At 41.4% G+C, this 72089-nt stretch overlaps 1 protein-coding gene across 2 annotated transcripts; it reads right to left on the bottom strand.

The window, feature by feature from the left end:
* Nucleotides 1-22653: 22653 nt before the first annotated feature.
* On the bottom strand, nucleotides 22654-30963 carry LOC102313636 (neuropeptide FF receptor 2). 2 transcript variants are annotated; one of them, XM_014341299.2, is made up of 3 exons: nucleotides 30387-30963; nucleotides 28584-29976; nucleotides 22654-26607 (listed from the first exon to the last, which is right to left on the bottom strand). In XM_014341299.2, exons 2-3 carry the CDS (start codon nucleotides 29456-29458, stop codon nucleotides 25614-25616), a joined length of 1869 nt encoding a protein of 622 aa, XP_014196785.1. In that variant the 5' UTR covers nucleotides 29459-29976; nucleotides 30387-30963; the 3' UTR covers nucleotides 22654-25613. The 2 variants fall into 2 exon arrangements, with proteins under 2 accessions (XP_014196785.1, XP_005946212.1); XM_005946150.3 differs by having other exon boundaries at nucleotides 30405-30963.
* Nucleotides 30964-72089: the final 41126 nt, after the last annotated feature.

Raw genomic sequence — 72089 nt, 5'->3', positions numbered from 1 at the left:
GTTGTGCCTGACGCACAGTAGTGATTTCTTGTTGTTCTTTCATCATGTGACCACATTTATTTTAAGGTTCTTGTACTATAAGATTTGACGTCCTCTGTTTGGAGGTCAACAGAGTGGAAGTTCAAAAAGAAATGCTGCTGCACACCTCACCCAACAAACTGATGTCTGATACAGCCTTCTTTCTGCTGCATCCATTAAAGTGGATATGATGCTATAGTCACACCAGGGAACGCAGTGGTTGGAGACTGTGGCACTACCAATAACTTTCACAGCGTGCGATGAACTAGCCCTCTCGTTGCCCTTTGAATTGGTTGCTTTGAAGACACGAATGACTCCTGTGACGCTTTGCAGTCTTGAAAGCGACTTTGTTGCCTCAAGATGGCAACAATACAACAATAAGACAGAGTCAGTCTGACAGCAGTTTAACATTGAATGGGGATTTCCTAACCATGATATATATATATATATACGTATATAATCCCAAACCTGTTGTCATCTAGATAAATGGAAATTCACATGAACTACTTACATTCAGAGTCCAGCCATAACCTCCCTGACTTAAAAAAAAAAAAAATCCCAAACTGAAAATAATGGCATGATTGCTCTAAGAGGGCAATTTAACTGTAAAGTGATATAGGCCCTCTGTCACCTTTTATTCATATTTATATATTTTTTAAAATATTTTTTAAACTTTTGCACAGTTGTGTGGAGCACCCATAAATTCATTGTACATGTAAAATGACAATAAAAAGCTATTGTATTCTAATCTATTCTAACCAGACTACAACCAATTGGCAACCAGTTGCCACAGCTTGCGCTCACTGGCATACACTGACTCAGACTGATTGCTGTCAGCGTTTATAAATTAAAGAACAGTTATTTGTAAACCTTCGCTGATCTGTCTAAGAGTGCGTGCAGTCAGTAATAATAATAATAATAATAAATTTTATTTATGAGCGCCTTTCAAGTCACCCAAGGACACTTTACAATAGGATAAAACACTTAGTAAAACAATGGCAGAATAAGAACAATAAAATAAAGCACAAGATAAAATGAACAAACAGTGGATTCACAGTGAATATGCAGATTTGAACAGATGAGTTTTGAGTTGGGATTTAAACTGGGGGAGAGAACCAATATTTCTTATTTCAGGGGGCAGAGAGTTCCACAGCCTGGGAGCAGAGCAGCTGAAAGCTCTGCTTCCCATGGTGGTGAGGCGGAAGGAAGGTACAGTAAGCTGGATAGAAGAAGAAGAACGAAGTGAACGGGCAGAACAAGTGGTGGTTAACAGGTCAGAAAGGTAAGAAGGAGCGAGGTTATGAATGGCCTTGAAGGTGAGCAGAAGAAGTTTGAAAATTATCCGGAATTTCACAGGGAGCCAGTGAAGTTCCTGAAGAACAGGGGTGATGTGCTGGTAGGAGGGGGTTCTGGTGATAATGCGAGCAGCAGAGTTCTGAACCAGTTGAAGCTTATGGAGGGATTTTTGGGGGAGACCATGCAGAAAGAGAATTGCAGTAGTCAATACGGGAGGTAACAAGACTATGTACAAGAATGGACGTAGACTGGGTGGAAAGAGAAGGAAGCAATCTGTTAATGTTACGTAGATGGAAGTAGGCAGAACGGGTGAGATTATTGATGTGAGATTTATAGGAAAGTGAACTGTCTAGGATGACACCAAGGCTCTTAACCTGAGGAGAAGGGAAAACTGTGGAGTTATCGATGGTGAGTGAGAAATGGTTTGCCTTCAAAAGGTTGGATTTGGTGCCAATAAGGAGGATCTCAGTTTTATCCTCATTGAGCTTTAGAAAATTAGAGGTAAACCAGGATTTTAACTCGGATAGACATTCTGTAAGGGAAGAAGGTGGGAGGGAGGAATCAGGTTTGCAAGAGAGATATAACTGGGTGTCATCAGCAAAACAGTGAAACTGAAGATCAAATTTGCGGAAGATGGTACCTAGAGGGAGGATGTATATTATAAAGAGAAGAGGGCCTAAAACTGAGCCTTGGGGTACACCAGAGGTGACGGGGAATAGACGAGAGCGGAATGATCTTAGTTGAATAAACTGGGAGCGGTCGAGGAGATATGATTGAAACCAGACGAGGGGTGTGTCAGAGATGCCGAGAGAGGAAAGTCTGCTTAGAAGGACAGAGTGAGAAATGGTGTCAAAGGCTGAGCTCAGATCTAAAAGGACGAGAATGGTGAGAAGACCAGAGTCAGCTCCGATTAGAAGATCGTTAGTGACTTTAAGTAGAGCAGTTTCGGTACTGTGACATGAGCGAAAACCAGATTGAAATCTCTCGTAGATGTTATTATTAACCAGATGTAAATGAAGTTGAGCTGCAACCACTTTTTCGAGTATCTTAAAAAGTGACATGTGGCAGGCTTTGATTTACATATTAACTCGGAAATATCAGATAAATCAGGAAGATGAAAAGTGGAAAACGGCTCAAAAAGGAGAAAAGGTTCTGGAGAGGGCGTAGACACAACATTTGATCTGAGTTGCTGGTGGATGTTATTGATTTTCGTAGTCCAGAACAGCATCAAGGAGTTGCATGTTTCAGAGGAATAGAAGTGCGGTGGTAAAGCGTTGGGGGGTTGAATTAGTTTGTTGAAAACTGAAAACAGAGTCCTTGCATTACCCTCATAAGAACTGATAATACCAGAGTAGAAGCTTTGTTTGGCCTTGTTAATGGAGTCTTTATACTGAAGTACGTGGTATTTATAGATTTCTGAATCAACAGTTAAACCAGATTTCTTATATTTACGCTCTAGCTGCCGAGCTTTGGCCTTCAGAGCTCGGAGGTCAGAGGTAAACCAGGGAGCAGAGCGAGCGAAGGAAACAGAGTGGGTTTTTACAGGAGCCAGAGAATCAAGGACAGTGCGTAGACAATTATTATAATATAACAACAAATCATCAGGAGTAGAATAGAAGTCCGGAATCTGAACATTGTCCAAACTGGTAGTGAGAATGTCCATATCAATGTTCTTGATGTTGCGGAACGAGATGAGACGGGTTGGCTTGGTAGAAGAGCAGCAGAGAGTGAGGTTAAATGAAAGGAGGAAGTGGTCAGTTATGGGGATTTCAGTAGCAGAAAGATTCGAGGGATTAAGACCAGAACAGCAGACCAAGTCCAGGGTGTGTCCTTTAGAGTGAGTGGGAAAGTCGATAAATTGTTTAAATTCAGAGCCTTCGAGACAGGAGGAAAAGTCTCTGGTGAGCAGAAGGTCATTATTGTCCATGTGAATGTTGAAATCTCCCACCAAGATCACATTTGGGGAGAGAGATGAAAGATGGGTTAGTAGATTAGCATAGTCACTGAGGAAGACAGGGTTAGGTTTGGGGGGGCGGTATACAGTAGCTATGATAGTGGGAATGGGTCCAGTCAGCTCACATGCAAGGACCTCTAGAGAACTAAAGGTATCAACGTTAACTGGCAGGACTTTCAAGTGCTGGCGAAAAAGGATCGCGACCCTGACCTCGATTGCCTCCTGCCAGGCAATCTGTGCACTCATCTTCCAATTGAAAGCTGTCACCCAGGGGGTGAGCATGCAATACCCTCAACCTCTAGGTGACCAGTTAGTCAACGGTGTTGCGTTAGGCCAAAAAATAAAAAATAAATAATTCAGCACAGTGCAATGAGACAACCAGCAATTTGCCATCCTATTTTTACTCTAAGATGACTGAGCCATACAACACTCCATGTATGGAGTCAGTTGGGCTTCTTTCACTGGTGCATCCATGTTCCAGACACCGTCTGTAATGTCATAAACAACATTATTAGTCCTTCAAAGTTCTCACTCCAGAACAGCAGATTTCATTCATGCTGAGTACAGCGTGTGATGCAAAAACAGGCTGAGTCCTTAGGACTGCTTATTTTCAATTTTCAGGTCATAGCATGAGCTGTGACAGCAGCAGAGCATCTTGGGTAGCTCATGAAATCTACTCCTCTGTGATCCTAGAAATGGACTGAAAGGCTTCTTTCAGGCTTTGTGTCCATGTTTTTCTTAGCTTAACATTGGTACATTACTCAGTTATGACAGTAGTGGATACTTGCAGAGTGTTTCCTAACCATTATTGTTTTATTCACTGAGTAGCGGTCTAAAGGTTTCTTTCAGAGTCCTTGGGCTTTGTTGGAGTTTTTCCAAACACCAGGTGAGGATGAAAAATCCCCATTTCTTGCCACATTTTTGTTGAGTTACCACTGGGTCACTGTCTGGCACATACTGGAGTACTTTACCCTCCAAGCTTTCTGCCGGGCAGCTTGTCTGAGATGTGGTTAATGTTGTTCAAAAGCTCTATTTTGACCCAAACTGTGATCTTTCACAAACCTAGTCAGGTAGTTTATGCACACACCAAACCAAGCTGAAAGTAGTACCAAATGAAACAAAGCTTTTTAGAGAAAAAGCCCTGAAGGCAGCACTATCCTGCACAAAAAGAGTGGAGGATGGTCAGGCTTTTTAACTACTATAACATTAGCCTAAGCTGCTTATTCAGTTCATCATTTTATTTACAATCTAAGCAAAGTTTAAATCCTTAATAAAGGGTTAACCCAATGACCAGATCGACAGGAAGTTCCTTATGAAGAGGCCAGGCCACAGACATTGTTTGTGGACACACACACACACACACACAGAGCTGGGGCAAGAAGCAAATGCAATCTTGATCCAAGCATTAGTAAAATAACCCTTTAAAAACCCTGTGCTCATTCAGGAGCTGAACGTTTTTGTGAGTCTAATGTTTAGACATATTACTAAAGCCAGAATTGCAGAATCAAATCAAGCAGCTATTGAAAGCATGTGAGTTGCACTCAGTATTTTTACCAGTCTGATTATTTACCGAAAGCTTCCAGTCAGATAGCATTTTGCCTCCAATGATGTTCACAAGCAAGCAGGTTAGCAAAGGTTCACCAGCTAGCTGTAACTTATCTACACTCCATGAATCCAGCCATGGTTTGTCTGATTTACAATCAGATCAGCTCCAGGGTTTGATGAACCGGTTAACCACGTCCATTAGATGGCTCAAAATAATATTAATAACAGTAATCAAGTTTGTTTTTATAGCACTTACAAAATGCAGTGTTACAGTGCTTTCCAAAGCCACACAATACACCAAATAAAATGCAATGAAAAAACAAAAACTAACTGAAAAACAAAACTGCAAATTGAATGTCCTGTCAGGCAAAACTGAAGGACTTCAAGAGTAAAATGCAGCGTGTCTCTGTTAGTTAAGAATAAATGTAATCGGCTGTGTGATGAGTCTCGTTCTCCTTTATGATTTCGACACTCGTGGCCAGTTCATTAGGTACACCTGTTCAAACGTTCATTAACACACATATCTTATCAACCAATCACATGGCAGCAAGTCAATGGATGTAGGGATGTAGACACGGTTGAAGTTAAAGCGAGCATCAGAATGAGAAAGAAAGATGATTTAAGTGCCTTTGAACGTGGCGTTGCTGTTGGTGCCAGACGGGCTGGTGTAAGTAAGAAACTGCTGATCTACTGGGATTTTATCACACGGACATCTCTGCAGCTTACAGAGAACAGTGTGAAAAAGATGAGTTTTTATTTCTGCTTCGACATTCAGATGGTAGGGTCAAAATCTGGTGTAAACAAAATGAAAGCATGGATCCACCCTGTGTCGTATCAGTGGTTCAGTCAGTGGTGAGCATTATTTAAGCCCCACACCCGACTCAGTGCCCCTCAGTTCGCTGCTCACACCTGAAATAAAAAACACAAAAAGTGCAGTTTTGTTTCAACATATGAACGTAATGAAAATAATAATAATTGTATAAATTACTGCAAATCTTCTCTGTTTTCTTGTCTTTACGGTTTTAAAAGATGGTTGGCTTCTTCTTCATCATAGGATTTTATCTCAGCATCTCCACACAAACTCAGTAGAAAGAGATTTGGTGTGAGGTGGCTCGTCTGTGTTTGTGTGTGTTATAGTAGCTCACTGCTTTGGCTCTCCTCCAGGAAAAGGTCAATCATATCTTCAGCACATATGTGAGATGGAATCTGATTTTCCTGCTGAAGTCTAAGGAACTCCATCATCATTGAAATCTAAAAATAACAGGATGCATTTCATTTACGGGATATTTTGTATCAGTTTTTGCTTGGATGGATAATGAGACTTGCAGCTGTGAAAATGCCAGTAGATCCACACAGTCTTATAAATAAGAAGTTCCTCGTTGTTAGTTAACCTGATTCTCACCTTGTCAGCTTTTAAAATATGTCAAATCCTTGAAACTGTTTAAATTCAGCAAAAAACTCTCACATAGCCCAGTGGGTTTGTAGATTCCTCCACTTCCTCTGCTTCCTTCCATTGAAATGTTGTTGCTGCATATCACAACAGGGAACAAAAACTGTCAAATAGACTCCAAAAATTGCGTAATTTAAAATATAGACAGGAAAATACTCCAGACTCCATTGTTTCTCCTGCACAAATGAACTGTTTGTGATGTCTGAGGGAGAATTATAACTGCTGGGGTCAAAGAATTCAAAGCTCTACAATGAACTCTCTGTTTCAGCAGGTCACCATGCAAAAGCTTTATTTATTTTAGCATTTATTACACTATGCTTTCTTTATTTCATGAATAAATAAAGTGAAGACTGTATTTCCGTATTCTAATTGTAGGTGTAGTATAACAAGATTTTAATCTAAAACACTGGGCCATGGGCTGTGGGGGCAAATAAAAGCTAAAGCGGCCACAGCACATATGCATAATAACTATATCATAGATATATACAGCCAGTGTCTGCAGCTATATAACTTCAGGATAATAAATAACAATGTAAAATATTTTAAAACCAACAAAGTTAAAACAGAGAAATGGCAGAGTACAGTCGGTACTCGATTACATTAAAGTGGCTCAGTTTGACAGTGTCATGATCGGTGCTGCGTAATGAAGTAGTTTAGTGTGTGTCAATATCTGTGACATTTCATGGTGAAAGAAAATGAACATGAAAGAACAGATTCTCTGTGCAATGTAGAGAGTTACTGCACAAGTTATGAAGGATTTTCTCATCAGTCGTTTTGGCAGCAGAGCTCAATCGGTCTGTGTTGCACTGATGGTGCAACAAGCAGAGGTGAGGTTCATCCACAGTAGATAGCTGTGAGGGGTGGTGGAGACCTCGTGTCCCCCACAGCTTTAACTATGAACTGAAATACAACTGAAATTTTTTTTTTACCGAACTCATATTTCAAGTTATTGCCAAATTATGAGAATTGTTTCCAAAGTTATTAGGATGGTTATTTAGGAAGCTTTTAGATTCATATTATATGGAGTCAGTTTACAACAATAGCTACCTCAAGGCAATAAAATAAAACTCTTTAATATTAGAGAGAAAACCCCAATAGTCTTTGAGCAAGCACTTGGCAACAGTGGGGAGGAAGAACCCCCTTTTAACAGGAAGTAACCTCCAGTGGAACCAGGCTCAGGGAAGGATTTTAAATCCTATAAGATGAGACATTACCCAAAACTTTAGAGTTTCATTAATGTTACTTTAACATTAAAGACTGTGCTGTCTTTATTTTGAATTGGATGTTTCTTTATCCTTGTTTTGAGAATAATTTAATTGATCTTTGTTTTTGTTCAAGACAATCAGTTTCGGAGTTTTTGAGGAGTTTTTCAAAGAAACTTTTTACTTTCATCTTCTTTATCTTGGTCTTAAGGTCTTCAAAGTACTCTGTAATATTGATGAGTGGTTCAAGTGGAGGGTTAAGAGGAGCCGGTGAAGATAAATTCACAGCAGTGTCATGTACTGTGATGGCCTTGGGATCATTATAAAGGCGTTGCTTTTGATTTATAGTCACAGTGTTTTAATATCAATAAAGGAAGCACTTTGGGTACGAGCTTTCACATGATCTGATGAAAGTGACATTATATCAGAGTGACTCTCTGGAGTGCTTGTTGGCTGCTCTGTGAGTGGCTCCCTGGTGGGTCACTCTTTCAGTAAGACATTATAGTTCAGTGGTCCGAACCTCTAATGCAGCAGGTGTGCGATACATGTGTATCTCACAACACACTGGGAATGGATGTGACTGTGCTGTGATCTATCCTTTGGTTCCAAGAAAACAACTTAATATCTCAAACATATTTTCTGCAACTATATGTGGAAAAATGGATGATTCAGAAGACGACCCTTGTGTGGAGACACACACATACACTCATGCACACATCCACTGTATCACACGCTGTGTCAGGATTGAGGTCTTATGGTAAAAATGGACAGAAATAACCACTTGGAGGGCCTGCTTTGAATTATGTGCATGTAACCAGCAACCTTTTTTAAAAAAAAAATGAATTAAAACACTTCATCATTTACTCTCAGAGGACACATAAGACCTGAGCAGTAATGGGTTGGACACCTTTTTGTCTTCAGAACTGCCTTAATTTCTTGAGGCAAAGATTTAATAAGGTGCTGGAAACATTAAACACATTATTCCTGGAGTGATGTTAAAAAGATTACATTTTGAAATCATGAAATGCCACAGATGTAGAAGGCACGATGGATCCATGCTTTCATGTTGTTCCTGCCAGATTCCCACCATGCAGTCCGAATGTTACAGTCATAATCATCTGTTGTGTAATTTCGCTGAGCAATTGTGAATTGTAGCCTCAGTTTCTTGTTCTTAGCTGCAGAAGTGCAATCATGATCCTCTGCTGCTGCAGCTCCCCTGCTTCATGGTTCGAAATGATGTTGTAACGTTTGATTATGTGAGTTACTGTTTCCTTTCTATCAGCCTGAAGCTTGAAGCGGTCTGTCCATTCTCCTAATACCGCTGACATCATCAAGGTACTTTCACCCAGAGAACTTCCACTCACTGGATATTTTCTCCTTTTTTGCACCTTTCTACAGATGCTTGTGTGAGTAAATCCCAGTAGATCAGCAGTTTCTGAAATAGTCAGACCATCCCGTCTAGCACCAACACCCATTCCATGTTCAAAGTCCCTTAAATCACCTTTGTTGCGCCTTTTTATGCTCAGTTTGAACTTTATGACGATCATGTCTATATGCCTAAATGCAGTGAGTTGCTGCCGTCTGATTGGCTGATTAGATATTTGAATTAACAAACAGTTGAACAGGCGCTGATTGTAAATTTGCACAGTACCACTGAATCATAGCAAAACCTCTGGAGAGATAGCATGTAACATAATTGCTTACAGTAAATCAGCCCATTAAGTAAAGAGCATTATAGGGAATCAGTTAGACTTCTATTATTTCCCCATTTTTTGTACCTTATTATCATTGAACAAACTGCAAAACAACACATATTCATAATTCCCCTTTCCACCTTGTGTTTTATAGCAGTAACTATGAATTAAATATATATTTGTAAGATTGCACACAACATGTATTATTTAACATAACATCATATTTTAGATGTGATTTCTACCTGCAGTTTCAGGTACATGTCATACAAGGATGTTTCTGGTTGTTTTTCTCACAGCAGTAACTATGAATTATATATTTGTAAGTTTGCACACAACATAATATATATGTTATATATAACATTAGGCTATAATTTAGATGTGATTTCTACTACTGTTTTAGCCAATCTCAATATAACACAAAACCTTTTTCACAGAGTGGAAAGGTTGTCAATCACTTTAATGTGTAGAAACATGGTAACTAGAGATAATTCACATCACTTTGATATACTATAAAGTGGTTTAACTTCTCACTGAACTGAATATATGACTACAGCAACACAACAGACCGTGCACTGGTAAACGCAGCTTATACCATGTTCGACTTCATAGTACTTTCCCTGAATATAAACAATGTATGAGTCACACTTAGCACTAAAACCACTGCAGTGTTTGCATTTAACGTTTCATCTTCTCAGTTGAAAGGCAAACAAAAATTGCTTCGCAGAGCTCGTTTCTGGCCAATGAACATCAAAGGATATTTTCTTACAAGTAATGGGGAGCCTGCTTGAGATTTTCATGATCAGGCTGATCCCGTCGTGCATACCAGGAAAATGTATGCGTAAATTGCATAGTTGTGCCTTCCTTTGACATCCACCCTTCATTCATCAAACGTCTCTTCAAAACGTGGCCTTTGTTTCTTGTTGTAATGTGCAAGTGAGCTCCATTTACTGAACGAGACAGCACAAATGAAAACACCACCCTGCAGTATACCTCTTGGTAATATATGCTAATCTAAGGCACCATTTTCTTTCTTAAATCTGATTTCGAAGGATTTTTACAAGGAAAGCAAAGCCACCAAATTACCCCTGTGGGAAAATATTCATTGCTCACTTTGCAGTTGAAAAACAGGAAATGGCTATTTCTGGAGCTCATTACTCTCCATTAACTTATTATGGGAATTGACCATATCACCATTACAGAGCAGGCCTTACCAGGTTGTCTTCTTTATTTTGGTGCCAAGGCGCACAGTCTTGTGGTTCCTGCTTTACTTAACTTGGATACTGCGCAGTGGAAATCGATGATGAAGGCGACACACGCCAGTGTGCCGACAGAGCCTCATCTGGGGACGGCCTCTCTTCACTTCATGCAACAATAAGTCCAACAAGGAAACACTTTAAAAAGAGAGAAAATTAGAGCTTAGACCTTAATAGAAACAAGCATAAACATAACGTGCAGAGACATGCGAATGCACACTCGTAGCATTTGGGGAAGATGAGAAACAGCTTGAGAATAACAAGAAGTGAATTTTGAGCTTCATTTCTGACCGGGTGAATCTGTGCATGTATGTTTGCGTGACGGTCAGGTTTTCTTCGCTGACTACTCTTACTGACACACTCTTTACACAAGCTTGTTTAGTACACTGTCGGTAGTCATTTTACACTTGAAAAGCCCACTCGGGGCTCAGGTGTGCTCGTCCTGGCAATAAATAAGGGACAGCAAAAACAGTGTAAATGTTGACTGCGGCCTCTGTTACAGTGTGAAGCACATCTCAGCTTTGGATGAAGGGAATCAAAGTGAAAATGAAGTCATGAATATTTAGCCTCAGGTGCTATGTGTGCGTGTGTGTGCGTGTGTGTGTGCGTGTGTGTGTGTGTGTGTGGGTGGGTGGGTGTGCATTTCAGTGACAAAGCAGTTAGTATGTCAAAGCTTGCATGCGTGAAGCAGAGATGATAATTACAGTGCAGATTTACCTGTCACTACAGTTGTAAACATACTGTAGAGATGTCACAGTCAGGACGACTTATTTTTAGATTGCGGTGACTCCAATTTGTGAGGCTTCAAAGATCAAAGTAGCAGTTTACACTCACTGCAAAGGTCCTGTCTCCATTCATCAGCTGCACAAAAACAAAATACACCTTTCATTCAGAGTGCCATATTATGTAAGTAATAGCACTGTCTGTGAGTGTGGGAGTAGGTCAGCCTCCGGGGAAGCTGAAACAACCAAGGACTTGTTTGGTTTTAGAGGAAACACAAAAGGCTGAAATCCAATTCGAATGGTTGAAGAAATGTCCCTGCACTTCTGTCAATGACAGAATGTGATTACAGTGCTGCGATGTAGGTAAGCAGAAGGCAAGGGCAATTATTACAAATTATTGTGGTGTGTTACAAATTATTATTGCTGGGAGAGGGGAACGCTCCACCAGCCTCTGTTTGTTTTCTGTTCTTCTCTTGGTACAGTGGGGGAAATAATGATTTGATCTTTATCCTGTTGTGTGGTTTGCTCACTTAGAAAGAAATGAACTGTTATTTTATGGTAGCTTAATTTTAATGGAAAGGGACAGAATGTCCACCAGAAAAAAACACTTTACACAAAAGTTATAAACTGCTTCGCATTTCAAGTATTTGATCCCAAGCAACCCGGCTAGAATTCTGCCTCCCACAGACTGACTGTGTGACCAACTCGTTATATGTGTGAAGCACATGTATCCACAGAATCAGTTTCTTCAATTTCAGTGTCTCCTCCACTATGGGCAAAACCACAGAGCTGTCAAAGAACATCAGGGACAAGAACGTAAACCTGAACAAGGGGGAATGGGCTCCAGGTCACCAGCAGGAAGGTTAGTATTGGTGACGACTGCTGGTACGATAATTCTGAAATGGAAGAAATATAAAATGACCATCAATGGCCCTCGGTCTGGAGCTCCATGTAAAATGTTGTAAAAAAGCTGGTGGATCATGTTCATAGCTAGCTACTGTCCAGACCTCAAACGTTTGTGCAGTGAGCTGAATCTTCAAGAAACCTACAGGATTTAGAAAGTTTCCATAAAGAGGAGAAGGCTAGGATCCCTCCTGAGATGTGTGCAAACCCAACAAGGGTTTGGCTTGAACATCAAATACTTGTGTCAATCAATGACATGCAAATCAATCCAAACCAGAGCCTGAATGCCCACTAACAAAGATTCAAAATGCTGCTTAATGAGTGAATTACTTCCTGTGTGAATACAGATTTAATATTCCATTAAGTAACAAGGAATATACATTTTAAAGGGATTTGTTTGTTTGTGGTATTGTTTGTGGTATGATATGAGCATGTACTTGTGTTATTTTTGTGGTTAAGTGGAGCGATGTTGACAGGTTTCTTTGATGAACTTTAGTAGCATTTCACTAATTACAGCAGTCGACTGACTGAACGTGGACATGCTGATGTGTAACACTGAAACTGTTTTTGTTTCTCCTAAGGCATCTCAGGCTTTTAATCATGAGATTCATAAATGAATGGTTCAGTTCAGCAGCGTACTCAGACCCCAACACCTTAAGTGAGTCTGACACTACAATCCAATCTAATTTTAGAGTCTCTCTGCCAATCCAAAGCTGCGACAGATTCTCTCTAATCTTTCCTTGTTTACATTGTTTTGTAAATGACTGGCCTGTGTCATTAAGAGAGAAACCCCCCCCCACACACACACATACACACATGCAAGGCTGTGCCAGACATACATTAGCATCCTACATTTAGCAGCCTAATCTGTCTGTTTGTTTGGCTGAATTACATTTGGCAGAACAATGACCACCTGCATGTCGATTTCTAGTCGTGCCTGATTAACACTGTTTTTTTGTTTGTTTGTTTTGCCAATAATTTGGATGATGGAAGCCAGAACTGGATTTTATGTGACTTTTTATATTTATTTGTTGACAAAGTATTAAATTGTGTTTCCCAGTTTGTTCTTGCCTCCTGAGACCTCTGCACCATCCTGTCAGGATTATCGCCCAGCTGAGTCACTCGAGGTTTGATGAAGTTCCCTTTAAATCTGATGCCTCGTCTCTCTCAGTATCTGTGCTTCTGTTTCAGAGTTGCTTTTTCCAGAGCAGCAAATCAATATCACAACAACATTTGCCCTTGTGTGAGAGTGAATGTGGAGATTTTTTGTTTTCTTAGCACACATAAACAACTGAAATCAAAGAAAGCAATACAGCCAATGTATGATTGACAGTAGTCCATATCTACTAACCCTGGGCAACTGAGTGTGCACTGCTGCTGAGCCTTGAATAACAAAGCCCAGCACTGAAATGTGTGTGTTTAGAATAGAAGAAGAGAATAAAAATGTCCTTTATTGGTCCTCATTGGGGAAGTTCAAGTGTTCCAGAAGCAAAGTGACAGGCAGATGGAGCATATTCACAGAAAAGTAAAGAATACAAAATTAGAAAAATATATATTTTCAGGGTTATGAAAAAAAAGAAGGTCAGAACTTCATGAGTAAACAGGAAGTGGTTTGGAGACATGGAAGTGAGAAAAGATGGCAGAGCTGAAGACGTTAAAGACTTAATAGGGAGTAGGGCTGCCACAAATGATTATTTCGATAGTCGACTAGTCACCGATTATTTTTGTGATTAGTCGACTAATCAGATCATGCATCCACTGGACGTAAAACGTACAGCTTATTCCACCAGCAGCAGTTAAAACTAACCAGCTGCCGCCATTGTTGACAACTGTTCTGAGCTGCGCTATGAATTATGGGACACAGCTTCTTCTTCGGGGTTTAACGGCAGCTGGCATCCTTGTACATGCAGTGCTGCCATCTTCTGTTTCAGTCCGTTATTACACTCTTAAATCCTGCTACTTATTCCTGCGTCTTTTGTGATCTTACAAAGCTTCAAACGATGCGTCGACTATTAAATCAGTCGTCGACGATTTTGATAGTCGACGTAATCGTGACTGGTCGACTAATCGTGGCAGCCCTAATAGGGAGTGATGAAGATGGATAGGATTAGATACGATTACATCAGAGGGACAACTCAGGCTGAGAGGTTTGGACACGAAGTCAGAGAGGCAAGGCTGAGATGGTTTGGACATGTGCAGACGAGGGAGAGTGGATATGTTGGATAAAGGATGTTAAAGATGGAGCTGCCAGGCAGGAGGAGACAAGGAAGACCGCAGAGAAGGTTCATGGTGGACGTTTATAACAAAGGAGGTCATATGGCAGGTTGGCGTGACTGAGGACGAGTAGGTGACTAGGAAGAGGGTGAGATGGAGGCAGATGATCCACTGAGGTGCTCTAAAAAGATCAGCTGAAAGAAGAAGAAGAACCTGCTGCAGTTCTACAAAAGGAAAATGAGGTGAATTACCATGAAACTTCATAAAATGGTTTTTGTTTTTTGTTTTTTATGCTATATTACGGAAATCTTTCCTGTTTACTTCACTTGAGTGCACTGAAGAAAACTGGAGGGGTCTATTTTTCTCATACTTGGTTTGTTGGTCATGATTATTAAAGCTATTTAATGATGGCTCATTGAAATGTTGTGTCTTGCTACCTTTGTTTGAATTCTAACAAAAATGCAAGCTGTTGCCTTCTTCCTGCTCTGTGGTGTTGTCCTGTGATCACATGACACAGCTGTGCTGAGCAGACACATGTTGAGGTATTTTATGGTTATAAATGAAAATGATGCGTATAGGAATGGAATCCACCGTGGTAACACCACCAGTTTATAAAAAAAGAGATGAAAAATAGGCCTTTTTCTCCTCAGTATGAGTAGCAAAAGAAACAAAGTGATGAGGGAAGGAAGTCCCTGAGAGACTCGGCTCCTTGGCACAGAGACAGAGCAATGAATATGCAGGCAGCTCATGTAGTGGGGAAACCAATGTTTCAGTCATGACTCATGACAAATTACAGCATTTGTTAATGTTAATTTCAAATTTTATTGGTCTTCATAGTTGTTACTGATTACCTATAGACTGTAGATACCCCAACAATGTTTTCAGTTATTGTATTGCACCTTAAATAAACATACCTCAAACATGAACTATGAAAGTGTCTGAATATGTCTTAAATTCCAGGTCCCAGAAGGGGGAAAAGACTGAGCCAACATCACTATCAAACTAGACCTTCACTCCACATTATACAACACATATGTATTTAATTTAACCCCGTAAGACCCAACCCATCAAAAAATAGCCAGAAAATTCAGATTTTTTGGTTATGAGATATTTATTAATCCTAATAACAAAATCAAAAAAATATCATGTTGTGTTCGATATGTTTTTATTATATATTTAATATATATATTTTTTTATCGCATTTGATACATTTGATACAACTTGTTGTTAACAACAATGTTATTTTTAGACAAAAAAAGAGTTCTGTCCATAACATTTTGAATTTATGGCAAGTATTGACCATGTTGATGAGATAGAGGTCTCAGAAACTCATGTATCAAATATGATAAAATGGCCATTATAGGGTTAAACTAAAGCTGGACACTTAATAAGTTTCATCATTTGTTAAAGTCATGGTTCTATCTTGTGAACCAAAGCCTACTTTTTTATGAAATCATTTTCCTTATGAATTTAATTTTTGGTGCAAACATTTATTCAGTCATTTTACACTCCACTGATTAAAACGGGCACCTTTTCTGAACAGTTTTTGATAGCAGAGGGACATGCTTCGAAATTTATTACTTATATTTCATGACCTTGCTCTCTCTCTGCTCTTATTTTTGCAGAATGTCTGAAGATGTTGATGTCCACTAGGCACCTTTTTTTCTGGGAGTGTGTCTTATAGGGCAGTTTGTTGTCTCAGTGGCATTTTAAATTATGTTCAGCAAACCAGAGCAAAAAAGTGGTGCTCAAAACAGGAAGGAGTGAAGAGTGCAGAGTAGCTATCCGGTTGTTCAGTGATGACGTGACGAATCCTACTTCCGGGCCTAAAGTAGTCTGCGTTTAATATGGCTTTTGTGTTGTTAACATGTTTAATGTTTTGTATTTTCTTCTATTTAATCTCAAAAAGCTCCTAAAACAGTCAGTGATCACTGTTGACCTCCCTCGGCTTTTATTACCGCTAATCATTTATTTAAGCTCAGTTTTTAAAACCTTAGGATGTAACTACAGCCCAGCCCATGCAGCAGTATATGAATGACTAACCTCGTATTGTGGATGGATTATCTCAGTTGTTCTCCTGGCTGAAGTTTGGTCCTTTTACAGCATCCTGCCATGCGATTACATTTGTTCCTGACCACCGAGAACACTCACGTTAACTTTTATCGAGTGGAAAAAAAGTTAGCTTGTTTATATTATGCTAACATAGCTGTGTCGCTAGCGGTCACGTAGCACATCATTATATACCAGCTAGCCCAACTTCAGTAACCCTACAAACGTCACTGCTGTTTAGTTTTCTGTCTTCATTTATGTTGGAAGTGATAGCAGAGCTGTACGTTTTAATTTGTTTCCAAAACCCCGCAGTCAGGACATGCTATATTGTATTTAGATAGAAGCTAGCGAGCTAACTTCCTGCTAACTTCTAACTCCGTTAAATGTCATAAATTCCGTTTTCATGGATGCCTGGATGTTAAACTCAATTGTTACACCTGGTAGAGCAGAACGCTGATCATTTTATTAAAGATGAAAGACTTTAGACAGTTTTTCAACTCTCAGTAATGCCATAGTGATCGTTTGATATATGGACCTGCAGCGGAGTTTAGGCCCAGACACGGCTAGTGACGTCAGACTTAACGACCGGATAACACCTGGACTTAGGATTTGAGCAGTACTGTCAATAACTTTGCTTGCTGCAAGGGCTGAAAGATAGGGAGAGTAGTTTCTGGTTTTGTTAAGCACTGAAACATGTCACTACTTATCTTCATGTTACTCTGGCAAGGCTAAATCTGTATCTGCCTCAGTGGAAGACGATGTGAGGTCATAAAATAAGTTTAAATAAATTATTCTCAAAAGATCAAAAGATGTGAGAGAAAGAGAAAGCGAGGCCCTGTGTTTGTTGTGGTACAACATGGGGGTAGGGGTCCAAAAAAGTAAAAGCCCCGGGGCCCATCACAGAGTTGTTACACCTGTGTTATTACGGCTGAACGTCTAGTAGCGTCCTTTGAGTCTTGCCAGAACATTCTGTTTATTTCTTGTGAGCTTAATGTGTCACAAGGAACAAACAGGTCAAGAGGACAGCTTAATCCATCCTTGACTTTAAACAGCTTGACTCATAGCTGTAACACTGAACTCTGCGTCAGCCATGTGATGCAGGCTGTTCTGGAGCTATTTTTATATATTTCGCAAAGAAAACCTAGTAGCCAACAAAATGAATTTCACTTTGATCTGGTGACAAATTAAAGCGACTTCTACACCTCCTTTATTAGGCTGAATGTCACACAAGAACACACTGAGTAATCCTTAAAATTTAAGTGTATACAATTTAGAGTTTCAGAGCTCTAATGTGCAGCTGTAATGTTAGGAATACACATCAGCACCGCGCGTGCGCGAGTAATATCGTATTAACTTGAGTTATTATAGTTCTTGGCATGTGCACTTCTGATGAGGAAGTAATAATAGTTTTCTGGTTTTCTACAGCATTTTGCTGTTATATCTTTAAAGTTCTTTATGGTGATTTAATAGTCTAGTGGTTTACACATTTAACAAATGTGCAGTCCTGTTGTCAAATCTGCATTCTGTGTATATATAGTCCTTTGTTTCCTCCAGTCTGCCTTATATTTATGCTTCATGTGTTGTCGGATGCCTTGTATTTCTTTTACTCCAGTTTCTGGATTTTTACTTTTATTTCTTACACGGTCCCAGCAGTATCCTTGCTCTCCCTCCTACTTTCTTGATGCTCCCGGGTGGGCGAGTCCATGTTTCCCTGAGTTTGCCCGAGGGCAGCTCTCTCAAAAAGCCCCTGGCTGAGTCTCCTGCCTTATATTTAAGAACCAGCTCATCCACTCTTTCTTTGACAGGCTGTAGAGATACTCAGTAGTGACGTGAAGCTTAAGTTAGGAAATATTGTTTTCTTCTGAATGTGCATTTACTCATCTTGTTGTGTCCTCTCCTTATTTTCCCTCTGTGTGCTCTTGAACTTCTTCGGTTTGTTTGGCTCGTTCACAGACTTTAGATTTTGAGTTTGTTTTTTGAGTGAAACCTGTGAATGATGACAATTTCACACTTGGACTTTGCAAAGCTTGCTTTTTATTAAAATAATTCAGTCTACTGTGTCCTGAATTGCTCTTTCATCACAGTCTTGAAACTGCATCTGTGCAAGCCAATTTGCAACCCATTCCCCACCCCTGTCTCTAACTCTAAGTCTGCTGCCACTGAGGCCTTCTCTGTTCTGTACAGGGGTCTTACTGCTGCCATTCCTGCTTTGTATATACCAGAACAGATGGAAACAATAATCTTCCTCCAAATAAAAAGGATTGCAGAGCACATCTGTGCAGGAAATTCTTCAGCCTGCAACCCTGTAGTAGGACAGATGGACAGATGGACAGATGGACAGATGCGTGCAACCTTATAAAACGTTTTTTTAAGAATTAACTGAAGTAACAATTTTATTGCTCTAGCAAAGTTTAATTTTCCCCTAATGGCTATAAAGGTTTATCGATAATTTAGCAGTTGGATGTAGTCTTTGTAAACAAGCTCATCAATGAAAAAAGAGGGAAATTTGGGGCTATGCAATTTGTAAGCTGTTTTTAACAAGAGCCTCGCCATTATGCTTATTATTTCACAGCAGTTGGAGTTTACTATTCCTGTGTCTTTCGTGTGCAGCACATCCCTCCGGCTATGTTGTGTTAAATGGCCCTTCTCTTACTGCCAAAAAAGGGAATATGAGGATGGTGATGAAGGAGGATGGTGATGAAGGAGGAAAAATAAAGAGAAGCAGGCTATTGTTAGCATGACTTCTAACACTGGTACAGCAATGACGCAAGCAGAAAGGAAGTAACAAGAACAGAAGGTGAGGAAGAGAGGTAGGAAGAGGCAGAAAAAAGTCAAAGAGAAAACATAAACAAGCGAGCGGAGTTGGAGAAGAGATCTGAGAGGACCGAACAGGGCAGACAACTGAAAAAAAAATAAAAAATGAAGCAATGATGAGCTGAAGTGCCTCATTGTGAGTCCTCGGGATGTCTGAAAATGTCGATTCAAACTGAGTGCGTAAGTGCCCATCACATCCTCGTGAGCTTTAGGAATCAGATGACGATTTGCAAGGGAGAGACCTGCCATGAAACTGAGGACCCCGCAATTCTATCTGGGATTTTACATACAAGTATTTTGGCTGTTAAGTATGCGCATATTTTACGGACACTATGAGAAATATAGCACCATAACAGTTTGGAGGGAAGTGCACAGCATGTTTACTGAAATTGTGTGATGGAGCAAATGGTTGAAAATTAGTGTGTAATTGGTATTTAAGAGAGTACTTTAGGACTGGTGATGGCAAAATATGTTTCCTGATTTATGGAAATTGCTCTCAAACTTTATAAACTTCTGGAGCAGCTTCAGGGCTCCTGGCCATGTATTTTTCACATGTTTCCGGTCTCTGAAAAGCTGTTTGAGGAAAACAAGAGAATTAATCCAAAATAAATTCTTGTATTTGCTGTTTTGATGATAGAGAGCACACACTATGCCCTTTCATGTCTACATAATTTCCTTAGGGATTAATAAAGTATTCTGATTCTGATTATTTGATGCCCGTAAAAGCCATGGCCTGTGACTTGCATCAGTTTGAATCCAAATATATTTACATAGTACCATTTCACAACAGTTGTCTCAATGCATTTTATATTGTAAGGCTAAAGGCCCTAAATTATTAGAGTGAATGAGATGATCCCTTATGAACAATCACTTGGCAACAGTGGGAAGGACGACCCCCCCCCCCCCCCCCTTAAACACTTAAACAGGAAGAGACTTCCAATGGAGTCAGCTCAGGGAGGGATAGCCTTCTAATGTGACTGGATGAGCAGAGAGGAGGAGATAGAAGAGAAAAGAATTAGAGCACAGATGTAAATGGCATGAAATATCAGCCAGTAAATGTTTCAGGAGTGAAAACAGGAGAATAGAGAAGAACAGCCAGTGCATCATGGGAAGTTCTCCCTCAGATCCAGGTCACTTGGTCCAGAAATAATTATAGACTTCAAGGAAAAGGAAAAGGAAAGTTTGAAGCCTGATCTTAAATATAGAGAGGATTTCTGTCTCCTGAACCCAAACTGGCAGCTGGTTTCACAGATGAGGGGCCTGATCAGATGTGCTGCTTGCCAACAGGCAAGACAGGAAACTGCTTGAGCCCCCAAAGGCTGACAAACTTTAAATTACAGTCGTGGCAATATCCAAAGTTTGCATTGGTTTTAGGGAGGGTCCTGAGCTTCCTATGATGGGCTCAGTCACTCATTTCTATTTCAAGTGGTGTGCAAAACTCTGTTTAAACCTACCTAACAACAACAGCGAGAGTCCTTCAGTGAAAATGAACGGGAGGTATTCGGTTTTTTTGTACTACTTTTGAAAAAGGACCACAAGTAAACCTTCATGAAGCTCTATACTGGGATAACATGGTACTATAAGGAAATTGTTACATTAGATTTACATTACCGAGCAACATATCCTGAAATGCACTGTCACATAATTACAGGTTAAACACCTAAGGCTACAGTCTCACACCACAAATCCCATGAGGACACAGAGAGTCTTTGTTCTAGTGTTTAAGAGACTTCAGAGTGATTCTACTGCAGAAACAGGTGGAGGTAATGACTGCTCCTCCTCAGTTAGCTGCTGAAGATCAGGCTCTGGCTCCTGGGTGGTGTTTAGAGTCAGTCTGGTCTTCCTGGTCCTGCATTTTACACTTTACTATCACGCTCTTGGTCCTTTTGTGCAATAAAAACCTCAGTTAATAACTCATGAGGTGTATAACTTGTTAAAGATGCACTGGAGTTTTTCACCACTCATAGTATTATGGAGCAATGTGGCTGAGTGTCACCGTACCTTGTTTGTGTTTCAGCTTATAGTTGCAGAAGTTAAAGTTGGAACTTAACAGATGGAGTTAGCAGACAGCAACAAAGCTACTTTAACATAAACATTCACCAAAGTGGTTTAAGGGTAAAAAAAATTGTATAAAGAACTTTTTGGGTGCGATTGACAAGTAAAATTAGGGGTATTCATCTTGTTCTGCTATCAGTCATCAGTTGTGCAGTGGAGTGCATTTACATTTATGATGAGACTGTCGCTGAATGGCTCCTTCCCTCAACATCTTTGTCATTCATTTGATAAAAGAACAAGTCCTTCTGATAGTCTGAAATGCATTAAGAATTAATCAAGCCTGAGGGGACGAGAGAACACTGAAGAGGGATCCTGGAACTTTTATCTGTGTATTTAACCCCCTCGCCCACCCACACACTTATCATGTCCCTGTTAGCTGAAGATAGTTTAAACAATCCTCAAACTAAAGTTGTTCTGAGAAGAAGTGCTGCAGTTCTGTGAAATATGTGCACCCATGTGTCTCGCTTACAGGTGACCATGCACAAACTCTTTCGCTTCCTTTTTTTCTTTTAAATGAAAGACTAAACGCACGTAGTTTACTATACATGCCCTCCATTAACAGAGAGAGAGAGTGAGAGAGGTAGATGAAAGCAAAGAGAGAGGGGAAGATGAAAGACGCTGTCACAGCATAATGGCATTAAGATTTTCTAAGGTACACGCAACCTAAGCCGAAGACATAAATAGGACGGTTTCAATGCAGTCTGATGCCTTGAGTGTTCTACCACTTCGCCTTCGCTGTGAGGACAAGAGTGTGATTAGCAGCTTGATGTCAAAGGAGTTCATGCTATTCACCACCTCTGTCTTACACACAACTGGAAGCAGCCTTGGGGTAGATTTGATTTTGCTGTGTGCTTCTGTGCGCATGTTTCTGTTTCATGAACTTTTAAAGCTTTTTTGGAGCTCGTTTCTTTATTCAACAAGGTACCCACTGCTTAAACACGAAGTTAGGGTTTAAAACTAATGATTCGTGTTACAATAACAAGAATCATTTTCTCAAGTGACAGTTCTCCACAATTGCAAACACATTTTTTGGTCTGTTTTTAAGAGAGAAATAGAAGTGATCTGTAAATATGCAGTTAGTTTTGGTTTAATTAATCTACATTTTAAAATACCTGCCACGACTCAATTTTTTTAATTGAGTTTTTTTCCCACCTCGTTTAAAAAACTGTAAAAATGCTGACTGTAGGCGTGTTCGGTGCTAAAGCAAAACTGATCTACTCAGGGCTATCTGTGCAGACTTCCTGAATTAACCCACAATAATCCTCATGCTTAGAAAGAAAGTAAATTATTAGTTTTGTGAATCAGATGAACTTACCCTTTAACATTGTGGAATTTTGGAATATCAGATGAAGTCTAAGGAGCTTGAAAAGAAAAGCATCTGGACTTCTTTAAGTTTCCTTGAAGACGTTTCACCTCTCGTCTGAGAAGCTTCTTCAGTTCTAAGAGCAATTGGTGGAGACACCGAGATTTTAAGCCCTGTGGGAGTGACCTCAAGAGGGTCATGGACCCTCTATTGATCCTCTACCTAATCACACAAGACAAAGTGTGAAAACGCGTGCGGGTCACAATGAGCCAAGGTTTCGGGAAGAAGCTGAAGAATCTTCTCGGATGAGAGGTGAAACATCTTTAAAGAAACTTAAAGAAATCCAGACGTCTTTCCAAGCTCTTTAGACTACAATGACCTGGATGACTGAGAACCTTCACAGAAATATCAAATGAACCTGAAGAGTTACCAGAGGTTTAAATCTTTCACTCTGTTTTGAGGTTTTCATTTTCTGCTCTATGCACAGCGTATCTCATGTTCCCTGGAAATCTTCGGCGTAGCTTCATGCATGAAAAACTGCAGAAACCTGTGTCTCAGTTGCAGCAGGAGACTGGCTGCTTTTAACAAAATTACACAATCGATAAAAATGGAGCGATCCCAAAACTAGATGGTGGCATTTTAAATGTTGAATAATGCTAAACTCCAACTATTTCTTCTGATTCCCCTTTTAAAATTCAAACACCCGTTCTAATCTCAGTAGCCACTTCTGGCCGTAGGGTGGCATTTTTATTCTACCGTTTGAAATTCACTGAAAAATAAATACGCGGGGCCTGATGAACAACAAACTCCCACGTCTGAGCAATTAAAATGCTTTTTGCATACCCTTAATATTCTCAGCACCAATCCAATTTTACTTCAGCAGCACTAATACTTGTTAGTGATGTTCTGCTCCCCCTGGAAATATTTTTATTCATCGAACCTTTTTTTTACCCACAGAGGCTAAAAGTGAGAAGTGAGAGGGAAGCATGTGGGAGAAAGAATCACTTAAAAATAAATGATGTTAATAATGTGTGTTGTTAGCTCAAGTAGATTTGTTTTCTTTGTGTACAGGCTGTGCTGCTCTCAGCTTCACTGCTCTTTGTGGATTCAGGAATTTAAAAAAGTAATAAGCAGATGAGGGATCACAGCTGATTTCCAACATAGACGGGATCAAGGCAGAATTTGGTGAATGAACCTAAACAGCGTCATCAGCTTAAATTTATGCCAACTTCCTCTGTAGACATCAATTTTTCTTTTTTTTTTAAGTCATCAAAGGTGTATGCTGAACAAGTATTTCTCCTTGGAAAAAGAAAGTATTAAAAGCTGAACATTACCATGACATTCATGTCTGTGATGAATGTGAATGACGACAACTGTATCAATGGTTCAGGCTGCTGTTATTATAAGGCTTTAGGAGATTTTCGTGGCCCACGTTGGGCCCTATAGTACCAACTGAGCCTGTTTAAACACTTGTATTGTGTCACTACCATGTCCATCCCTTCACTGTAGGACTGCAGTGTACCCATCTTCCTGAACATGAGAGCAACCGCACTGAACTCAAACAGCCTCCACTGTCACCAGATTTCAATCCGATAGAACCCCACTGGGATGTGATGGAATGGGAGGTTCTCATCATGGATGTGACAAATCTGCAGCAACTGTGTGACGCTATCATGCCATCATGGACCAAAATCACTGAGGAATGTTTTCCGGAGCTTATTGAATATGTGCCACAAAGAATTTAGGCAGCTCTGATAGTAAAAGTACCAACATGGTACCAGAGCAGTGTACCTAACAAAGTGGACGTCGAATGTAAACCCGGTCCTGGCAAATATTCACTTTTGTGCAAATGACATTAATCGTCCAATAGAGCACATAGCTTCATCTTGCTCAAAGCTTAAACGTATTTTTGACGCTACCTTTACACAACTGAAAAGCTTAACAAAGTTATTTATTTAAAAGCCGTGAATAATTTAGCTGTTGTTACAAATCTGGGCGACTGAGAATTCTTCCTTTTACACAACCTTAGTAATTCTCTACTGTTTTACTTCTTTATTGTTCAGCTCACAAGAAAATAAAATTAAGTCGTTTTTTTGTTTTGTTTTGTATTTTTACTAGGGACTGCCTCCTTACTTTCCTTAACGGTGGGAATTTACTGTATACAGATTCACCTTCTCAGTCTACATTCCTTAAAAAGAGCTCTATTGTTCAGTACACGTGGAGGTTCACGGGCATAATTTTTTTCTTGCACTTTCCGGTCAGTCCATCCTTTTAAGGCTCCAGAAAATGAAGAGCTGTTTTATTCAGTGTTATATTACATTTATATTATATTCACATAAAAGCCATTCTTTGGTTACAGCCAACTTAGTTATGTAAATGCATGAAGCAAAAACGTGTGCAGAGCAATGCCCTTTGCAAAAGTTCATGTTTAATAATACTTCCCAAGATTCACGCTGAATTAGATAAAAAGAGCTTTAATGTATGTGGCTCCTCCTTCCTGAAATCTTTCTCGACTTGATTTAACATTGCAAAACAGACATTAATGGCAACATTATTCAGTGAAGACCTGTCAGAAACTCTCGCAGACAGTCTGTGTATAATACAGTTTGTTCCCACATGACCCGTGAGCACAAAATACAATCAAAGCCATTAGCAAAAACAAAGAAAAGCAGAGACACATGACACTTTACCTCCTGCTGCGTTATTGTCTTATGCAAATGATAGAAGCTGTTGTAACTATGATATCACTTGCATGTAATGGCACGCTCCATAATTTATCCTTCTTAATGATAACCAGTTTTCTCACCCCGGGCTAAATAAATCTCTGGTTGTTGCCTTACGTTGATCAGTCCATTGCTCCTGCCTCCACATGCTTTAAAAAAATAAAAGAACTTATTGTTGCAAATTCAACTCTTGGGTCCCATGTGCTCCAGATGACACGGAGAGGCTTCTACACATGAAAAGAAGGAGAGAGTACAGAGCAGGTCACTTTATCCTAAAAGCAACGACTGACTCTTGCCATGGATTATTATACAATGTTAACTGCAAACTTTAACTTGGGAGCGGTGTGCGTGTTTATACTGCCTGCAGGAGAAAAGGAAGCAATTCCTCCCGGCTGATACATCAGATAAACTGCAGTTTTCATAGGCTGGTCATATCCGTTGTTTCATCCTCCGTGTCCCCAACCAGAGAGTAGGTTTGTGGTGTTTTGCTCCTGTGCTGCCCAGCATAACAGAAAGCAGCTTTGCCCAAAGTAATGATGTCTCTCTTATCAGCTGACAGACTATACACTCTATCCCCCGAATGCCTCCTCGGAGGTAGCACGTCTATTTCCACAGGACTGATTCCTAAAGGTAACGGTCCAGCTTTCTCATTTAGAGAGTGTCTCCGTGTTGGCAGGAAGTCTGCTTTTTGTATGGTGTGCTGGAGGCCGTGGAGCTGGCAGGGTAACAAGGAGCTGTCGCACACGCTGGGACTGGACCGACACCAGTCTGAGATGCTGTGGTCGGAGCCCGCTCGGCTGTCTGAACTGTCTCTGACCTTCTGCCCCAGGCCCTGGACTCTCGCCAAGTTCAAGAGCCTCGGTATTGTAACCATGGATGCAGACGCTGCCACTGCAGCAGCGATAGGGCGGCGCTCAGCAGACGACACTTTGCTGTCAGTTATCCCTGCTGCAGGAGGCACCACTGTAACTGAGCTGGAGAATGATGAGGAGTTGAAAAGAGCGGCAACCTTTTGGTAGTATCGTGTCCTTATGACCTTTGCTGAGCGGTACAGGTCTCCGATGAAACAGTAGCAGATCGGATTAAGGCTGGAGTTTGTCAGGCCTAGCCACTGGGCAAACGGTCTTGTCTGCAGGAGCCAAGACGATGGCCTTTGCTCGCAGTCAATCCAAAGGTCGGCCAAGTAGAGCGGCAGCCAGGACACTGCAAATAGAAGCACTAGACACACCACCATCTTGGCAATCTTCTGACGCATCTTAAGGCGTGAGGTGTGAAGAGCTTGGCTTCGGGGATCGAGATCAGCGAAAGTGGATTTCTTTCCTCCCCAAAGCCGCCTGCCCGTGAGGAATCCTATGGTGAGGTTAAAGGTCACTGGCAAACAGTAGAGCATCACAAACAGCAGCACGTTGTATCTGCAGAGGAAGTGAAGTGAAGAAGTGAAAACATTAACAATGAGATGGTAATTTCAATCTTTTCTGAAACCCTAAAATACGTAGCAGCAGTTTTATGTGGTGGAATTCTAACATTCACATTTTGTATCGCATTGGCACCCTCCAAATGGAGCTATTGAGAAAGATATATTTTTATTGCAGCAACATTTCAAAGTTATATCTATTGCAGTGCAAGTATAGATGGTAAATGGCCTGTATTTATATAGCGCTTTACTTGGTCCTAAGGACCCCAAAGCGCTTTACACTATACACAGTCATCCACCCATTCACACACTGGTGATGGCAGCTACAGTGTAGCCACAGCCACCCTGGGGCGCACTGACAGAGGCGAGGCTGCCGGACACTGGCGCCACCGGGCCCTCTGACCACCACCAGTAGGCAATGGGTGAAGTGTCTTGCCCAAAGACACAACGACCGAGACTGTCGGAGCCGGGGCTCGAACCGGCAACCTTCCGATTACAAGACAAACGCCCAACTCTTGAGCCACGATCACAATCCTCTGTCAGGAAAACAGAGGATTGTTCTCAAAACTGTTCAACTTATTCCTGTTTTCACAGACGTTAGACAAGGATAAATATTGCAGGATTAAAACCAGCATTATTGTCTTAGAACTGAAAAGTGTTAATGGTATTGTTAGATAATCATCACCTCTGCTAAATGGATTCACAGACAATGAATGTCGCCACAATGGCTACAAAGCTAAAATGAAAGTGGAGAGTAGGGCTGTGCGATATGACCAAAATCTCATATCCCGATATAAGAATTCTATCGTCCGATAACGATATAAATCACAAAAATGTAACATTTTCTGTAAATTCTGGCAGCTCGACTTGCATGAAGTGTTTCCAGCTGCGGGTCATGTAGCTGGAGTCGAGTGTTTTAACCGATGCATGAAACGATACATTTTTAGACGTAAGTTTTCTTTGTGAGTATTTAATACACGGCGTGCTGCGGGGAAAACCCTGTTCTAACGTTTGAGTCTAAGGTTTATTTTTTAGCACCTGGCGGCTTTTTTTTACTCCTCATCCGTAAACACTCTGCATACTCTTTCACGTGATTCAGTTTATTTTGAAAAGTCTCAACAAGATCTTGAGCTTTATTGTGATAGGTTTATGTGGAACATAAACAAGCGGACACGCGATGGTTTTACGGTCGTTGTTGCTAACCACAACGCATAAAAACAGGCGCTTGTCCGTCCGTAGTGCGCTTATATTAAATATAAGAGAAAGAGAGAACTTTAAGAAATTAATATAGCCACTACAGTGACCATCAAAACGATGAAAAAAATATTGCTGTAAACGGTTTATTTTGACACCACGAAACAAACAATAGCGTAAAATGAAACGTTAGATGTTTTTATATCGTCATCCGATATATATCGTTATATCGAACAGCCCTAGTGGAGAGTGCACACAACAGAAGTCATTTTGAGCTACTCGGCAACCTATGATTAATGGAAACAAAACAAAGAAGAAGAAGAAAAGAAGTTGGACTCTTTCGAGCATGTTGAAATTGTCAATTTGAGTCTTCAGACACCTCTGCATGATAAGTGGCTCCCTGCATATAAATATAGGACCCCTGGCAAGGGATAGCAAACTTTAACAACAAGCATGGGTGTAGAAACTGTTTTGCCTCAAATTACAAATTACTCACAAAGCTAGTCTGAACAGCCAATAGGAGCCATCTGTGATGCCTCCTCCAATCTGATGAGCTCAATTAAACATTCATTCCTGGCAGCAGAGCTGGAGGGTTAAAAACCCCCACAAGCGGTGGACATCCATACAAAAGCGTAGCCCAACAGCACTCAGGGCTGAGGGTTTGTGTCAGGAACCTCAGACTGCATTTCCATTTGTGTCGTTCACGGCTGAACTGAACTTAATCTTGTAATACAAACTAGGTCATTGGACTCTGCTACGATCTGCAGGCTGATTACTTACCCCTGTTTGAGACGATGCTGAGGCCACTCCTCCTGACAGACCAAGATGGTGAAAGTCTCAAAGCTGATCTCTCGACGCCGGTTCATCACTGCGATGGGAGCGCACATCATCGAGGACACCGTCCACACCACAGCAACAGTTGCCAAGATCCGGCGGCGGGTGAACATGGTACGAGCTCGGAGCGGCGATCGAACGCTGTAGTAACGGTTGACGCTGATCACCGTCAGCGTTAACACGCTGGCCGAGACCGAGACAGCCTGCGTGAAGGGCACCGCTCGACATAAGAGGTCACCGTACACCCAGGCGGTGTAGATCTGGCTTCCCAAGGTGATGGGCATGCACACGCACACCACAGCCAGGTCGCACACTGCCAAGTTTACTAGGAGACTGCGTGTAGCACTCACGCCAGCTAGCTGCCGACTGCGCCGGCTGGTGAGGACTCGAAGGGACATCAAATTGCCAACGAATCCCAAAATGAATGACAGGCTGTACATTACAGTCAAAGCAATGGTGCTGGGCTCGTGGAGGGTCCAGAGCAGCATGCTCTCCAGGTCTGCCAAATCATTCGAGGAAAAGTTGGTGAAGGATAAATCGAAAGAGGAATATGATGTTTGCCTGATGGCTGAGGAGGAGGTGGTGGACAAGAAAGGGAAGGCGATGAGGGAGGAGTACGGAACAACAGCGGTGGGCAGCTTAGAGGGCAGAGGCTGATGAAGAGAGCCAGTCGGGGGGATGAAGGTGGCGGGCAGATTTAGAGCGCTGTGGAAGCTGTAGCTGTGGTTGAGTTTTTGCTGAGCGCTGTCGTGCTGCAACTGTGTGGTGATGGTGGGCTCAACTGAGCTCCAGTCCGACAGCTGGTCACGGGAAGGATCCATGCTGTTTCCCAGTGGAAGCAGTAGAGAAATATGGAAATCTCTCAGCTGGATGGCTTACTGGGTGGGTTTACCTTGGTCCATGTTAAAATCCATTCTGACAGACGAAAAAGAACAAGCCAAAAGCATACATTATTAAAATCCAAAAAGGGGAGAAATCCTCATCAAAAACGTCACATCAGGTTCCACAGTCTTGCCTTGAGTTCTGCAGGTCCTTCTGAAGCGCGTGGACAAAAATCTCTTTAGAGAGATGAAAACCTTGGTTTCCCATCTTATGCCACATCCTATGAGTCAGCTGGAGTCATGACGCTGTTCAACACTGGTCCCAGTGCAGTTCTTATGTAACGTGTGGTACATTCGTTCCTCGAGGGAGTGGCTGTCTGAACCTGATAATCCACCACCAGACATTAACAGTCTTTCTCACCTTCAAGGAAGGGAAAACTCATACAAACCAACCCCCCGTCTGCCTCACGCTCTCGTCCTCCTCGCACCTGTAGTCCGTCATAGTGATGCAGTCCCATCTGTTTAGAGAAACCGGGCAGATATCAGAGGCTGTTTTCACCTGTAGCTGTATTAACAGCTACACAGAACTGGCAACAGCAAATCACACATTCCTGGACAGAAAACCACTGACACGCATTTAATGACCTAAGTAAGTAAGTCAATATTTGCTGTCATTTTGTTTTTAGTTGCAACAACCTCATTAAGAATAAGAAAAAATAATAATGTTAGTTTTTTACTTTCCTAAAGTGCCCCTAGACAAAAAAATCATTTAGGCTATGAACAAAGACAGAGTCCACATAACCACGTCACCTAGAAATCAAAGCAACCCCTTCTGTTAAAAGACATACAAAAACCATAAATATTTAAAAGGTGGAAAAATGAGATAGCAGTTTGTAAAATAATGACAATATAAATACAAAGAGCTGACCCAGAGAGTTTTACTGACTGTGCATATGCGGATCATCTTGATGCTGAAAGCCTGAGGATGTTAAAGAGGCAGCCAGATACTGAAGATCTGCAACACACACACGCGCGCGCAAAAAAAAAAAAAAAAGACAGTAGCAAAGTTGCTCCTGGATCGCTGACAACTGGTATGTGCGCTGTAAAATCCCTCTTTCAGTCCCAAAGCGACAGCGTGCTTTGTTGTTTGGAGAGCTCTTTGTGTTTCCGTCAGCTTTTCTTTAACACTAACGAGCTCAGATGTCTGCGCTCCTGCAGGCGGGAGCACCGAGCCCAACCGCCACTGCAGGACTGAATATGTGAGAGGAAGGGATAAAGAGTCAGGGAGCGAGCAGCTGCTGCCCGACACACACACACACACACACACACATACACACGCATACACCGCCTCGTACTCAATCACACTGCACCTATGGCACTTATGAAACCCTATAATCAATCAAAAAGTGTCTCACTTCACTCCACAGGCTCCTGTGTGCTAAAGTGAGGGCACTCTGTGTTTCAGTTACAACCCATAAAATTGACATTTGCCTCTTCTCTTGACACACACAAACAGAGGTAAACTCAATTCTGTCTTCTGATTGATTACAGGAGCCAAATGGCTTAGTGACTTGTAGCTTACAGTTCTGCCATCGCTCTGGCAGCAGCTACGGATTTTGACTGAATGAGTGAAAAAGCTCAGTGTTTAGATCCTATATATATCCGTAATCTGCCCAGCTATAGTAACCACGTTCCCCTGGAAACAAACGGGTTAATGATAAATGGCAGGGTCAGATTTATTGCCTGCTACAGGGATAAAATCAAATACTGGCAAAGCAGATGTTAGCCCAGTTCCCCAGCACCCGTGTTTGAGAATATACATGCAGCAGGCAGAGCTTGTAGCTATATGGATACTGAAAATTATCCTGTGTGTTGGTCACTTCTGATTCAATTAGAAGCGTATTGTATGATCAAAGAAACATCAAATGTTTTTGTTTAAGAACAGCGCCTGAAACTGAAGGAGTTCACGGTTATGTTCAATCAACATAAATGGAGTACTAACCAAAACACAGGATATAGCTACTTGTTTACGGTCTTTTCGTTATTATTCCCTTATTATTACCCAGCTACCTTTCAGAGCATCACTGAAGAAACCAAAACCAATAATTATTGTACATGGAATTCATAAAAAAGAGCAATTCAAAGACACTGCTAAAAGATTAAAGGAAGATGTTCAAAACACATCAGATCTCAGTAAGTCGCCACATCGTTTGATGGAAATGAAAATGATCACCCTACAGAAGGCTGAATTCAAACCACGCTGCTGACTAGTCTATTTAATCCAAATTTCATTGCAACAACTCAAAATAGTACTCAGTAGTTTGTATGGTCCCCGTGTGGTTTTATGCATGCTTGACAACATCGGGGCGTACTCCAAATGACAAGGTGCATGGTGTCCTGGGGGATCTCCTGCCAGATGTGGGCCAGGACATCACTCCCGGAGCTCCTGGATAGTCCAAGGTACAAACAGATTGCAACAGATAGACAACAACATAATGTCCCAGAGGTGGATTTAGGTGAGGTGAGCATGGGGGCCAGTCAATGGTATCAATTCCTTCATCCTCCAGGAACTGCCTGATAGTTTCACCAAATGAGGCTGTTGCCTAGGGGTGGGCAATCTCAGTCCACGAGGGCCGGTGTCCCTGCAGGTTTTAGATCTCACCTTGGGTCAACACACCTGAATCACATGATTAGTTCATTACCAGGCCTCTGGAGAACTTCAGGACATGTTGAGGAGCTAATTTAGCCATTTAAATCAGCTGTGTTGGTTCGAGGACACATCTGAAACCTGCAGGGACACCGGCCCTCATGAACTGAGATTGCCCACCCCTGGCCAAGCCTGTAGAGGTCTGTGCGTCCCTCCATGGATATGCCTCCACAGACCATCACTGACGTAGCGCTGGTCATGCTGAACTCATAAAGTCTGTTTCTTAATATTTGGTCAGAAACTGTTACACCTGCTAGAGGTCCTTTTGAAACTCTGGCTGTGCTCAAGCTGTTCCATGTGTCCAGCTGATGGGTTAAGGACCTTCTACAGCCTGTCCAGCTCTCCTAGAGTAACTGCCAACTTCCTGGAATCTCCTCCGTAAGACTGAGCTTGAGACACAACAAACCTTCTGGTAACAACATGTATTGATGTGCCATCCCAGAGGAGTTGGACCATCTGTGCAACCTCTGTAGGGCCCAGGTATCGCCTCATGGTACCAGTTGTGACACGGACCCTCGCCAAATGCAGAACTAGGGGGAAAAAACAGAAAAGATGAGGAGGAAAAATACCAGTGTCTTCCACCTGTAAAACCATTCCTGTTTTAGGGGTTGTCTCGTTGTTGCCCCTCTAGTGCACCTATTGTTAACTTCTTTAACACCAAAGTAGCTGAAACTGATTAAAACCCCTTCTGCTACTTAACTGAACACATCAACAACCCAGTGGTGGAATTGACTTGATGCAGTGCTCTGATTAAAATAGTGTTCCTTGAATTTTTTTGAGCAGTATATTTTAATGTCAAGTTTGTTCATAGCCTACTTTGGCTTTGGTGACAGCTTTCGAACTCCGTTCTCTCAACCAGCTTCACGAGCCCATCACCTGGAACCTTTCCAATAACTATGAAAGAAATTTTATAATATAAAAAATATGCTGAGATTTAATTAATAATAATGGATTGGATTTATATAGCGCTTTTCAAGGCGCCCAAAGCACTTTACACTTCTACTATTCATTCACTCTCACATTCACACACTGGTGGAGGCAGCTACAGTTGTAGCCACAGCTGCCCTGGGGCAGACTGACAGAAGCAAGGCTGCCATATCGTGCCATCGGCCCCTCTGGCCAACACCAGTAGGCGGTAGGTGAAGTGTCTTGCCCAAGGACACAATGACCAGGACAGAGAGCCCAGGGATCAAACCGGCGACCTTCCGGTTACAGATGCGCTTCCCAACCCCCCTGAGCCACGGTCGCCCACAATTTCATGCTTTTTTTCAAATATAGACAGCATAAAAAACATGCTGCTGTGCCATTGCATCACCCGTTGGCTTGCACAGCAGCGATTTGTCAGACATAAGGGAGCCAATCCCAAACATATAGTGTTTTTTATTGTTTGTTTCTCTCTGAGTGGGACAATAAATTATAAACTTAATGTTGTGCTGCATTAAATAAGACTTGAAAGATACCATAAAGTCATCAGAAGAGTGCTTACTGAGGTGACAAATCACGTCAGCAGCAGGGCAACTTTCTGACTTGTCTTACTTTTCTTTTGAAACCAGAGGTTTTGCCCTCTGTTGGCCACCAAGTGCATCTGCATTTCAGGCCCTATACCAGGGGTCAGCAACCTTTAACACCCAAAGAGCCATTTGGACCCAGTTTCCACGAAAAAGAAAACACTGGGACATCTAAAATGAAGTTAACACTGTATATATTGTTTTTTCTACCTTTATGCTTTGTGTGAACAACTAAAGTGTGTTGCTCATGAAATCCATGAAGTGCTACAGAGAAAGTTACATTTTATTTATGTAATGAACACATTTTGAACTCTTAAAGAAATATAATAAAAGGAAAGACACCCAGCTGAACTAAAATGATCTATGTAGCAAAGAAAAACCGTTGAGAGCCGCCAGCCTTATATCGCCTTTGGACTTTTGGAGCCTTGACCTGACTTTTAAAAAAATCAATTGGAAAAAAGCACTATGCTGCTAAAAAATGAAAAATAAATATTCGCAAAATTCTGCATAAATATTTGTTTATTTACTTATATTTATTTTACATGGTAAATGTGTGTGGCGGGGCTTGGTCTGCAGCGCCGCTGCAGGGGAGGCGTACGCACCTGAGCTGCACCCGCAATCACGCCTCGCCGCCTTAAAGTCTGTGCTCTCTTTGCTGTTGTGTTGTCGGGCTGTGAGCTGAAAAGCTACAGCCGGCTGTATGCGTACAGCAACCGTGTGTGAAAAGTGGTCAATAAAGAGATGCCGAAAAGCGTGTTCATGGAAACATCGTCAGGTCTGCCGTGATATGTTTACAATGGAACTTCTGCTCCTGAACCTCTGCGCACAGTGAAGTCACTTTCATCTTTACGCAGGACTGTAAGCTGTCATCTGTGAGGCGTGAGCAGTGTTTGTTTGGAGCTGCTGACATAATGTGGATCCGAAGATCCATAATTGGCCTACCTGGGGTTGAAAGTCTCGATAAATGCACGGCATTTCGGCGGGTACACCGGCTTCTGCGAGTGTGACGCTTATTTTGAGCGATGAAAAATAATAAAATATAATTTTATTTTTATATTTCAATATCACAATAATGTTTCAATTTAGAACTACAAGTTTAAAAAGAACTAATACAAAAAAAATACACGTCAGCTAAATACTTGTAATTTATTTTCCCAAACCACGCGGAGCCGCAGTATAAGGACTAAAGAGCCGCACGCGGCTCCGGAGCCGCAGGTTGCCGACTCCTGCTCTATACAGTTTGCTGTGCTTACTGTCTGCAAACAGGGCCATACAGTTGCTCATCATGCAGTCCCTTTGTATACTCAGAGCATTTTATAACATGCAGACCAGTTACATGCTGGTCACAACCGCTGAAGGAAAATTATGCAAATTAATCAAATAGGACAGAATAATTGGAGAGGCTAGTGTTACTGACCCTATCGCACCTTGTCTCCGTTAACACTGATAATCACTGAGCTCAGAGATCTCTGAGGTGACTGCAGCAATGCACAAGACCTGGGAAGAATAGCCTGTCCTGCTAAATAGGAGCTCGCATGAGGAATAAATGTCCATTTTTCTACCTAATTAAATTGGAATGTTATGTTAAAATGCCATGGACCTTGAGCACTTGGCTTCTTCTATTCGGTGAATTAATAATTGCCTGTCACAAAACATTTTTATCAAAGGCTGAAATTCATGCACACACTGCTGTCAGTCTCTCCACAGTGGACTAATTTATTTGGTAACAGGTCGACAGGTTGCATCTCCCGTCCATTTTTAAACATGGAGTTCATGGCTGATGGCAAAATTGCCCCTTCTCACACTTTTAATGTGGGCCAAGCAACACATTTTCTTTGGCGTGTGCGAAGAACAAAGATGATAAATTTAACTTTAAATCCAGGATGATGGCTTTTGACCTCATCTGACGCATTTACCCAGTCCACTATGAAATATCTGATTAAAAGATGAATATTAAATAAAAAGAGTATAGTTTGCATTGAAGAGAAGTCTCGATCTGTGACATTAAAAGAATTTTTCATTCATTCCATACAATAATGCAAAGAATCCTCCACATCAAACACAGATAAAGAAGAGAAAAGAAAATCTGACTCTGAGATATTGACTGCTGGCATGAAAAGTTGGTGATGAAGTAATGAGTCAGCTCCTGATATTTATTATTTAACTCCATTTTAAAGACTAAATCATTTATGTTCCCTGCAACTCCCACACTCGGTGAGTCTAAGCTTGCAGGTCTGTGACCAAACCAGAGATTTGCTCACAGAACTTGTAAGTAAACCTCCGAAAAAGTTTTCATACATGATTCAAAAAACAAAAAGACATCACATTTATCCATAAAATCTGAAAACTACCAATCAATTTGTTTTCTTTCCTCTCAAATTTGCCCTCTGGCTGATGATTATGCTGACATTAGTATTATTAAGACCAAAAAAAGTACTGCAGTAATACAGCTAATGATGTATAGCAGGGGTTGGCAACCCTAGGCACGCGTGCCACAGTTGACACGCGAAGGGTTAACTGATGGCAGGCCATAGCTGGACTGGCCATCGGGCATACCGGGCATTTGCTCAGTGGCCCGATGATTTTTTATTTTTTTTTTGTAACGGTATAAACAATGAAAGGTGTTGGATTGGCAAGACGCTGGCCGGTGTGTAAAAATAACTCAGTCGTTTGGTGGTGGCATCGCGGAGCTTCCACAGATTCAGTAAAATTAACAAGTGGTGGAGGCCAGCACGTGGATGAGGGAGATCGGAGGCAGGACGAGGAGAGACCCAAGGCGGCCGCCGGTCCGAGTGTCAGGTGAACTGAACTTCAGGTAAGTCTATCTGGGTCAGATATAAACCAAGTTTAGGTGGAATTTATTTTCGTTGTGCTGACTTTTTACAGTCAGTTACAATAACTCGTACTGCGTACTAGCTAGCATGACAGAGTTTCTATACAGCTGGGTGGGTGCTCTGATGTTACTGATGTTGAACTTTATTTAATTCATAAGGTTAGTTAGTAGAGTTGCCAACTGTCCCGTAAAAAGACGGAATCCTCCCGCATTCAGAGAAATTTTAAATGGCACTCGCCATCAGAAAGGTTGCCTACCCCTGACGTATAGCATTAAAATGATGAATTTGATGGGCTTGACCTGCGTCCAGCATCTGTGAGCAGGTTTGGCAGGTATGTGATGTTTAAATGAGCTGCAGTCCTTTTATTAAATGTAGGAGCAGGAAATGAGAGTGTGCTTTTTGTTAAGATAAAAAAATTTCTGTGACCTTGAATGCTCATTGCTGACAAATACAATCCATGGCGCAGAGTTTGCCAGGTGGGTAATGTGCACTGCACAGAGTGACTGCTGCAGAGGAAGTGCCCGTTTGTGGCTAATCTGAGAATGGGTGTTTGCAGCACCTTGTTTGGGGACTGTTTCTGTTTTTCAGCATGAAAAGGGCAGGGAAAACAAAAGGGCAGCAGTGGCCGCCCACTTCTTCCTGTACACCTATATACATCTGAATCAGTCTGAATCAAATCACAGCATGAGCTGTGCTCAAACGGAGGTGTTTAGTCAGTAATGTTAGATTTGAATGTTTTAGGAAGATTCACTGGCTTTTCTCGTCTTACCGACCGCTCAAAATGCTTCAGACCAGAAGTCACAATTTACCATGCATTCATACAGGTGTTGCACTTTAAGCTCTTCGTTTGCTTCTCATCCACAGCCAATTCAGTATCACTAAGTAACCTAGCTTGCATGTTTTGTTTGGACTGTGGGAGAAACTGGAGTGCCCAGAGGAAACCCACGTAAGCACAGGGAGATCGTTCAAACTCTGCACCGAACCACTGAACAGCTGGACCGCCCTGTCATATAGAAAGTGTTTTTCCATTTACTATTTGAGGATTTTTAATATTATTTTCACTTTCTGGAAATGTTTTTGAAACTTCTTTTTCATAATTCAGGAACCACAGTGGGCCTATAAGCAGTACTCTGAAGCCTGTTAGCGAATCTGTTATTTATCACTGCTGACAAAGTCGTGTTTAAAGATAAAATAATAGGTACAATCACTGAATTCACCAGATTTTGTTGATTTTATTGAACATTAATGAATGAATTCGCAGAATATTCTCGATCCCGTTTTCTCCTATTTTGCACACCAGTAATGCAATTAAATGCAAAAACGAGTGAGTTACTTTCACCTGCTCCCTTATTCACAAGGGATCGCCACATCAGGTAGCTCTGCATGTTTGATTTGGGAGAGTTTTATGCGATTTTTAAATGCCATTTTTGTTAAGGTCCTAACCCTGTTGCAGAGTGAAGGAGGACACACGGAAAGAGTTAATAGTCGTTATTTCAAAAAGAATGTTTGAAACAGCCTCAAACTGCATCAAAAGTAGTGAAAGGATGAGCAGCCGTGCCAGCAAAGGAAGTGAGGGAATCCGCTGCATGTCACGCCCCCTGCAAAAAAGCCCATGCAGACTCATAGATGCACAACATAGAGAGAAAGAAAGAAAGAAGGCAAGAGGATGAGAAGCCTGAAGCAGCAGTGGCAGGACGGGGGACCATAGCAATTTTGATTCGCCGCAACTAAATCCCCTTTCACACAGCGTCATTTGGTCAGCTGTGCCATTTAACTTAGCATAATGTGAAATCACCTCAAAATGCAAAAGCACAGCATGCTGTCAGTCAAATCTTCTTAGCGTTTGTCCCACGTAGTCATGGGGTCCACTGTGTTCCACATCTGTCTCCACCTGGAGCGATCAAAGGCGTCTTCTAGCGTGACATTCAAGCTGCGTGTCTTCCCTGAGGCAGCAAAGCCACCGGATTTTAAACATCCCTCTGGCAATGAGTTTTTTGACACAGAGTCCTCATCACTTCTGGCATCATGTGCATACCATTGAAGTTTCATCTTTTCTGTGATTAGTGCCATTTATTTTCATTTTCATTTTCTGATATCTTCACTAGCGGCATCGTGCCATAGGGTGAGGCCTAGAATCCACGTGTGTTGTTGTTGCTGACCAGCAATTAGGTACATAAAGAGCAGCTGGGAATTCAATGATCTTGTAAATCTTGGACTTTAGGCAAACAGGCATCTGCCCGGGACAGGGGGTCCTAGCGAGCTGATGACCCAAGCCTGTGTATCCAGGAGGGTATTACAGTCGGTGGTGATGATGTCACTGTCTTTAGGTTTAGTTTCTCTATAATCTACAATCCACAACAGGAGATTGACCATTGATTTGTCCATGCAGAGGATGAAAAACAATGGCAAAAGGGCTGATCCTTGGTGGACCCAAACACTGATGATAAAAGGCAGCGAGGTCTCCCCTGGGTACTGTACTGATGGTGAGGTAAAGCAGTTGGACTGGACAAGGTCTTCTGGAACGTTGTGTGCCTGAAGAGCAAAGATTAGCTCTTTCAGGATCCAGTTGAAGGCTTTCTCCAAATCAGCTGATAACTTGTGCACTTCATGACATCACCTTTGCCCTTCTAAATGGGCACTGTAGTGCTGGTCATCCAAACCGAAGCACTTCGTCATGACTAATGATTCAGTTGAACTGGCTTGTGAGAATTAAGGCATTATGGCAGCCAGGGAGTTTTCACACCCCAGCTGGGATGCTGTCTGGCCCACATTTCATCCTCTTGACAGCTGGTTTGACTTCTGTTGCACTGATTGGCGGCATGACCCCAGAATAGGGTCAAAGCCATCAACTGGCAGATAAGGAACTCGTCATTGACGATTCTTGAGAAGCACTTACTCCAACGCTGAAAGATAGCAACCAGGTCTCACAGAACACAGTGACCATCGACCTTGATGTGTCTCAATCTGAGTGAATGGACAAAGCACACCATATAACTGGTTGTTGTCATCTAGATAAATGACTACGGAAATAGGCAGCTACAGTATATTCCTCCTTGTCAGACTCAGGAAAAAGTCTGCTTTGATGAAGGACTTCTGGCTTCTTTGTTGCTTTGGTGTGGAGGGATGCCCTGCAGCAGCCCTGCAACTCCTCACAGCACTGAAAATGTACAAACAGGAAAGCAGGCAAACACTGGTCCATCTACTGAGATAAACAGAAGGCCTTGGACTTTTAGGAAAAACGAGTAGAGAGAGTGAATAAATATCTGAAAATGATTTCACTCGGTCGTATGTTTTACAGCAAATTCTAACTTGTGGGTCAAGCAGTGACTGACAGTCAGGTTAGGGTTGATCTTTTCACATCCGTGTGGGGCCGCACTGACCGGACATGTGATTGACTCTGAGTAACCTTTCTTGGGTGTTTTTGTGAGGATCTGCTGCTGTGAATCCTTTAATTTCTCTTTCATTGAGCTGGTGCTACTTTTCATGCTGGAATAGAGTGCTATGCTTGATGGACTATTGAAAAGCCATGCATGAATCAGCATAGATTTGGAACAGGATCATCCCCCTGCATAGTGTCATCTCTACTATCAGAGGAGAGCAAGCCTCAAAAGAAAAAGTCCATTTTGCAGAGGCAAGTACATGTCCACCACGGGGTGGGGCGGTGGGGGTCGCTCCACTCTTCTAACACTGCATGTTACAGCTGCACACATTTAGAATGTGTTTGTACAGATATGACAGGAACAAATAAAATGAAATGGTTCGTGTCTGCCAATTTCTACATTGCAGGAATGTGCCAGGATGTACACCTTGTAGATTTTGTCAGCTACCACTGAAAGATAAATACACTCCAGCTTTGGCTGGTTTCTCTGCAATCTCAGTTACATCAACATGAACTGCCTTAAAGGCTCATGAATGTGCTTTCAGTAATTGCCCTGATATGCTGTTTTCTCCAATTCCTTATTCCCCAGAATCTCTACAGTACAGATGGAAAATCCAAAGTTATCATATACTCATAGCGCCCAGATAACCTCATTAATGGAAGATATGGCAGGGTGAAATAAACCCAGTGTTTTTTTTTAGGAAGAAGAGCTATTACTGATCAGCGGTATTCCACTACAGCAAGTAAGTGAAATCTGTAAACAGACATCAGTTTAAACATACCCATGAAGTATGTGGGGCATAGTTGGATATAAAACAAATGACACATCGCTCTTATCATAAACAGAGTTGTGACCGATAAAGATCAGTGTTTGCATACATCCTTTAAATCACTGACACTTTGTGCTATTGGAGAAGCTAGCTTGACAACAAAAGAGACCAGCAGCATTTTTTTGTTGTTGTTGTTTGCACTTGTGCATTGTGGATAAATCTGTGGTGACCACTGAGCTGTCGCAAGCTCTTCTTTTAATACTTTTAGATCAAGGTGACAACAGCAATTAGGTTCAGCGTTCATGGTTCATAAAGGTTTGGTAACAAAGGAAGAAAGATCGGAGGAAATCAAGGGAGGTCTCAGCAAGTGCGACTAGCCATCTGATTTGCAAGTCATGATATATCTATATTTCTTCAGTGGTCCTGGTAAGTCTCCGAATTCTTTGTTTCTCAATAATTGCGAGCATCCCAAACCTGAAGAGAAAACCCCAAACTGCACATGGAACACTGCATAGTTCTTGCAGTCATCACACAATAGCTTTAACTTATATCTTTACTGTCAAATGAAAACTAGCATTAGTCCAGGCAGTGTACTCACATCCAAGCACTAACAAGGGTTTTGAATGGATGATCCAATCATATTGCATCTCTGATACGGACTTCGTAACCGATGCACAGTTTAGGCCTGAACTTTTTGTAGGAATTAGCTTTATAGAGTAGCACATGAGAATATAAATGTCTGATATAATGTCCGATTAAGTGCAAAGTCCAGGTGATGTCCAGCTGTGTCTTTCCTCTTTTCTCCTTGTACGGCAACACCTTCGCCTAAACCAAACAGACCATTTTCAGTAGCTAAAACGGAGTGGGTGCTTCTTGCTGTGCACTACATGTGAGAAATTGCAAATGTGGACGATATTCCAACTTGATTTTTCCAACACAAGTTCAGAAAACAGCTTCTGACCATCACTCTCAGGCCAACAGCATCTGCTGGGATTCAGTGAGAGCTCTGATAATCAGGTGAGCCTACCCAAGACTAACTAAACGCATTTGGGTTTTTGGTTGGTTTTTGTTTTTTAAAAAAGGTCACTTCATTGACATTTGTTTCAGTTGCTTAGCTATACATGAAACTCATTGTAAAAATTCACTGGAAAGGGCATTGGTCATTAAAGATAGTGACAGACCTGAACCACCATGACAAAAGCACAGTCCTTCTAAAGAAAAAGCTCCATTTAATGGTAACTGATTGATCTGTGAGTAAAACAGATGAAACAGCTGCACCAAAAAATGAGATCCTTCAGGGGAAAGGTGAGTTCTGAACAGTAATAGTGACTCGGATTAATGTCCTCACCATGAAAGGGAAAAATCCTGCTGACAGAACTCATCAATCTGAAGGCATCATCCATCAGTGAGACTAAAGCAGTGCTCATTCTCTGCTCAGCTGAAACAAGCTGACTTGATTGCTTTAGTCAATAACAGAAATAGAGTCTCAAGAAAAAACTGCTTCAGTGTGCAATTTACAGTAATGTGGGTTTCTGGTAGAGATAGATTTTTTTTCACATGCCCTGTGGGGTTACTGAAATAAATACATGATGAGTTGATGACTAAAATGCTGGTACTGTAATTTATTTGGCATATTTTTATTAATTCATATCACGCAGCAATCGCTGTCTGATGGCAAACACACGTTCAAACCCTCGACTGCTCTCCATTATTCACAGGCTTTCCGATCTTACTGTGCGACAACCTGTCACTCACGGGTGGCTGCTGCTGTAAGCTGTTAAAACTCTTAAGATTAATTTTAGTGGAACAAAAGAAATCAGCCCTTGCTGTCATTTAGCCAGCTTGTTAGCTTGGATGACAACAGGATTAAAGGTTGGAACAGCTTAACAAAGAGAAATACTCGAACCACCTACCCCTGTCTCATAACTGTACAGCTGCTTTAGCGGTGTGTGTGGACAAGAGTCCATTTTGAACACATTTTGGTCTTTGTGTCCCGAAAAAGGTCACGACTGTCAAAACAACTCTCTGTTGGTCAATTTCCTTAAGTAAAACACAAAAGACACAAAGGATTTGTGTGCATGTCTCACTGTGGCACTTCCACGTTTTTCTTCTTCTTCTTCCGCTTCTCTTCTGTTCTGCTCTTTGAGACAAAGTCGTGAGAAAGAAAAGAGGGGATTGAATTTACAAGTGTTTGTTTTGTGTTTGTGATTTTTTTTTTTTTTGATGATCACAAACACAAAACAAACATGATGGTCCAGTAGGTCCAGTAGTGGTCCCCAACCATTTTTGCACCGCGGACTGGTTTAATGTTGGACAATATTTTCACAGACCAGTCTTTAAGGTGTCGCGGACAAATACAACAAAATAAAATGATACAATTGTGTAACTTTATTAGCAGCGTCCTCCTGAAATGCGCCAACAACATTGAGAGTAACATCCACCTCTCTGCCCCTTAATGCTCTCTGGTCACTATGGTAACGCATAAATATTTCTTTCAAAATAAGACACACAACTACAACACGGGAAAAGACCCAGGGAAACAGAGTTAACGATAAAAACCCTGAAAACCATAAATTTCACACCCGAGCCTCAACTCTCGCGGCCCGGTACCAAACGACTCACGGGCCGGTACCGGTCCGTGGCCCGGGGGTTGGGGACCACTACAGTAGGACATGCCCAAACACCTCGTCTCGTCCAGGTTGCATCCTAGGCAGAGACCTGAACCACCTCAGCTGGCTCCTTTCAATTTGTCACGGCAGCAACTCTGCTCTCCCTCTCCCCTCACTCATGAACAAGACACTGAGATACTTAAACTCATCCGTCCTTTTCCAGCTAGGAAACAATGTTTCAGTCTTGAGGGTGTTAATTTCTGAATCCATTTCGCACTTGGCAGCAAACTGTACTGAGATCACCACCTTATGATGCTAACATAAGTGTATAATCTGCAAAAAGCAAAGATAAACTCCTGCTTCCAACAAATTGGAGACCCTCTACCTGGCTATGCCTAGATATTCTGTCCAGACTACAAACACGGTCAGTAACAAAGGACAGAGGTGATGAGTCCAACACCCACGGGAAACGAGAGGGGCAGGGGGCTGCCTTGAAGTGGACCCAGGATTCCCTGGAGAGATTATATCCCTTGGCTACCTTGGGAACAACTCGATATCCCACAGATGAGCTGGAAGATGTGACTGGGATGAGGATAAGCAGACAAAAATGAATGGATGCATCCTGTAGTGATTGATGTCCAAAACTTGTAAAGCCTGTAATAAGTCTGTATATTTTTCAGTGAGCATCTCAAAAGATGAAGAAGAAGATGATGACATGAGTATCTAAATCTGTGGGAGTGAAAATAAATGTCAAATCAACATGTCATATCTCAGTTTGTGACATCTATCAGAGATTAAGAGTAAGTGTGCCATGATTATGATAACATCCTTCTTTCTGTTCTTTGCATCTGTGACAGGTCGGTATGTCCCAGCCTGAAGATTGGCCTCAAGCTGAGTATCTATGCATGTATCTACCTATTTATCTATGCTGTACTTTCTCTGGGGACAGGAAGAGATTGTCATTAATCACGAGGGCTTCTCTCTGCTGTAACAGTGGGATCCCAGCTGAAGGCACATGAATTATGTTCCACCTTCTCACATGCACTCACACACGCATTAATTGAATCTCTGAGTGTTTAACAAACCATCTCGGCTATCTATGTGAGCGCCTGAGGGCAATCAATCTCTTCAGGCACCGCTAACGATCCTCTGCACATAAAATTTGAAGCATTTTCCCCAATAATGACTCCCCCGTAATGACATTTGCCTCTGCATCCTTCTCCTTTATCCATGACACGTATGCTTGTCCTGTACTAATGACTGCAAACATACAATTAGCTTAAAAGTGATTTCACGAAAAATTGACATCCACACAGCACCGTTTCTCGGATCTGTTTCCTTCCACCCCCCCCTGTCACTTCCTGAGTTTAATGGGAATAATTTAAGACCATGTTTTCACGACCTTTCTCATTGTTTGACGCCAATATCTGCCAAAGAAAATGGAAAAAGATGATAAACAGGACAGCGTCGCAGCATGTTTCAAACCTGTGTCATGGCATTCTTTGCTTGGACCCAAATAGCCCTGAACCTGAATTGGATGGGCAGAAGAGAACAGATGGAGGGATTCGAGTTTGGAATAGCTTTGACTTTCACAAATAAATATGACAGAACTGCTGCCCGTCCTTTATTGGAAAACTTTTCACGGACAGGCCTGGAAAATCATGTTTTTATATGACACACCTAATTTACAATGAGCGCTGGCCTGTTGATGCTTGATAATAAAAAATCGATTATAAACACTTTCTCTGAAATACACAGTTACACTGTGGAGCATGAAGTGAATCAGAGCCACAGTTACGATGAGGTTAGCAAAAGACACATTTAAAGATCTCAAACAACTTGAAGGCCACATTTCATCTTCAGCACGCATTACAGGGTGATTAAAATGTACATTTTTTTAAAATAGATTTCTTATTATTTTCTCTGTCTAAATACCTGAGCTTTTAGCTACACGGCCTGGAATAAAAGATGCAGTTTTCTGCCATGTTAAAGATTAGGTTTATGTAGTTCACCACTTAAATAGTATTTACTGTTGTCATGACAGTACATTGTGTGCTGGATGCAGTACATAAATCATAAGTAATAATAACGGTTGTTCGGCTGGAGTCTCAAGGTCGATTGTTTAGTCATTATGCTGTCATCCCACCAGTGACAATGCCAGTAATTCTTTCGTAAGGAGAAAATGACTGGCCCATTTTTCTTTTTTTTAGCAGAAGCAGCATCAATAGGAGAGACGGTTCAGGGATGTAGTGAAGGAGGGATGGTTTGAAAGAGGAAAATTAGCGATAGGGAAACTAAAAGTGAAGAAAGAGAAGAAAAAGGAAGTAGACGACGGTTTAAAAAAGAAGACAAATAAAAAAAAAACCTTGTAGCCCAAAGCTAATGGTGATTGCTTGGCACAAAGATGGACCTAGGCTATGGTCCTGAAGACTGAATCCCAAAGTAAACGCCTGATGATTTTATGGGCTCGGTCACTGCATTCATGTCTTCTGTAAGAAACATGAAGGTTTTCTGTACACTTTGGTCCTCATTAGTGTCCAGGAGGATGATAAAGCAGAGTATGCTTAGGGCCAGGTCTGCCTTCTGAGTCATGTCTCTACAGTATTAGCAACATCCTTTTTTCCTCCTTTTTTTTTTCTACAATGTTTGCTTTCAAAGAGCTGCGATGGAGAAATGCTCAGTTTGAAGCTTTGAAAACAGGACTTCACAAAACCAGTGGATGACATCATGATGCTCACGTCTGTCTCTAACTGACGACTGATCTCGCACATCACCTGTAAACAAAAGCTGAATTTTTTTTTGTTATAAAACCTTTTGTCAAATTTCCTATTTAGTGAGCTTTATTTTTATAATTGCACTCACATCTGGTGATCCGCCTCTTAAGTCTGACGTCATTCACCATTTCTGGGTCTGAACTCTTCTTCGGTTAAAAATTAAAAATTAAACAACAGCAGTGTTTCTAGGCTTCCTGGAGTTGGCCTAGCTTAAATTAAGAATGGTCCCCGATCATTGCACCATCCCTAGCAATATCAAAATATAAATACAGTGGGGCAAAAAAGTATTTAGTCAGCCACCGATTGTGCAAGTTCCCCCACTTAAAATGATGACAGAGGTCAGTAATTTGCACCAGAGGTACACTTCAACTGTGAGAGACAGAATGTGAAAAAAAAATACCATGAATCCACATGGTAGGATTTGTAAAGAATTTATTCGTAAATCAGGGTGGAAAATAAGTATTTGGTCAATAACAAAAATACAACTCAATACTTTGTAACATAACCTTTGTGGATACAGAGTCTTTGATCATGTCTATGTTGGAAGACCCAGCCTCGTTTCATCTTCAAAGTTCTCACTGATGGAAGGAGGTTTTGGCTCAAAATCTCACGATACATGGCCCCATTCATTCTGTCCTTAACACGGATCAGTCGTCCTGTCCCCTTGGCAGAAAAACAGCCCCATAGCATGATGTTTCCACCCCCATGCTTCACAGTAGGTATGGTGTTCTTGGGATGCAACTCAGTATTCTTCTTCCTCCAAACACGACGAGTTGAGTTTATACCAAAAAGTTCTACTTTGGTTTCATCTGACCACATGACATTCTCCCAATCCTCTGCTGTATCATCCATGTGCTCTCTGGCAAACTTCAGACGGGCCTGGACATGCACTGGCTTCAGCAGCGGAACACGTCTGGCACTGCGGGATTTGATTCCCTGCCGTTGTAGTGTGTTACTGATGGTGACCTTTGTTACTTTGGTCCCAGCTCTCTGCAGGTCATTCACCAGGTCCCCCCGTGTGGTTCTGGGATCTTTGCTCACCGTTCTCATGATCATTTTGACCCCACGGGATGAGATCTTGCGTGGAGCCCCAGATCGAGGGAGATTATCAGTGGTCTTGTATGTCTTCCATTTTCTGATGATTGCTCCCACAGTTGATTTTTTCACACCAAGCTGCTTGCCTATTGTAGATTCACTCTTCCCAGTCTGGTGCAGGTCTACAATACTTTTCCTGGTGTCCTTCGAAAGCTCTTTGGTCTTGGCCATGGCGGAGTTTGGAGTCTGACTGTTTGAGGCTGTGGACAGGTGTCTTTTATACAGATGATGAGTTCAAACAGGTGCCATTCATACAGGTAACGAGTGGGGGACAGAAAAGCTTCTTACAGAAGACGTTACAGGTCTGTGAGAGCCAGAGATTTTCCTTGTTTGAGGTGACCAAATACTTATTTTCCACCCTATTTACGAATAAATTCTTTACAAATCCTACCATGTGGATTCATGGATTTTTTTTTCACATTCTGTCTCTCACAGTTGAAGTGTACCTCTGGTGCAAATTACTGACCTCTGTCATCATTTTTAAGTGGGGGAACTTGCACAATCGGTGGCTGACTAAATACTTTTTTGCCCCACTGTAAAACAATAAAATTCAATAAATAAAATAGATAGAATACTTAAAATACTAATAAGATGTAACAGTAAAACATTCACATACATTCCCACATACATGCTTCAGACCGTGCATAGATTAACACAAGAGTGGCGTGATGGACATTTTTTTGTAGTATTCAGATGTGTTATTGCAGTTGGATAACAGCTGTGTTTGAGTCTATTAGTCCTTGCACTGATTGCCCTGTACCGTCTGCCTGGGGGCAACAGTTCAAACAGGGAGTGGCCAGGATGTGAGGTGTCTTTTATGATGTTTTGGGCCTTTTTAAAACAGTGGATGTTGTGTAGAACTTCCAGTGTGGGGAGAGGGCAGCCAGTGATCTTTTGGGCAGTGTTAATGATCCCTTGGAGTGCTTTCCTCTGAGCCCCTGTGCAGCTAGTGTACCAAATACATATGCAGTAAGTTAGAACACTCTCAATGGTGGCTCTGTAGAAGGACACCAGCAGTCTCTGTGTGATGTTATTCCTCCTGAGAATTCTCAGGAAGTACAGTCTCTGTTGGGCCTTTTTCAGCAGCTCGGAGGTGTTCACACCCCAGGAGCATTATATGTTTTATATGTATAAAGACACATAAGGGGAATCAGTTTACATCCTAAATGAATGGAATGTGGCACAAGAAGAAGAACTGTCTACACCACACACATTTACGAGCCGACAGGCTGGTTGTTCTGCCTTCTGGTGACAGTAAACAACCACAACGTGCAGACGATGCTCTGAAAAACTGTGCGCACAACTAGCGCACAACATTACCTTCAGACTGTGGTGCAAAAATAAAATCTTGATATGATCTGTCAAAGGTGGAATAAGAGATCTTGAGGTAGAAACAACAAATAACTTTTACACAGACGCACCTCAGTCCGTGTTGCTGCTGGCACTCTGTGAGGTTAAAATGCAAGCATTTATAGCAGGAACGCTGATAAAGGCCTTTTTTATTCGCATTTTATCTACTGACTTATTTTATTTTTAATGTTCCTTTTTGTTTTCCTTTCCGCAGAATAGTGTTGGCAGTTAGGAGGAAGAATGGTGTCAGGGTGTTGTGGCAGTTATCATAAAGATGTTCCCCACAGTGCTATTTGTCCCTGTCACACGTGACGTGACATCCATTGTGTCTCGTTCTCTGCACGTAGGATAACCCCACCCCTCGGGGGGAAAACGATCAGGAACATTTTAGACATCTGAGAACATTTTTCTCAGTATGCTACAGATAGCTGTTACATTGCTGTCTGTGCACTGAGCAGTTACTATTAAATGAGGTGAAACAAACTAATGTTTGGGCAGTCGTAAAGAGTATATCAATCCAACACTCGTTTGTTGCATAACGTCAGCGCCAGATTTACACCGTGCCTCGATGTGCCAACATTTTATATTGTCACATTCTCACCACCCAGTATCAACGATCGTGCTATAATTTTACATTCATAGCCTCATTTTATGCCCCCGTCCTCCTCTTCATCATGAAGCCAATTTCCCACAGAGACATCATGTAAATTGACGACATCGTATATCGGTAGATGTGTTAGTCCACCTGTGTGTGAGAGAGCGTGTGCCTTACACCCATGTGGGTTACAGAGGAAATGGATGCTTTTGAAATGAAGTGCAGCAAAGAGCCTGGGGCAGCTCCTCACTCCCAACCCTCTGCTTTTCATCATAAATCTTTCATTATTCTTAAGTCACCTTTGTTCTTGCCCCCTCTCCTCGTGTATGGGCTTCCTGAGAGAGAGCGTGACTCTCTGCCTACCTCTGGATTGTCCCAGTTGGATTCAATTTAAAAAAATATTCACGTTCAAATCCTTTTTTTTTCTCATTCAGAACTGATAAAAAAGAGCACTCAGCTGAAAGCATTTGCAAAAAAATGAGATAGCATTCAAAAAGCACATAAAGTACTCTCAGGGTCCAGTTCTGTATGCTCACCGGGCATGCTCACTTTGCTCTGCTGGGCAACCAAGCCATCCCTCAATTTAGCGTTTTACCATTTTCCCTCTAGAATCACTCTAGATATATCTGCAGCTACAACTCCTCTCCTCGAGCAAACTTCCACTCCCCGTGATTTATATTTCCCAATCTCCTTCCGCTAGCTTTCCCCTCTTGTGGTCACAATTGAGTTCAGCTCAAAACACAAACACGGGATGTGGTCTGAAGATTTTGACGCAGGTATTTAGGAAATATCGAGCGAAGCACAGCAAGGCAGCTTCAGACTCAGCAGAGCCCGGTGATGGTGTGATTGGGGATTTTTATTTTTATTTATCTGCCCTAACTGTGCAAAACCAGTAGTTTGCTCAAGCAAACTGCTGGAATCTATCAGCAAAATTTAACCAATGGAGCTGTTTTCTCAAGAAACCGTTACAGAGTTTGGAATACTTGAAGTACCAGAAACGCTAAAAACTGTCGGAGAAAAGAAAAGATCTCATTGGCTGCATAAGCTGGAAAAAGTCTTTTTCTTTTCCTTCTAATTTTTAGACCTATAAACCAAGACTCTGCAGCCAATTAGACATGTCGACAGAGACAAAACAATGTGAGAATGGGGGTGAAATATGATCTAAATGACTTTGAATGTGACATGGTTGAAAGGTAGTCTGAGAAACTGCTGACATTCTGGGATTTTCCAAGCTGCCATGGGTGAATGGCTGGGAACACTTCCGCAGCCTGTTGCGGGGCCATAACAACACAGCAGGTCAATGTTTTTGCTTGAATGTATTCACCCACCTTTAAATATGTTGCTATGTTTAATTTGTAATTTTTGAACTTTGTTATTTGGATTTATTTTGTAATTTAACATACCTTGCTCCATTAATTCATCCTGCTGTTGTGAATCTATCCAGCAGTGGTGCAGTGTAGGCAGTTGTCAGAAACTGCTGCATGTAGTTGGGCTAGCAGGGTCAGATTAGAAGTTAATCATGTAAGCAGGGCGTGGAGCAACAATTTAAAGATGTTTTTACATTATAACACTGACAGGAAGAGATAATTAGGACTGCAACCAGACAGTTTTTTAGTTTTTTTTTGTCAGTTTTGTGTGGAATGAATCAGTTTTTTTAATGTTCACCTCATTCTTTGGTACTGAGTGGCATGGAAGCTCCCTTCTGCAAAGCATGAGTGTGAAACTTTACCTCCTGTATATTAGACGTGGTTGAAAAAATTAATTAAAATTGGCCACAGACTACAGATTTTTAAAAGCCTAACCCTCATGTTCATCTGATCAAGGATTACAGTACGGTCCCAATAAATTAAACCATATTCATTCAATGAATGGTTTCTGAATGTGTACGGAGTTCATTCATTATGCTTCATTGTTCCCACTTATTTTGGTTCACAGAAAGAGAAAGCAAACACAATTCTGACCATGGCCACCACAGCCTCAGCCTTTCCTGCTGATCCTCCGGGGTCCTCCCACAGTTCAAAGACTGATTTCTGCAGATTCGTGTTAAATGAACTGGAAACCACTGTGGCTGTGAATGTGATTATCTACCAAGAGACATTTAATTTTAGGGCAAAATGACAAATTACAATCTTATCTCTGCGTGAAAAACCACTGTCTGTTCATTTACTTGAATGGGGCCAATCCAGTCAGCAAGACACAGCAGCAGCCAGTCAAATACATGCTTCCCTGCTCAATTATTTTGTAACATGAACATTGTGGAAGGCTACCTTGCAATTAGTGCAACAAAACAAAACAAAACAAATAACTGTCATTGAAAATACAATTGTGCTTGTCCGCGACTGTGTTTCATTTTCATTTCCAGCTGAAAAAAGGAAAAAAGACAGAAAGAAAGGACATTAGCTGCTTTAAACTAGAGCTGTTTTCAATCTGAATGAAACAAACTTCAAAAACTTGATTACTGTAATATGAATCATAATGTACGTGCTTTTATCCTTTTTTCCTCTCTTTCACCTTGCTTTTGAGTTAAGCTGACTTTAGCTTGTGTGTGGGATAGACTTGAATGAGTTTTGACCTTGAGAGCTGCATGAGTGTTAGCTCGTGTGCTACCATGTAAGATAAGAAGAACAGTCAGTGACCGTAGCTGCAGGACGGAGTCACAGCTTTCAGTGGATTTACTCTGTCATAAAAAGGCAAGAATCTACACCTTCTTTGTTCTATTCAGTGTTTATAAAGAAGTTAGATTTAAAGTGTGCTCAAACTTATAGTCAGCTTGTTTGAAGTTTTTGGTGATCAATCATCCTGTGAGTTTATAGATCTTGGCAGCATGGAGTGTGAAAACAAATCTGTTTCCAGATCTGAGATGTCAGGAAATCCCAGCGGACTTGACTGGCTGCCGTCTTTGTGTTTCTCAGCATTTTGTTATTACAAGCTTTCCAAATACTGTGAAACGTTTTGAGTTTAATGTTTCTTTACTTTTCTTTTTTTATACATTCCAAAATGGATCAAATGTATTTGGTATGTTAAATTCTACGCGCAATAACTCACAATTACAAAGTGAAAAAGGTTTGCTTGAGAAAATATTACAAATAAAAAAAATACATAACATCTACATACTTACATGCATTCAAAGCCTTTACAATGACACCCAAAACTGAGCTCAGGTGCCTCCTGTTTCCACTGATTATCTGTCAGATGTTTCTATAACGTGACTGGAGTCTACCTGTGATAAATACAACTGACTGGGCTTGATTTGGAAAGACACACACTTGTCTATATAAGGTCCCATAGTTAACTGATCATTTCAGAGCATAGACCAAACCACTGTAGACCTCAGAGACAGGATTGACTGGGACTGAAGGTCCCAGTGAGCACAGTGGGCATCATCATCTCTCAGTTCATAAAGGCTACGTCCACACTCATGAGTTTTCATTTGAAAACGCATCGCTTCCTCAAGGAAAAACGCAGCGTTTTGAAAACGGAGCTGCCCAGTCGCAGTGTGGACACTCGAAAACGCAGACTTTCTAAAACGATGACGCATTTTAGTCATGTGATGCAGTCATGTGACCAATTAAACAAAGATAGCGGAGGGCATTATACAGCAGTTGTTTTTATTGCTCTCAATTTTGAAAGCCCTAAACAAAAGATTATTATCAGTTTGTACATGCTCCTGATAGCTTTCCTTCAAATTCTTTAATTCTCACTTGCTTTTGCGCATGCGCAGGACTGAAACGTAAGTGCTCTGGGCTGTTTCAATGTGGACGCAGAACTCTGTGAAAACGACTGAAAACGCTGGTGTGGACGTTTTCAAATCTATCCGGGCTAGTGTGGACGTAGACAAAGTTTGGCACCACAATCACAATCAGAATACTTTATTAATCCCGAAGGAAATTATGGGTTACAGCAGGCAGCACACTGCTTATAGGAAAAAACAATGAAAATACATAACATGAGGTGAGAGGAGGAGAAATAAACTCCACTCAGACTGAGCTCCTAATGGCAGAACAGTTTGAGAACAGAAAAAATGACTCTTCCTTGAGCTGGCCACCCAGCCAATCTGAGCTATTGGGGTAGAAGGACTGTAGTTAGGGGGTAATCAAGAACTCGATGGTCAAAGTGTGACTCTGGCCTGAATGCAAGGCGTCATATCTGGAGGAAACCAGGCATCGCTCATCACCTGGCCAATACCATCCCTACAGTGAAGCATGGTGGGGGCAGCATCATTTTGTGGGGGTGCTTTTTGACAGCAGGAACTGGGAGACAAGTCGGGGTGGACATAGACAGAGACATCCTTGATGATAACCTGCTCCAGATCTTGCTGGATCTCAGACTGGGTCAAAGGTTCAGTTTCTAATAGGAGAACAACCCTAAGCACACAGCCAAGATAGCAAAGAAGTGGCTTCAGGACCACTTTGTGAGTGGCCCAGCTAGAGTCCAGACTTGAACCTGACTGAACATCTCTGGAGAGGTCTGAAAATGTCTGTGCCTCAGTGCTCCCCATCCAACCTGATAGAGCTTGAGAGGTTCTGGAAAGAGGAGTGGGAGAAAAATCCCAAAAATAGGTGTGCCAGCCAGGCTTGCAGCATCAGACTCAAGAAGACCTGGGTCTTTAATTGTTACCAAAGGCACCTCAGCAAAATATTGACTGAAGGCTTACGGGGTATTGTGCGGTTCCATTTTGAAATAAAGCTGCAACTTGACAAAAAACAAAAAACAAACAAATGAAGTGCTGTGAATGCTCCTGTATGCACTCTGCAGAGAACCTGGTGTTTTTGCTCTTTCACCCTTCTGTGAACTCCATCCCTTGTCCTTGTCCGGTACATACCAACAGCGTCATAGGAAGAACACAGGCCTCTTTTATCTGTTGGCTACAGGCTATTAGTCTTTCCACCCTCATTTCACCAGGCAGTTTCTGGAGAAAAAAAAAAAGCTGACACAAACAGCCGGGGGGTGTAGTTACAAGAAAAAAGATGGAGGAGAGTAAGGGTGATATGTGTGTAGATGCATCTGCATGGAAGGGGAGGTGATTGAGAATGGTGGTGCAGAACAGACAAACTGTGCAAGCGTAATACCCTGTGGCACCACAAGATTAATTTTTCACTTTAGATTTTCTGGTACATGCTGACACGTCAATGAGTCCTGGTCCATTTCATGGGGATAAGAGTTGCATGATGAGCAGATCACATCAGCTCCCTCCGAGCGTCTGTGAACCATCAATCCCTGGCCTTCGCAGTGACATGCTAAGCTTTGGGCAAAAAGTGGCAGGAGCCTGAGGAGGTGGATCTGTTTGTGTGGATGGTCAGATTAATAATGATAAATGGACAAATGCCCATTCATACATTTGTTTGTGTGTGCATGTCTGTATGGAAGGCGTGCTTTAAGGTAGTAGTAAGATTAGATTTAAGGTTACACTAAGGCTTGGGGGTAAGTTTAGGCAAGTAAGTCGATGTAATGTCTGTGAAGTCCCACATACACAACTCTGTGTGTGTGTGTGTGTGTGTGTGTGTGTGTGTGTGTGTGTGTGTGTGTTGAACATGGAGGCTAGAAAAAGGTAAACATGCATTTATATCAAGTACTCAGGGGTGGTGCGCTGCAGAAAGAGGCTACAGCACCATCTTGTGGCGTTCTTCCACGCTTGAATTTGTCCTCACATGTGAGCAGCAGCTCAAAAAAATAATAACAAAATGGAAAAAAAATAAGCTGCCTTGTGTGCTGGAATAGTGCCCGGTTATGTTTTTATGGACACGTTGGAATGGTCCTTTGGGAACTGTAAGTTACACCAGTGGATTAAGTCTAGTTTGGCTAAACGTGGATAGAGATGAATGGGTTTATGCACTGTGGACAATGACAGCGAAGTGAAACTATGCATTTCTCATGGAGGGGTCTGCCTGTAGACCTCCAGGGTTTGGACTATTCTTTTGCGGGCTGCCCAGACACGTCCAGTGTGGAAAGGAAATATTTAAAAAGGTTCTCCCTTGTGGCTGTCCATACAGCAAGTGTGATTTGTTGTATGCGTGTGGTTATAGTCAAGGCTAAAGGCAGGGGGCAGGGAGAAGGGAGAAGGGTTAAGTATCTGTGGTAAATTCTCAACCCATTTCTTCATTTGCATAGAGCAAAGTGGGCACATAATACCTGCCTCAAAACCATAGAAGACACCCAGCTGCCATTTCTTCTCAAAGTTGCATTTAGACAACAAAAACAATCGGTTGTATTTCATAAAACATTTTGACTGTTGGGCTTCACACTAGTTAGTTAGCTCATTAAAAGTAAAACTGGAGGCAGATACTTCAGCTATGGAACCAGCTCCCAGTTTAGATTCAGGAGACAGGCCTGGTTTCCCATCTGTCACTTCATGTATTTGTCCACCACTCTGCATTCAGTCATAAGTTATTATTCATCGTTGGTTCTCTACCACAGTGTGTCTTTTGTCCTGTCTCCCTCCCTTCACCCTCAACCAGTCGCGGCAGATTGCCGCCCCTCTCTGAGCCTGGTTCTGTTGAATGTTTCTTCCTGTTAAAAGGAAAGTTTTTCATTCCTTCTGTCACCAAGTGTCTGCTCGCAGGGGGTCATCTGATTGTGGGCGTTTTCTCTCTAATACGGTAGGGTCTTAACCTCACAACATAAAGTGCCTTGAGGCGACTGTTATGATTCGGCGCTATATAAATAAAACTGACTTCAGTCGAACTGTACTGAACAGTTGTTCAAACAGTTCAGTTTAATGCTGTCACCATTATCAGCACAAGCAGCCTTTATATTAACCACCAGAAGTGTCCACACACTGAAGGTCTGCTTTGTGGAGGGGTTCAGTTTGGTGGTCCCATCCTGCGACCAGTGTAAAAATAAGAACACCTTTCTCAACTGCTTACTGAAATTGTGATTATAATAATGGCATGCAGGCATAGAATTACTCTATAAGCAGCAGGGGGTTTCAAAGTGCTAAGTCGTGTGTGTAATGCAAATGTGAAAACCTGCTTAAAATGAACTGGAAATTGTCATCTAATTACTTCTAAAAGCAATATACAGACAGGCTCCTGCTGACAACTAGAGGAGTGACAAATTGTGTAAACGCATAACAGGACTACATGACAGACCTAGCATCTAGGAAGTTGTAGGGATATGCAGTTCTATAAGATAAATCAGAATAACTTCATAAGTAAAGGTAAAGTAAATCCATGTGGAGCTGTACAACACATTACACACAACTTTAATTGCTGACCACATGCCAGCTGGCTCAGCACTGCTGACCTTTGATGGAACAGAAAAGCAGGAAGTCCAGAATAGGTTGGCTGATTTTTCGTATTTTATGATACAGTGGAAATCCTAACACTGCGTGTTTACACTGGATCAGTAAGCAGAGCTCATCCTTATCTCCAGTTTGAAGGAGTTACCTTAAAAAAAACCTGCTGATCTCTGAGGTTACCACCTATCAAAGCGCTCACAGTGTTTTAAGGGATTGAGGCAGCTTTGCCTACAGGGCCGTGAAGAGCCTGGCACAAACTCCAGATATGGTCAGAGTGTCAGTTAATCAGCTTGTGGATCTGAGTGTAAGCTCAAAGTTATCCTCTGATTGGTTCCCGCTGATTCTTCTTGTCGTGTTTGAGTCATGAGGAGAATTCAACATGTGGAAGGCAATTGGGGGGTGGGGGCTTCGATTGGGTTGCTTTAGGTGGACTTGCTTCAAAGAATTTTAAGGCAGATGTGCAGATGAGTATGCATGTAATGTGCGCACAAAGCGATAGATCAAACACACAGAGAATGTTAAAGCTGTGCTAAGAACTCTTCTGCGTGCGTCCCCGGGCTGTTTGCTTATCAGTGTCAGTGGAAAGTGTTGCACTGCGAGGGCAGCATTTTATGCCTCTGTGTGTGAGAAAGAGCTTTTCTTCTCACGCTATGATGACTCACTGGTGACAACAGCCACCACTGAGATGCCTTTTAATATCAATTATCCTGGATTCTCCTAGAGGAGATACACAAACATACATATTTCCTCGTGACATTTCTCCTTCTCTTATATTCAGCCTAAATGACTGAATGTAACTGCAGTACCCATGAAAAAACGACTTTCCTTTTATTATATCTAATAAGAGTTTTATGTAATCACAAATCAATTTAAAATACAGACATTTCTGTGTTCGGTTCTGAATGCAACAGATTTACGAGGGACAAAGTGGAATTCACGTCTGTCAGACTCTCCATTTATAGTCCATTACTGATGCACTCTTTGCAGTGTGAAAGGGCTCCATTAAAAAAATAAAATAGCAGTTTGATCCGTCATGAAGACCAAAGGCCTTTAATGGATTCATGAAGTCATGGATTATAAATCAATAATAATGTCGCAAGCTACCACTCCACCTTCCACACAAACACTGTTCATTAGTACAACAATGTGTAAGAAGAAACACAGTTACCATTAACTAGCTGATTAAGTCATAATCAAGCACTTATTAATATATCATAATCTGCTAACTGAGTGTTTTTCCTTACTAAATAATTTAGCGACTGCTGCTCAGTGACTATTAAACAAATAGTTGTATAAATTATGATCTAATTATGCATTGCTCTATGTGGTTCTTATACGGTGAGCCCTTAACTGTAGTCACTGTCCATTTTTCTGGTGTCCACACATACACGAGTATTCTGGTAAATGTGATGTTATCTATACGTTTTGGCTGTGTTTTATGTCTGGATACTGTAACTGAGCTTTTGAAAAGGTGATTCTGTAGTAAGGATGTCCAGAAACTCAGTTTCTGCATTTGTTTGTGTATAAGGAAGATTTTTGTCTTGTGCCAAACGTGCGTTTCTTTACCTCCGTCTTTGATGTCAGACTGTGAACAGACAACAAGGATGGCTGTAGTTACCGTGATGTCACCAGTTGATTTGTAAGTCACGTTTTTGAAGCCTAAAGATCACTTTTGTGTTTTCCGGTGGACCAGTGAAGTTTTTTAGTGTTGCCGTCTTAACATTTTAGAACTAGATGTGACGAGAGGGGAGTAGGTGTGGCTGTGAAACCCCACACTCATTAGCGATGCACTTTGCCGATCACAAGGCATCAGCCAATGAGCATACCCTGGAAAATCCTCCTTTCTGAATTTTGGCTTGGCTTCCTTTTTCAAACAACAAAGCTACATCCATCTTTTGTCTGTGTTATTATTACTAGATTTCTGATAAGCCAACATTTCTATACAGTTAGCGTTACATTGCCCTCCATTGCTCGATAGTGCTTGTGACATTTTTGCACGTGTGTGTGTGTGTTTTCATATGGTAAATGGCCTGTATTTATATAGCGCTTTACTAGTCCCTAAGGACCCCAAAGCGCTTTACATATCCAGTCATCCACCCATTCACACACTGGTGATGGTAAGCTACATTGGAGCCACAGCCACCCTGGGGCGCACTGACAGAGGTGAGGCTGCCGGACACTGGCGCCACCGGGCCCTCTGACCACCACCAGTGGGCAACGGGTGAAGTGTCTTGCCCAAGGACACAACGACCGAGACTGTCCAAGCCGGGGCTCAAACCGGCAACCTTCCAATTACAAGGCGAACGCCCAACTCTTGAGCCACAATCGCCACACAATCATATTTTGGCCTTCACATGATTAAGGATACACAAGTCATCAATATATTGGTCTATTTTTCAAAACTGATAAATCCCAGTTAGATACAATGGGCTAAACACCTATAATTTCTCAAAGGCTTTCTTACGTAGCATCATTAAGTAAGCAGTAACAGTTGTTGTTGAGGGACACTTACATAGGAATCAATACATGCTTAATAATGACTCATAAAGTGTCAGTATGCTAGTTTATTAATTTAGGAAAATTCAAATTTCCTTCTTGCAGAAAGTTAGACCAATGCTATTGATTAGTTTGTACACATGCAACACATAACATACATAAATCCATGCAGTCTATGAACTACAGTCAGCAGCGTAGTTAAACAAAGAGAGGGAACCATGGCCTTCCAAAGGCAACAAAAGCACCTGTCACCACTGTTATATTTCCTGGAAGTATAACAGTGATGACATAAAATCCACTGAAAACCTCTGATCTGGCCGAGAAAGCATGCCAAAGACAATCCCCCATTAAACCTTTTTATTTTTGTGCAGATTAAACAAACACCCTATATGGCCGGGCCAAGTTCTAACAAAAAATTTACCAGGCCAGTGCAAGACAAAAGTATTCCTTTTAGACTTTTCTGCAGATGCTCTTTTGCCCCGTAAACTGCCCGTCCCAGGCCTTTATTACACTCTGTGTTCCTGAAATAACCACTGCATGGTGGCGGCAGGCAACAGAAAAAGTGCAGCCCAAGCCTGTTGCTCTTAATGGCAGCATGTAGCATGACTTTAAAATCCATCCTGCCTGTGTGGAGTAAACTACACATTCTTTTCGACTGCTATAGAAACCAGTACAATGACCAGAAGTGCAGAATGGGTATGTGTGTGCGCCGATGTCTGAGTGTGTGTCTGACGGATGCGTTCCTGACAGTGATGTAATTGGCAGTGTCCGAGTGCAGATTTGCAGGTGTCAGACTGATGTGACACACCTCTGCTGCAGGCTCTTTTTGTACCCCGCTGATAAGATAAGACTCAGTGTCTGTCGCTATCGCATTCACACAAAGAGAGAGGTGTCAGCTCCTTTCTTCCTGACAGATTAATGCGCTGCCATATTGGAAGCGTTTTTATCACTCACACACTTCGCACCCGTAAAGCACAAACACATTCATTTCTGGAAATAACCGAGTGAGGATGACGATAATATTCTCCAAACTAAATGCTTCTAAATTCAGCTGTTTAAAAAAATTTTTTTAAAAGGTTCGTAACTGTGAAAACTTTAATTTCTCTTTATTGAATTCTTTTGTTCCGACCCTCTGATTTCTCCCAATCCATCAGCACCTCAGTTCTAACCCAGCAGGCTACAGCTCTCCACAGAATAATAATGACGAGGACAATAATAAGGGCTATTACACAGAGGTGCGCAACCGAGGGGAATACAGGAAATGGTAATGGATTTGTACCCACAGCAACACACATTGGCCCAAACCTGCACAAGCAGAGCACTATTCATCATTTAAATTTGTTTTTCCCAGTAACAGCAGAGAAATAAGATATTAATGGGGTCCATGTTATGAGCATTCCAGTTAAACAGGATAGGGCTGCAAGCAAGCAAATAACTAAAGGCAGAGGCTGAACTAATGCCAGCTGGTTTGAAAACTGAATCACAAAAGGTTGTGACCAGGCCATATAATCTAAAGCGGCTGACAATGATTTACATTTAAACACTGGAGGGTTCATAATCTGGGAGCAGTTTTGCTAATATGGCTTTTATAAAATAGATGCAAAATTTCAAAAATGATCTGACGAATTTGTTTTTCATGTCTGTGCAAAGGTCAGATTGACGCTAAAGATTTGATAAAAGTTAAGAAATAGAATGCATATATTGACCTTTTCCATTAGCACCTACTCAGGTCGGCCTGACATGGCTCGACACGGTTTTTAGAGTTTTAATTTAGGTGATTTTACCCTGTACCAGGTGCTTTTTAGTACATCCTCGATCTGGGTTCAAAGGTGATCCAAGGTGAAAATATGACGTCAAAAGACTGCATGCGACCGACTGGCTAGTCAGTAATGTCAGTCGATGAGTCGTGAGACCATCTCCTTCACCAAAGTCAAAATCCCTCAACAAGCAAAAGGACTACACAGAAACAATAGCATAGCATTCGTTCGCATACAAACAAAGTCACAAGGTGGGTGCTTGGGGTCGTTGCTATAACAACCCCACGTATATTAGGTGGTACTCAATTGTAATGGAAAACGAGTCGAGCCAAATGTCCTGAGAATAAAGGTAACTTACGGTAAGGGACTTTAAATCTGGCATGGTTGTCAGTCATAGATGGGCTGGTTTGAGTATTTCTGGAACTGCTGATCTACAACCTACAACCATCTCCAGGGATTACAGTGGTCTGACAAAATATCAAGGGAGAGGTAGTACTCTGGGTGGGTTCAGAGGAGAATGGTGGGACTTGAGCTATTAGGAAGCCAATAACTACCCAATACAACCAACGTATGCAGAAGAGAATCTCTGAACATCTCAAATCTCAAATCAAAGTGCCCTCTTTGTCAGCCCAGAACAGTAAACTGAGGCTGCAATTTACACAGGCTCACCAAAGCTTGATTGGAAATTAATTCTACTTCAAATCATGGATGGTAGAGAGCATGAATCCATCCTTCCTTGGCGTTTATGACGTCTTCCAGCAGGATAACGCTCCATGTCAAAAAGGTCGGATGATTCTTGATCATGGGAATGAGTTCACTGTACTTAAATGGCCTCCGCAGTCTCCAGATCTCAGTCCAGCAGAGCACCTCTGGGATGTGGTAGGGAAGAAAATCCAAATCATGTGCAGCCAACAAATCTGCAGAAACTGTTTGATGTTAAAATTTGGACGAAAATCTCTGAGGAATGTTTCCAGGACCTTGTTTAATCTGTGACATGAAGAATGAAGGCAGCTCTGGAGGCAAAAGTGGTTCCAACATGGTACTAGCAAGGTGTATCTAACAAAGCGGCCCGTGAGTATAAGTATCTTGGCAGCATACAGATGTCAGACCTGTCATAATCTAGAATTATGATAGAAAGTTTAGTTTTATGTGATGTCTCTGTTTTACATATTGGGTGATGTTATTTCTGGAGAAAGTTTTTAAAGGATTACATTTTTATAGCATGAAATACTAGACATGTATATGGATTCCACATTGAAAGACACACACACACACACACACACACACACACTCGCTCTCTCACAGGGAGGTCACCAGCTGCCATAAGTGTCATGTGCTGTAAAATGAAAAGTCTCTTTTAGCAAGTAAAATGCAGTTCTCACACACTCAGGGCCAGCAGACAGTTTAACAAGACACGCATGTTTAAGATTGAATAACAGCTGTAGATTTATCACTCTGTGTGAGACAAACAGAACCTGATCTGTTGATTTATTTTCCCTTTTCCCGTCATCGTCATCTTTTTTTCTTTTTTTGCTCAGTCCAGCATTAAGATGCAACTTGAAACGCAAACAGTATGAAAAAACCAATCGAACTCAGTAAAGCAGTGCTTTGCAATTTGCTCTATTTAGTTTGTTTCTCTGTGCCGATCAAAGAAGGAAAAGCAACGACATTGGCTGTTTTAATATTTTACTTTTATCTGTTTTAAGATCATGTCAGTTTTGCAGATTCAGTTAGAGTTTCTTGACTGTGACACCGTGACTAGGCCAAGGACTGACGGGGAGATCGGAGGCTCCCCTGAATTTGTGCGCAGCCTGAGGAGGGGTTGAGTTTAGAAAATGTGTGTCTGGGCAGACAGTGTACATTTTAGGAGCTGGGTTAAGAGGGAATCACCAGGGGAACATAATCAGCCATTAGATTTCAGGGGATGAAGGGATCATACTGAGGACAGCAGGCGACTGAGGCAAAGGTAACAGGCTGGAGTTGAAGGTGAAGGGAATCAATCTCTTAAAAAGCCCTGCCTAACTGGAGGGCCACTCCAACAGCGATTGTTCACTGTCACAGAATTTAGGATACACAAGTCATCCAGAATCTTTCCATGTACACAAATTAGTGCTGATACTGGGTTTAAATACACATTCACATTTTATTAGGTTCTGTTCAATTGACTGTACAGAGACACTGTGAAGTCTTGCTGAAGTTCAAACCAAGCAATGATGAAGTAAGGAGAGTAAGGAGACTTTTTAAGGTGACATAGGTGCAAAATGGTCTGAGTAGTTCAGAAACTGCTGTTCTACTTGGGTTTCCCACAGAACCATCTCAAGGGTTTAGATAGGATGGCCCAAAAACAGGAAGTATCCAGTCCTCTGGGCAAAACTGTATTGCTGATGTCAAAGGTTAGAGGAGATTGGCCGGAGCTGATAGGAATGCAACAGGTAACCAGTCTGAACGCACAGTACATCAAACCTTGAAGCAGATGTGCTATGACAGCAGAAGACCACACTACAGGCCATTTTAATATCCCGAAGAGTACATTGCAGAGTAGTTTTTTATCAGTTGTGCAATGAGGAGTCACTGATATTGGCAAAGATCTTGCAATATTTTCTCACTCCCACACAGTGACAATTATCTTTGCTTAGCAAAACAAGAAAAGAAGACTTCCAGTTTCAGTTATTTCATCAGGTCTGCGATGCCAGGGGGGATTTCCAGAGAAACAGAAGAGGATAAAACCATCCAAAAAATCATAATTTGTCATTTTCCAATTTCAAACAAACAAGATATACTGATAAAAAGTGAACTTCAGGGAAAGTGGGAGGTTGATTTCAGACCCATGCTAGCTGTTTTCCTTTGTTACAGTACTTTGGCTTCATATTTAACATGATGTTGTGGTAAGTCTTCTAATGTCGTGATCATTTGCCTCTTACTGTTAATACATGTGAGTCCTGAGAAAGCTGTCGGTAACCAAACATCTCTCACTCACCTCCGTATTCATGTTTTCTTTTCATTTTCTCTTTGTGTGTGTGTGTGTGTGTGTGTGTGTGTGTGTGTGTGTGTGTGTGTGCGCGCGCCAGTATCAGGTCAGACTGATTAGACATGTTTTGGCTCTGAGTCAGATTAAACAACAGTTCATTTCCCTCCGTCTTTCCTACATTGTTTGTCTTCTTCAATCTTATTTGTGTCTCTTGCCCTCAGTGTGACACTCAGGCACATGCACACTGTGGATTTTATCATCGCGCTGCTCTCTTTGATGTAAGTGAGAATGTGGTGTGCAGCTTGCAGCTCAATCGTGGGAGAGGTGACGACTCGATCTTGTGTCATGTACTCTGCAGACAAGGTCGTAAGTCTCACTCACTGTGACTGTACCACTGAGTGACTCGCCATCTGAGAATGAGGCTGGATGACACGCCTAGCGTCTTTTCCAACTTCTTTATTGACTTTCTCACCCTCCTATTCACCCATTTCCATAATTCCCAAGTCTCTATTAAGGTTTGTTTTTTTCATTATATCACACAGATGGTTCTACTAAACTCCCATTCACTCATTCAGAGATGCACTTCCCCCCGTCACAAAAATGAGAAGAGCAAACCACGGCTGCAGCTTTCACTGCTTTTAACACTTAATTTAACATCACTGCAAAAAAGCTCTTTGTCTATTTTGACAAGATCGCAGACATAATGGCCTATAACACTAGTTGTTCTGAGGTAACAGGATATTGAAATGTGGTTCTGGAAAGTTCTTCATACCACTTATACATTACCAACTCACTAAAATGTCTGGATCGCTTGACGAGAGAAAATATGGTAATGTTTTCCCCTCGAGTGGTCAAAAACCTTATTGCCCATTTCAGTATAGTTTGACAGCTTAACCTGGCATAAGTAGGACACAGTCCCAACAACTATTCAAACTCGAAACTTGGCGAGTGGATTGTCGGGGACACGAGCAGGCAAGTTCGAGGGAAATGGCTACAAAAAGACCAACACCATTGTCCAATGACAAAGTGCATACACTTACCATCATCTCAGCGTCTTCCATTGTTGTGTTGTTTGTGTCATATATAAATGATGTCACAGGACTTCAGCCGCGTTCTTATAACAACCCCACACACATTGAGGTGGTACTATAATGGAAAAATAACTGAAACCTAGTTGAGTCGAGTCAAACCTTGTGGGTCATTGTGGAAATGAGGAATAAGTTAAGAAGTAACCATCAAATGTTTATCCGAGCCAGAACCTGTCATGACTTGTGCTGTGGTAGGCCTCAAATGCAGGACTCAAAACAAAAGGTTTAACTGAAGGAAGCAGCTTTAATAGCTGTGCAAAACTCGATACAAGAAAACTTAACCAAAGCTAGAAACTGAAACTGGGAACTAGAACTAGAAACTGAAACTGGGAACTAGGAGGAAACACTCAGCTATGGGAGCAAGAAGGCAAAAGACACACAGCGACATGCAGTAACGATGCGACAACGGACAGAGGACACCACAGGGCTCCAATACACCGGGGACTAACAGAGGTGTGGACTCGAGTCACATGACCCGGACTCGAGTCAGACTCGAGTCATTAATTTTAGATTTAGACTTTAGATTTGACTTGAAAAAATGTTCTAAGACTTGTGACTTGACTTTTACACCAATGACCTGGGACTTGAATTGGACTTGAACCGGTTTACTTGAAAAGACTTGATATTTCACCCCAAATCTAAAATTTAACACGCATATTATATAGAAAGTGTGCACCATTAATTCAATTCATTCATTCATTTCTTCAAACCACACTCCGTCCGTATGTGTGCGGGAGCTGTAGCAAGCCAATCAAATTAACCCGATTTTTTTTAAGAAAAAAAGAAAAACGCTCAAAAATGCTGCAAGGAGTTATTTTTTTCAAGTACATAGACTATGAAGTAGTCAACAAAAAGATGAAATGCAATATGCAAAACATGTAAGTAGAGAATATATATATATATATTTGTCATGCTATTTTAAAGCCAGTCCTACAAGCGCATCCAAGAATAACATGCAGCTCATCTCAGAATTGTTGGTGAAAATTATTCTTGGAGCTAAGTGTAATTGAGCTGCATTTTATAGAGGTGCAATTTCACAATTTGTGTATATTTTCTAAGATCACTATTTCGTCATGTGTTGAGAAAAACAGAGATTTAAAAATCACATGGTCTAATATTTACATTTAGCATAACTGCAACATTATTTTTTTTCCCTTTTTTTTTTTAAAGACTCGAAAGGACTTGAAATTCAAAGTTTCAGACTTGTGACTTTACCCGGACTTTTACACCAGTGACTTGAGACTCGACTCTGACTTGCCTGACATTACTTGAGACTTGACTTGTGACTTGAGGATAAAGACTTGAGACTTACTTGAGACTTGCAAAACAACGACTTGGTCCCACCTCTGGTGAGTAACGAGGGAATGGCAAACAGGAGGGAGACACAGCTGGGACTAATTTGACAAATCGAAACAGGGCGTAAGCAAACCCGAAAACACTGAACGCAGGACACGAGACTGTCCAAGGTGATAGCAAAGACAGAGCGAACATGGAGCACAGAGACAAGAGTAGCAAACTGTGACATGGAGACACGACTGACTGGGGAGACACGGGACATAGAGGCCAGGAAAGAACAGACAAGAAAACATAACTGACTCGACGTGAAAGTATAACCAGCAACTAACTGAATCAAAGAATATTAATAATCAAAAACATAAACACTGAGACCGTGACACTATCCCAATGTTAACTTTAACTCTAACTCCAACTCTTCACCACACAGCTCGGTTTAAAGGGGAATTAGTATCTTTTACAGAATGTAATCACTATGTTACTTTGAATTCACCTGAGACACCTAGCAATAATATAGATTACATGCACATAACATGGTAGCAGTCAAGTTCTGCTTTGATTTTAATTTTCCATCCCCTCTGTTTTCTTGTGTTTAGAGATTTCTCAGAAATGGTTATATCTAAAGTTAGACAAGTAAAAACAAGGATTTAGTAGTCTTGTAGTCTTGAAGCAGCAAGTGTGCTCCACTGCATCTAATAGCTATAATAATCCAATCTCATTGTATGTCCTCACATTTCAGCAAGCTTGTTAAAGTCGCATCTGTCACTCTTTTACAGCATCTGCTTGTCCTCATTTTACTTTGTGCATGAGACAACCTCAAATACAATGTAATCGACAAATAATGCACAGAGAATGCACACAGAGCACTCGTTAGGGTGACTTCTGTGAATTCCTGTGATCAAAGATTGTGGTTTTCAAATCCCTGCAGGTCACACACTGTCTCCAAATACCCACAGGAGACACTTTTAACCCATAAGCACACACACATGCACAAAATTACACACACATCCTGGGTGTTATGTGCGGTTGTGATATTGTTTAATGGACTCACATGGTCTTAATCAGCTTTTGGCAAATAGCTGCCAAGTCATCCGTGAAGATTTATTCGTGCTTTTATTAATCATATGATCGTCACTCGCGTTTTTCTTTCATGGCTCGCAGCCTCGTTATCATCCCAACTATCAACACCAACTTCAGCAAAAACAAATCAAGTAAAACAAAACCATAAAGCTCTACTTATTTAACCCAGCTTTCTCCTGGCTGTAATAGCATTTGACCAAATCTTCAGCTTAAAAAGATTTATATCGTGAAACTTTTTTGTCCCCAAAAAAGATAGGTCCTCACACTGTTGACTTAATATATTTATGTCCCCACAACACACATAAACAAACACAAACTCCCTGTAAATAAAATAATAATAAACATGTATGCAAATAGATTTTTCATTGACGTTGAAAACTATCAGTCCTTTTATCCATAACTGTAAGTATTTTAATGAGAAGCACATGACTTTACAATCCTGGTTAAGATGACAGGACCTCTTTTTGTAGCTGGACACACACACACACGTATATACACACATATATATACACACAGCGAGAGCATGCAGAGACACCCACACACATTCTGGAAACTGGATAACATGCAGAAGGAAATGTGGTTTTATTCATTCAGGAAAAGAAACAAAAGGTCTCAGATAGTCTAAAAACACACACATATTTTTCACTGTTAGTGTGATTTTAATTGCATTACACTATGAAAACGGACAGATGATATGAAACACAAGCAATGGCCAGGGAAGTTTTGGCATCAGTACACAGTGCTCGGTATCGCTCCTCTGTGTGGTGATTTGCAGTGGAAAATACCTACCATGGCACAGAATTAACCATATGGTGGCAGAAACAAACTGAGGTAATGAAGGCAGCGAACAAAAGGGTGAGCATTTCTGGGGGGGGGGAAACGGAGATAAAAATAGAATAAAGACAGAAAACAACATGTTGTGATGAGCCAGCTGAAGCCCTGTAAGCTCCATGCAAACTCTTAAAGATCTGTTTCTCATTGTCTTCTCTCCTCGACATTAAACAAACTCTCTCTTTCTAAAAAAGGCAAAACCAACAAACCATCCAATCCTGAATAATAATCCAAGACATATGATGCTCTCCAGGCATTCTGTGTTTTCTATTACAGCCAAATACACGAGTCCTAGCTCATTTGATTGCCTTCCCGAGTTACTGGATGCATCAGCACTCATTCTCAATATGGCCGGGGTAACCTGCTCTGGAGCCCAGTGTGAGAAAGTGCCAATCTACTCTCCAATACCCAGAAACTGGGAAATAACAGTGTTACAGCATATGTGTATGTTTGTATAAACTATGTATAGAGTTCACAGACTGGTGAACTTTCAATTTCAAAAGTTGAAATTGAATTAAAGTAAGGGTCTGTCACGACATGTCATCATGACATGAGCTTTCAATTATATCATAAGCTGTATATGAAAGATGGACATCGCTTTAGATTAAGTAAGTAAAATTAATATTTAGAAGTTTTTTTTTATTCTTTCAGCTGCTTTTATGTTTATCAGTCTAAGAGCAAAGAATGAAGACAATGATATAACTGACATGATGGCATAAACTATGTAAGTAAGTGCTCTCATATATTAACGCTTATAGAGCAACAAAATTGTTTTAAAATGTTTGCAGCCAATAGGAAAAAATTAAAGCGTAAAGTTACATATACAAGAATCAATACTCAATACTGATGTTTTTCAGGGAAACCCAAAGATTTTGGTTGGTATTACAGAACTTTAAACTCTATGCACAGATGTCTGAGGAATCTTCCAGGAATAATCCCACTACTTCCCAGAGAATGGATTGGTCAGTATGCAGTGATTTCACACATGTTAATCTCTAACCTGGAACCTAACTGGGTTAACTCTCGGTTAACTCAGTAAAGTGGATAAATACACAGAGATGTTAAACCAACAGGACTTTGGTCCCCAGTGGCTACTAACAGTTCACTCAGAACTGGGCCGCATAGACATATTTGGGGCTGCTGTGGCTACTTCTAATTTACTTCTGTTTTATGCTTGACTGGGTATCGCCAAGGCAGCTGGTGGGCAATCATGGAAAACCTGTCTGGTTTTCTTGAATTTCTCACATTTCTAGTGAACTTCCTTATACTGGCTCACTTGTCAACTAATCAGCATTCGACCGACAGACAAATACCGGTAGGTCATCCCTATCAAGCAACATGCAGTTCATACCCATCAGGCAACCTTCTTACAGAAAAGTCCCTCCATCTAACACTAGCTAACAAGTGCTACCTTTAGCTGCTAACTGCCTAGATTTCCAAAATAAGCCAAACTTTCAACAAGGGGTCCACAAGCCAAATGGTGAAATCTGTCTTTCATGCAGTCTGCATACTTATATGCATCATAAAAAAATGCATTCCTTTAAATACTGAGCTACATTACAGGGAGTTCAGAATTATTAGGCAAGTTGTATTTTTGAGGAATAATTTTATTATTGAACAACAACCATGTTCTCAATGAACCCAAAAAACTCATTAATATCAAAGCTGAATGTTTTTGGAAGTAGTTTTTAGTTTGTTTTTAGTTTTAGCTATTTTAGGGGGATATCTGTGTGTGCAGGTGACTATTACTGTGCAAATTATTAGGCAACTTAACAAAAAACAAATATATACCCATTTCAATTATTTATTTTTACCAGTGAAACCAATATAACATCTCCACATTCACAAATATACATTTCTGACATTCAAAAACAAAACAAAAACAAATCAGCGACCAATATAGCCACCTTTCTTTGCAAGGACACTCAAAAGCCTGCCATCCATGGATTCTGTCAGTGTTTTGATCTGTTCACCATCAACATTGCGTGCAGCAGCAACCACAGCCTCCCAGACACTGTTCAGAGAGGTGTACTGTTTTCCCTCCTTGTAAATCTCACATTTGATGATGGACCACAGGTTCTCAATGGGGTCAGATCAGGTGAACAAGGGGCCATGTCATTAGTTTTTCTTCTTTTATACCCTTTCTTGCCAGCCACGCTGTGGAGTACTTGGACGCGTGTGATGGAGCATTGTCCTGCATGAAAATCATGTTTTTCTTGAAGGATGCAGACTTCTTCCTGTACCACTGCTTGAAGAAGGTGTCTTCCAGAAACTGGCAGTAGGACTGGGAGTTGAGCTTGACTCCATCCTCAACCCGAAAAGGCCCCACAAGCTCATCTTTGATGATACCAGCCCAAACCAGTACTCCACCTCCACCTTGCTGGCGTCTGAGTCGGACTGGAGCTCTCTGCCCTTTACCAATCCAGCCACGGGCCCATCCATCTGGCCCATCAAGACTCACTCTCATTTCATCAGTCCATAAAACCTTAGAAAAACCAGTCTTGAGATATTTCTTGGCCCAGTCTTGACGTTTCAGCTTGTGTGTCTTGTTCAGTGGTGGTCGTCTTTCAGCCTTTCTTACCTTGGCCATGTCTCTGAGTATTGCACACCTTGTGCTTTTGGGCACTCCAGTGATGTTGCAGCTCTGAAATATGGCCAAACTGGTGGCAAGTGGCATCTTGGCAGCTGCACGCTTGACTTTTCTCAGTTCATGGGCAGTTATTTGCGCCTTGGTTTTTCCACACGCTTCTTGCGACCCTGTTGACTATTTTGAATGAAACGCTTGATTGTTCGATGATCACGCTTCAGAAGCTTTGCAATTTTGAGACTGCTGCATCCCTCTGCAAGATATCTCACTATTTTTGACTTTTCTGAGCCTGTCAAGTCCTTCTTTTGACCCATTTTGCCAAAGGAAAGGACGTTGCCTAATAATTATGCACACCTGATATAGGGTGTTGATGTCATTAGACCACACCCCTTCTCATTACAGAGATGCACATCACCTAATATGCTTAATTGGTAGTAGGCTTTCGAGCCTATACAGCTTGGAGTAAGACAACATGCATGAAGAGGATGATGTGGACAAAATACTCATTTGCCTAATAATTCTGCACTCCCTGTACTTGATTACATATTTGCCGATTTCGTAACACAGTTTAAGTGAATCCATTCTCAACAAGCATCTGACACATTGAGATTGTACTGCTTTTGGTCCTGAGCTGTGCTTCTAAAGTAAGAGTGGTCAGATTATATTACTCTTACGTTCAATGCACTTTGGTGGCTTGACTTATACCAAATAAACATAATAGGTCGCACACCATTGGTTTACACAACAGCAACAACACGTATATTTGCTCTCTGAGGATTACTGTATGTCTGTCTGATGGTTTTATCAGTCAGGATGAAGTGAGGAGCAGCTGAAGCAGTTTAAGAAGCTTCTGCGGACTCACAAATACACACCAAATGAAATACTTCCTGTTTTTTTCAGGGAAGCCCAAACCTTTAATCAATATCACACTGTGAATCAGAATCCCCGGAAACCACGAGTGACGCCATGGCAACCCCAATTCTTCATCCCAAACTGACACCTGGGATACATCTAACCCTACCGCCCACCCCCACTCACAGCCCACCACACGGCAGACTTCTCTCCATTAGATGTGGTCTGAGAGCAATCGTCACTCTGCAAAAAAGGAACGAGGAAAACATCCTCATTGTTTATTCTTATTCCCGCTTCCAATCACCCAATCCCCACTGTTTCTTTTTTTTCTCCCCTCTCATAAATAAGCACAATTAGGAAGTCGTTGAACTTATCAATTCAAACTTGGAGATGAAATAGACTTTGAAGGCTCGAGAATGTGTGGGCTTCTTTCTGTTTATGTGTGTGCATAGAGTTTGTAGAGTGAGAGGAAACCGGAGGAAAAGTCCCAAGTTGAGGCTTGGAAAACTGTGACCTGTGACTCTGAATTCTGCAGCGTGTGGATGACAAGTTGAAACAAGAGAGGAGAGAAAGGGCAGAAAGGCAAAGCACAAAAAGAGGGAAGCAGAAGGGGGAGATTTGAGAAAAAGAAATGAAAGAAAAAGCATTCAGATAGGTGAAGCAAAATAAAAATAATAAAAATAGTAAAAATGTACGTTTTGAAAGATGAGAGACAGACAGGGAGGAACAAAAAGATGCTTTACAGTCTTTGTAAGTGTTTAACATAGAAAATGCACACGGTGCTGCAGAAGACCTTCATTTTTACTTCGACATTGGCAGCA

The sequence above is a fragment of the Haplochromis burtoni genome, unplaced genomic scaffold, assembly GCF_018398535.1.
Source record: "Haplochromis burtoni strain Fernald_Lab_line unplaced genomic scaffold, NCSU_Asbu1 Contig_475, whole genome shotgun sequence".
Taxonomy (NCBI): Eukaryota; Metazoa; Chordata; class Actinopteri; order Cichliformes; family Cichlidae; genus Haplochromis; species Haplochromis burtoni.
This window is presented reverse-complemented; position numbering and strand designations above follow the sequence as displayed.

Bases quoted from the DNA above. Each gene is read 5' to 3' on its own strand.
- LOC102313636 (XM_014341299.2), bottom strand. From the start codon at position 29,458: ATGGATCCTTCCCGTGACCAGCTGTCGGACTGGAGCTCAGTTGAGCCC. The intron at 26,608-28,583 runs GTAAGTAATCAG...CTTCCTCTGCAG, and splicing joins CAGCATCGTCTCAAACAGGG to ATACAACGTGCTGCTGTTTG.